General features: G+C 49.5%; 2 protein-coding genes and 1 pseudogene across 2 annotated transcripts in view; 1 reads left to right on the top strand and 2 right to left on the bottom strand.

Annotated features, from left to right (window-relative positions):
• Positions 1–7,307, bottom strand: part of ALOX15B (arachidonate 15-lipoxygenase type B) — a 10,110-nt gene extending 2,803 nt beyond the window's left edge. The window contains exons 1-8 of the mRNA XM_004058532.5: positions 7,064–7,307; positions 6,760–6,979; positions 6,382–6,463; positions 3,899–4,021; positions 3,506–3,609; positions 1,338–1,510; positions 955–1,101; positions 653–856 (exon numbers count right to left, since the gene is read on the bottom strand). Of these exons, the coding sequence (XP_004058580.1) occupies positions 653–856; positions 955–1,101; positions 1,338–1,510; positions 3,506–3,609; positions 3,899–4,021; positions 6,382–6,463; positions 6,760–6,979; positions 7,064–7,210 (1,200 nt within the window). The 5' untranslated portion in view covers positions 7,211–7,307. The remainder of the gene's footprint in view (positions 1–652; positions 857–954; positions 1,102–1,337; positions 1,511–3,505; positions 3,610–3,898; positions 4,022–6,381; positions 6,464–6,759; positions 6,980–7,063) is intronic.
• Positions 7,308–11,807: 4,500 nt separating this feature from the next.
• On the top strand, positions 11,808–11,905 carry LOC115931361 (uncharacterized; annotated as a pseudogene).
• A 14,209-nt stretch (positions 11,906–26,114) lies between these two features.
• Positions 26,115–43,796, bottom strand: GUCY2D (guanylate cyclase 2D, retinal). The gene is made up of 20 exons (XM_019013034.4): positions 43,679–43,796; positions 42,641–43,370; positions 42,253–42,557; positions 39,734–40,085; positions 39,304–39,388; positions 38,923–39,025; positions 38,419–38,520; positions 36,864–36,944; positions 34,104–34,310; positions 33,848–34,004; positions 33,202–33,351; positions 32,426–32,574; positions 31,691–31,854; positions 31,404–31,596; positions 30,953–31,127; positions 30,613–30,711; positions 30,433–30,527; positions 30,163–30,248; positions 29,898–30,009; positions 26,115–26,329 (listed from the first exon to the last, which is right to left on the bottom strand). The coding sequence occupies exons 2-19, from the start codon at positions 43,359–43,361 to the stop codon at positions 29,922–29,924; spliced, it is 3,312 nt and encodes a 1,103-aa protein (XP_018868579.4). The 5' UTR covers positions 43,362–43,370; positions 43,679–43,796; the 3' UTR covers positions 26,115–26,329; positions 29,898–29,921.
• Between the last annotated feature and the right edge of the window lie 9,688 nt (positions 43,797–53,484).

The raw sequence follows: 53,484 nt of genomic DNA, 5'->3' as shown, positions 1-53,484 counted from the left end.
AAAACCAGGGCCTGTGGGCCTGGCAATGTGGAGCCGTCCACCAGAGCCCACCTCTGAGCGCCAGGCCCCAGAAGCTGCAGATAGTCAGAAAGAACCAGCTAGGACAGAAGAGCACAGAGTAGGGCCCGCATCTGGGACCCAGGAGAAGTCTAGAAGGATCAGAGAATCTGAGCGGTGGCTGTGGGTGGACCCTGGGAGGGGGCCATCCTGCCCTTCACAGAGGAGATGCCTCGAATCCATGCCGTCTGAAAGCTAGCAGGGTCTAGGAAACCTACAGAACCCACCCTAGAGCACAGGGGCCTCCCACCCAGCCCTCCCCTACCCCAGAAGTATCTGCAGAGAACTTGTCGGTCTCTCAAAGCTATGTTCAAACTTTGGCACCTGCCAGCCCCAGGTCCTTCCCCTTCCTAAGATTTGGGCTTCTATTATGGCTGTTGATGCTGCCTGATCTCCCTTCGAGAGCCTCTCTGGGGTGCTGCATTTATGTTACTCAGGGCCTGCTGGAAAGCAGGCTTCCAGGGGAGTTGTGCCAGGAGATGCTGCTGAAGCGGACGGGGGCTCTGCATCCCAGCTTGCATGGATAGGGCCATGTGAGCTTAGAAGAGGCACAGAGGCATGGGCACAGGCTGGGCCACCTTGTCAAGCCACTGACCTTGAAGAGAGGGTGGCAGTGGGGCAGCTGACGCAGGGTAGCCAGGGTGAAGACCTCAGGCAGCAGGTGTGAGTGCAGCAGGTGCGTGAGGGCCTCATGGAAGGAGAACTCGGCATTGCGCACCCAGGTCTTGGCCAGCAACCAGTCCCACTTGTCATCAGTGGGCAGGAAGATGGGGCTGTTTGGGCCGGGGGTCTGGCTGAGCTGGGGGGAGGCAGGTGGGGAGAGAGGCAGCCATGAGTGTCTTCCAACCATTCTCCTGACTCTTCTTCCCGCTGCCCTGCCCCTGCCTGACTGCATACCTGGATGGCGAGAGGCAGCAGTGGCCCGCAGCCCGGGCTCTGGTATAGCAGGGTCATTGGGGCCACAGAGAACTGAGGCTTCCCATTAATGACATTGGTCTGGATGCCAGAGAGGATGCCGTGATCCACCAAGAACAGGGAGCCCTTCTGCAGAAGAAAGGAGAGCTGGGGCTGTCACCTGGTTTTCTAAATGAAGGGGGTGCAGTTGTAGAAGGGAGAGGATTCAGGGCTGGGAGAGGAGTGTGTTTCGGGAGAGTGTGCTTGGCACGCAGCACGCGGTAGGTCCCTAACAAATGTGAGTGTGCCCCTCTGTCTCCAGTAGGGGACGGGTGTGAAGGCACTGAGATGGGACTGTGCAGAGCCAAGATCCCTGCACCCCTCACCTCTAGCTCAGCCTGCAAGCTGGTCCCAGGACCCAACACTGAGGCCACCATGGCATCAGTGACGGGGAAGTTCTTTGGGAGGTAGTGACAGCGGCGGATCAGGACAGGGTTGAGACCATTCAGGAACTGGGAGGCGAAGAAGGCATCCTCCTGCCAGTGCTCAAACGCGTGCTCTGCAGGGGGTGGGGGACAGGGGGACGGGATCACTCAAATGCACGCTTTGCAGGGGGTGGGGGACAGGGGAACGGGGTCACTCAAATGCGTGCTTTGCAGGGGGTGGGGGACATGGGGACGGGGTTACCCCAGCTCCCACAGGCCTCTGGCTAATCTTCACAGTGTGTCCTCAGGGTTACCTCCCCTGCCCCTTGTCTTCAGTCACTGCCTCTTCACCCAGCAGCAAATCATAGTCCCCAGCCCATGCATCCCAGTGTCTGCCTGACACTCCCCCTGAATAACTCACTAGCCTCAAATGCAACACGTTGCAGGCCAAATACAGATTATTCCTACAGCTCAGGTCGGTCCCATTGCCTGATATTTGGGAAGTGGCAGCTCCATCCCCCACCCAGTTGCCTACAGAGGAGACTCGGGACCCTTTCTTTTTCTTTCCTTTTTCCTTTTTTTTTTTTTTTTTTTGAGACAGGCTGTGTCGCTGTGTTGCCCAGGCTGGAGTCCAGTGGCGTGACCTCGGCTCACTGCAACCTCTGCCTCCTGGGTTCAACCGATCCTCCTGCCTCAGCCTCCCAAGTAGCTGGGATTACAGGCACACACCAGCATGCCTGGCTGATTTTTGTCTTTTTGGTAGAGACAGGGTTTCTCCATGTTGCTCAGACTGGTGTCGAACTCCTCGGCTCAAGTGATCTGTCTGCCTCAGCTTCTGCCTTTTCCTTTTTCCTTTCCTTTCCTTTCCTTTTCTTTCCTTTCCTTTTTCCTTTCCTTTCCTTTCCTTCCTCTCTCTCTCTCTCCCGCTCCCCACCTCTTTCTCTCTTTACAGGGTCTGACTCTTTTGCCCGGGCTGGAATGCAGTGGGGCTATCTTGGCTCAGTGCAACCTCCATCTCCCAGGCTTAAGCAATTCTCAGGCCTCAGCCTCCTGAGTAGCTGGGACTACAGGCCCATGCCACCACACCTGGCTAAGTTTTGTATTTTTAGTAGAGACAGGATTTTGCCATGTTGGCCAGCCTGGTCTCAAACTCCTGACCTCATGCAATCTACCTACCTTGGCCTTCCAAAGTGCTGGGACTACAGGTGTGAGCCACTGTGCCCAGCCGGAGCCTGGGGACCTCTCTTGGCAGTACCCCTCACATATCAAATCCCACTGATTCTCCATCCTGAGTACCTCTCGGTCCACCCATCCTCTCCATTGCATTGCCACTGCCTTGCTGAGGCCACCATCCTCTGGTGACCACAGCCAGAGCCTCATAGCAGATTCTCATAGTCTCTTGCCCCCCAGCAGTGCACAGTGACCACAATATTCCCCTGCTGGCAACCAGTCAAGCACTGGGCTGAGGAAAGACGCAAGTCCTGCCATGGCCGACACAGTCCTGTGCGACCCCCGTGCACCTTCCTGCTCCTTCTCTCGCCCTCCTTCTCTTGCTCATTACACTTTGACCACAGTGGTGTTTTCTTTCCTCCAAAGGTGGCTGATCCTTCTGTCTTCAGGGCCTTCACACTCACTGTTCTCCGAACTGCTCTCTGCCCCCATGGCCCATCCTTGGCACTGCTAAGGCCTACTGAACTTCGAGGTCTCAGCATAGTTCACCCCCTTGGGAGAGCTTTCCTGGGGCCCTCTCCAGGGTATGGCAGGTGCCCCCTTTACACACTCACTGGATCCAATGAGCATGTTTCACAGTGAAATGAATTATTTGATTTTGAGTCTAATTAACACCAACTGGCCTGCTCAACTGTGAGCCGCGTGAAGAACCATGTAGCCCCTAACCCGGTGTCTGATATGTAGCAGCTCAACAAATGTCTGTTGGATTGGAAGGCGTTAGAAGGTCAGGGATCCCCTCCATCCATATTCTCTTTTGTCTCTGTGGGGAAAAGTAAGGTCTAGCAAGGGCCTGCTCAGTGTTACATAGCAAATTGGTGCTTGGTTTTCTGAGACTCCAGGCAGCCACAGGAGCTGATGCCCCAGGAAAGAGGTCAGGATCCCTGGCCCAAGCTCCTCACCAGCTCCTGGGGTCCTCCGGAAGTTGAAGATCCTTTTCATCTCGTTCAGACTCCTCCAGAGCCCCTTGCGGTCCAGCAACCCCTTGATTTTCATCTCTGCAAAACTGCCAGGGGATGTGAGGGGTGGGGAGTGGGGAGGAGGCCCTGGGAGACCCTTCCCTGTCAGCCAGCCTTATGCCTCTTGGGATCCTGAACCAGCCTCCGGGCCCAAGGTAGTCACTACACGTAAGGTAGCTGTTGCTCTGTGGGATTGATAGTGGGAAGGAGGCTGTTTCCTGGGCAGGACTACGTGACTCATATCACTGAGGGTGGGGGAACTGACTAGGGGAGGGCAGAAGGCAGGGGTCATAGGGCATCTGAGGCCCAGGGGCAGGGAAGGGTGGGCATCCTCACGCAGAGCCAGTCTGTAGATAAAAGTTGGCATTCTTGGCTGTGGAGTATTTGATATTGAGGTCCAAGTCTTCCACTGTCTTTTCATCCAGGCAGTGAGGCCAACCTGGGTTGTAAGCCTTCCACCTGGAGGGTAGAGAGGGAAGGTGGTCAGCAAGAGGCCTCAGGGAGACTCTTCGCTAGGGCAGATGGAGTGGCAGTCCCCTTGGGGGGCCTGGTCAGAGCCAGACCCCTTCAGCCAAGAGGGCCCTCCTGGGAGCTGCCCTTCCATTCTACCCAAGGAGGCTGCAAGGGAGCTGCCATTTTCCCACAGTGAGATGGCTCCCCTGGTCAAGGGTGATTGGTCCGGAGTTGAGCACCTGACTAGAGCTGGGCCAATCAGAGTCCTTTCCAGGGAATTTGCCACTGGGGCTGAGCCAGAGAGGTGGTTTCTCTCTGGATATGTAGATTATAGCAGTAAACACAGACTGTTAGTTATGGCCATTTTCCACTGGGTGGACAATTCCTGCCTGTGTTTCTGTAAGTGCCTCTGTGTCTGGCCGACAAACTTTTTTTCTGCCTGCTAGTTGGAGTTAGCTTTTGTTCTTGCAACAATAGAAGTCCCGAGTAACACAGACGCATCTTGTAGAGGTGAGACTATCCTGGGACAGGGGCTGCACAGAAGGTTTCAGTTGCCTTTGGTAGGTGTCCCATAGAGAGGCACTTCAGCCTTCATAGTTTAGGGGGAGCCGCCTGAGGCATCTCTAAATTCTATTCTCAAACAAGCAACACAGCCAAAGACCTTCCAGGGAAATGGTAAATTCATGTATCTGCAAACTTGATGACCCCTAGCCAGTCATGCTTTCACTCATTCATTCTTTGATTCATTCAAAACTTGCTTTTGGGTTTGAGCTTTCAACTTCAAAGAAAAATTTGCAGTTAAAGTACACTGCCACCAGGTGGTGGCCAAACCCTTCCTCTCAGACTTGAATCCCTCTCACATAGAGATCTTGGTTAAATGCAGATTCTGATTTCTAACAAGCTCCCAGGCAATGCTGTTGCAATGGATCTGAGACCTCGCTGTACGTTTTATAAGAGCCTAGAGTGTTGGAACAGAGTGAACTGAAAGACAGGAACAACAGCAAGAGCACACAGTTGTGCAAGACTTAGCAGCTGACCACCTACATTCTTAACCATTTTCTCATTTGTTCCTCCTAACCCAAACGAGATTGGTATTCTTAGTTTCTTTTACAGAAGAAAATAAGAATTGAAGAGATGAAAAAATTGGTCTAAGATCTCACAGCTCGTTTTGGCAGGGCCTAGGCTGACTCTGGGTCTCCATGGACACAGTAGACCTCAATGTCTATTCCCTCTCTTGGGGCTGTTGCTGCCAGATTTGGTGCAATGGCTTCCTTAGGGGTGGAATTCATGACACATGGAGAATCACCAGGAACCAAATGAGCCTGTGGCTGCTCTGATCCCACAGACCAGGAGCAAAAGCCTGCAGCCCAGGCTTTAGATAGCAGATGAGTTGGCCGGATCAAGATCTTTTGAAAATCTGCTTCTGAATGCAGTTCCTGGCTTTGTGCCAAGGGAATCCTCACTAGCGGCCCCAACTTCTCTGCTATCTCCAAGTCCCAGTTTTCCCCTGTGATCTCCAATGCTGAGCCCAGAGCACAGAGAGAGCCCCCATCTCACCCCTTGCTAGCCCTGGAGGGTGAGTTTACTGGGGCTTGAAGGGTGTGTTTCTGGCTCTACTCAGATTTCTGGGAGGATACAACAAGCTGATGCATGAAAAAGTCCCAGGGCAAGGAAGACACCAGCAAAGGTAAGGCATTTAAAGCAGTTTTTTTCTCTTTCTTTCTTTCTTTTCTTTCTTTCTTTCTCTCTCTCTCTTTCTTTCTCTCTTTCCTTCCTTTCCCTTCCTTCCTTTTTTTTTTCTTTTTTTGAGATGGAGTTTTGCTCTGTCCCCCACGCTGGAGTGCAATGGCGTGATCGGCTTACTGCAACCTCCACCACCCGGGTTCAAGCTATTCTTCTGCCTCAGCCTCCCATGTAGCTGAGAATACAGGTGCCCGCCACCCTACCCAGCTGATTTTTGTATTTTTAGTAGAGATGGGGTTTCGCCCTGTTGGCCAGGCTGGTCTCGAACTCCCGACCTCCGGTGATCCGCCTCCCTCAGCCTCCCAAAGTGCTGAGCTTACAGGTGTGAGCCACCACGGCATCTGGCCCTAGAGCAGTGTTTTTCAAACATCAGTGGCCACCAGAGTCATCTGGAAGGCTTGTCACAACAAAAAGTCCCGCTCTCCACCCTCAGTGTCGTAGTAGGTTGGAGGTGGCCTGAGGATTTGCATTTCTAATACGTTCCTGTAGACGCTGCTGATCCCAGGAGCAGCTTTGATAGGAGAGGTGGAGGCAGGGGCTTTTAATCTCTGTCATGACCAGGACACTCAAGCTGCCCCTCATCCTTTGGGCACACCCTCCCCCATCAGTAACCCCCTCCTCACTGGTACATCTCCTGCCGGGCCTGAAGCTCCTCCTGGCGCTGTAGCTGGAGCACAGGGTGGTGGTCTGCCCAGGACACCTTGGCTGTGGGAGAAGGGGAGTAGGTTGGGGTGGGGAGAGAAACTCACCATCACTACCACCAGCCACACAGTCTCCACGACTGCCACCCTCTACCAGGTCCCCTCCTCCCATAAGTACAGTTTCTCCTACACCAGGCTGCTACCTCCCGCTCCCCAAGGCTCCGCCATCCCCTCTCCTCTGTCCGCTACTCTGTGGCCACACCAGCTCACCTCTCCATTTCACCTGCCCTTCTCCCCAACCCCCAGTCCCCTACCCCTTCCTGTGCTCCCCCTGCAGCCCCAGCCCGGCCCGCCCCTCACCTGTACCCTCCTGCAGCACCAGGGTCCCCGCCCCCTCCAGCCACTGGTAGCAGGGGAAGAGGAGGTGGCCGCCCCGCGGCGGTGTCAGCTGGAACCAGCGGCAGAACCAGGCATCCGGGGCCAGGGGCCCCAGCAGGGGCAGCACTGGGGGCGCCTTGTGCACGCGCAGCAGCAGCACTCGGCCTACGTCCTCCGGGAACGTCACCTGGAAGTCCTCCTCCTGAGGGGAGGTTAAGTATGCGTCAGGCCGGACCCTCCTGCTCGCCCCCTTCACTTCCACCCCTCTCCACTCCCACGCACTCACAGCGCCCGCAGTGAACTCCTTGCCGAGATTGTCCAGGGGCAGTGGGGGGCTCTCTCCCCGGGTCCCCACGATGCTGACAGACACTTTGTCCCATGTGCCAGCCCCGAAGGCTTCCCCGGTGGACACCCTGACCCTGAACTCGGACATGCTGCCAGCCTAAGTCCAGCTCTCTGCGGCGCACAGGGCTGCAGAGCTGGGCTCCCCCCTGGGACACGCCTGGTTATTGCCCCTGGTTATTGCCACTGACTCCAAGCCCAGTGGACTCCTCTAAAAAGCACGTCCGTTTCAGGGCGGGGAGGGGCGGGGCGGAGAGGCTGGAACATGCAACTAAGGTGGGGGTGGGCGGGGGATTGGCAGCGCTGGGAACAGGAGGGACTAAGAATACCCTGAGGTTTGGGGAACGGGGCCTTTCAGTGGTGGTGCCAGGCCAGAGAGCCCAGAGTTGGGACCCAGTTGGGGTGGGGGTAGATTTGTGCCCACCACGTCTGTTTGTTTTCCTTCTTAGCCTTAGAAGTCTATGCAGAAATATCACCCCATTTCCCACAACTCTCCTTGGGCCTGCGTTCATTATTTTTTAAATTTATTTATTTATTTATTTTTGAGACAGAGGCTTGCTGTGTCGCCAGGCTGGAGTGCAGCAGCATGATATCGGCTCACTGGAACCTCCTCCTCCTGGGTTCAAGCGATTCTCCTACCTCAGCCTCCCCAGTAGCTGAGACTACAGGCGAGTGCCACCATGCCCAGCTAATTTTTGTATTTTAGTAGAGACGGGTTCCACCATGTAGGCCAGGATGGTCTTGATCTCTTGACCTCATGATCCGCCTGCCTCGGCCTCCCAAAGTGCTGGGATTACAGGCGTGAGCCACCGCGCCCGGCCTACATTCATTATTTTATTTCATTCAATAATTAATGTTCAGAACTACCTCTGTGCCAGGTGCTATGCTCACGGCTATTGATAAAGGCCCAGGCAAGACCTAGTGCTTGCTCTCATGGAGATTAAAAATCAAGTGTGAGGCCAGGCACAGTTGCTGGCCAACATGGTGAAACCCCATCTCTACTAAAAATACAAAAAAATTAGCCAAGCGTGGTGGCGGGCGCCTGTAGTCCCAGCTACTCAGGAGGCTGAGGCAGGAGAATAGCTTGAACCCGGAAGGCGGAGGTTTCAGTGAGCTGAAATTGTGCCATTGCACTCCAGCATGGGCGACAGAGCAAATCTCGGTCTAAAAAAAAAAAAAATCAAGTGTGAGAGAAAATAAGTAAACCAACACATAATTTCAGATGATAATAAGTGCAATGAAGGAAATGAAACAGACTAATGTGAAGGAGTGAGAAGCAGAGGTGGGAAGGGAGGCCCGCAGAGGTGGGAAGGGAGGCCTTCAGAGCCTCAGAGGAGGTGAAAGGATCTGTCTGGGGAACAGAGTTTTGTGCAGAGGAAACTGTTCCTGAAGAGGCCCTGCGGTTAGGAAAAGCTTGGCTTGTTGGAGGAGGGAAAGGCAAGAGTGCAGTGAGGGAGGGATTTGGGGGAGAGATGCCAAGGGGAAGTTATGGATTTGGGCTTTGGGGGAATAACATAACAGATTTGGGGTTTTCGGTCTGGAGATGCTAAGTTTGAGATGGCCATTAGACATCCAAGTGGAGAACCCACGTCTGGGCATAGAGCTCAGGACTGCAGGTGTGCATCTTTGAGTCACAAGCGCACAGGTACATCTATACCACAGGCTGGTGGAGATCACTAGGCAGAGAATATCCTATAAGTAGAGAAGAGAAGAGGCACAAGCTGTGCCCTAAGGTCCTCTGATATTTGGAAGTCATGCAAAGGAGTGGAAGCAGCAAAGTTCAGTCAATGAGGTAGGAGGAGAACGATGCCGGCAGACACTTTGTCCTCTTGTGCCTGTCACAGTGTTTCATGAAAGCCAACTGAAGTGAGAGCGACTTATCATGTATATTCCATATACACCATGGAATACTATACAGCCATGAAAAAGAATGAGATCATGGTCAGGCATGGTGTCTCACACCTGTAATCTCAGAACTTTGGGAGGCTGAGGCAGGCGGATCACGAGGTCAGGAGTCCGAGACCAGCCTGACCAACATGGTGAAACCCCATCTCTACTAAAAATACAAAAATTAGCTGGGTGTGGTGGTGACTGCCTGTAATTCCAGCTATTCAGGAGGCTGAGGCAGGAGAATCATTTGAACCCAAGAGGCAGAGGTTGCAATTCCAGCTACTCAGGAGGCTGAGGCAGGAGAATCACTTGAACCTGGGAGGCGGAGGTTGCAGTGAGCCAAGATCGTGCCACTGCACTCCAGCCCGGGTGATAGAGCGAGACTTCGTCTCAAAAAAAAAAAAAAAAAGAATGAGATCATGTCCTTTGTGGGAACATGGATAGAGCTGGAGGCCATTATCCTTAGCAAACTAACACAGAAAACCAATATTGCACGCTCCAGTTCTTACTTTCAATTCTTTAGGATATATACCTAGTAGTAGAATTGCTGGATCATATGGTAACAGTATGTTTAGTTTTTTTTTTTTTTTTTTTTTTTTTTGAGACCGAGTCTCACTCTGTTGCCCAGGCTGGAGTGCAGTGGCACAATCTGTGCTCACTGCAACCTCCGCCTCCTGGGTTTAAGCGATTCTCCTGCCTCAGCCTGCTAAGTAGCTGGGATTACAGGCGCCTGCCACCACGCCCCGCTAATTTTTGTATTTTTAATAGAGATGGGGTTTCACCACATTGACCAGGCTGATCTTGAACTCCTGACCTCAGGCGATCCACCCACCTCGGCCTCCCAAAGTGCTGGGATTACAGACGTGAGCCACTGTGCCCAGCCTGTATATTTAATTTTTTGAGGAACCACCATACTATTTTCCACAATGGATGCAACATTTTACATTCCCACCAGCAATGCAGGAGGAGGGTTCCAGTTTGTCCACCAATGCTTGTTATTTTCTGTTTATTTGATAATAGCCATTTTAATGGGCCTGAACTGGTATCTCATTGTGGTTTTGATCTGCATTTCCCTAATAATCGGTAATGTTAAGCATCTTTCCATTTGCTTGTTGGCCATTTATGTATCACCTTTGGAGCAATGTCTGTTAATGTCCTTTGCCCAAACCATCCGTTCTTAATTCTTATCCATTGCTAGGTTGAATTTTAGATTTATCATGTGAATCGTATGCAAGACCCACACGTTTTCAAATACGTCAAATGTTTTTATTTATAGATCACTCTTTTTTTTCCTAAAGTAGTATCTATAGTACATTTCTTTATTCATATATCTTCACATGGTCAAGTTTTCTTTCATACATCCAAAATGTAGTGTGATGTTTTCTTATTCACCAAATGTTAGCTCTACTTGTAGTCTGGTTCCAAACTAATCAGCCTGCTTTTAAATTTTAAGACATTTGTTGAAAAAAAAATTTTTTTTCTGTTTTCTTTTTTTGAGATGGAGTCTCGCTCTGTCGCCCAGGCTGGAGTGCAGTGGCGCAATCTCGGCTCACTGCAAGCTCCACCTCCCGGGTTCATGCCGTTCTCCTGCCTCAGCCTCCCGAGTAGCTGGGACTACAGGCTCCCACCACCACGCCTGGCTAATTTTTTGTACTTTTAGTAGAGACAGCGTTTCACCGCGTTAGCCAGGATGGTCTCCATCTCCTGACCTTGTGATCCGCCTGCCTTGGCCTCCCAAGACATTTGTTGAAAGTTTATAGGATCAAACCAAACTCAAGTGGTATCATTTTTAAACATTGGATTGTACATTATTGTAAAGGTACCAGTAACCATTATTATTAAGAATAAGTTAGTGATTATAGCTCCTTTTGTAATAATTAGATCACTCTCATAATACAAATCAATATTGCAAGTATCCATGTGCCGAAATCTAGTGAGTCTAGGAAAAAATGAAAATGCTTTATTGTCTCTTCATCCTAAAATACATCCTTGGATACTTAGAAATTTCAGTGAATCTATTTTAAAGGAAACTTTGTGTCACTATTGTAAATCGAAAATTCGTTTCATTTCCCATAATAGAAGGTAAGAATAAAGGAGAATGCAATGAAAACCGAACAGTGTAATTCAATTCCAGGTAGATTCTTTTGCCTGTGGCCAGCTCCCTGTTCCAGGAGATTATCTAATGCTAAAGGGGTGCTAAAAACATATCAATACCAAATTGACACTTTCTCCCTGAAAAGGGGAATTGATTTGCCATTTTATCTCAGTTAAACCTGTGATCTTGCACCTCCAAGGACTTGTCCTGGAGTAGCGTTGCTCAACGTGTGGCAAGCAGATGGCTGGCATCAGATGTCTTTGAATGCTTATTAAAAATGTCAGTTCCGGGTTGGATGTGACTCCTGCCTATAATCCCAGCACTTTGGGAGGCAGAGGTGCGTGGATCACTTGAGGTCAGGGGTTTGAGACCAGCCTGGCCAACATGGCAAAACACCATCTTTACTAAAAATATAAAAATTAGCTGGGCCTGTTGGTGGATGCCCATGGTCCCAGCTACTCAGGAGACTGAGGCAGGAGAATCGCTTGAACCCAGGATGCAGAGATTCCAGTGAGCCGAGATCATGCCACTGCACTCCAGCCTGGGCAGCAGAATGAGCAGTGTGAGACTCTGTCTCAAAAGAAAAAAAAAAATGCCAGTTCCCCATCCCTGCCTCACACCAAGGAGGCAGACTCCCCAGAAGATTAGCTAGGGAATCTACATTTTACAGTAGGGTGATTCTTCTTTAGAACCACTGCCCTTGATCCTTTTGTACTTGGTAAGCATGATGATTGGGTTTTTATGCTTATATATGAGACATGCTTGTCTCAAATCTTGTTACAGCACATTACCCTTCCTACTTAAAAGGTTTAAAAAAAAAAAAAGAACCATCGCCCTTGATCATGTAAATATTTTATTACATTCTCTCCTACAGCTCATGATGATCTCAGACAGGTTGAACAGGAGTTGTCACCCAACCCCTCAAGATATAGATGAAGAAATCTGAGCCCTGACTGGGAAAGGGGTTTACTTGAGATTTTAAAATGTCCATTAAGTCATGTGCACCCCATCTTTGAGCCCCTGAATGATTTGGCTCCTGCTTGCCTTCCTTTTTTTTTGAGATGGAGTCTTGCTCTGTCACCCAGGCTGGAGTGCAATGGCACCAACTCGGCTCACTGCAACCTCTGCCTCCTGGGTTCAAGCCATTCTCCTGCCTCAGCTTCCTGAGTAGCTGGGATTACAGGTGCCCATCACCACGCTAGGCTAATTTTTTTGTATTTTTAGTAGAGATGAGGTTTTGCCACATTGGCCAGGCTGGTCTCAAACTCCTGACCTCAGGTGATCCACCTGCCTCAGCCTCCTAAAGTGCTGGGATTACAGGCGTGAGCCACTGCACCGGGCCTTTGTTTCCCTCCCTCCCTCCCTCCCTCCCTTCCTTCCTTCCTCTTTCCTGTCTTCTCTTTTTCTTTCTTTTGAAGTCTAATATTCTCATCAAAGCTGTAGATGCATATGATTTAAAGAGTCAAATAGTTCTACAAATCTGTCACCAACAACTGCTTCCTGCTCCACTTCTGTCCTTTCCCTCTCGTGAAAGACAATAACTTTCACTACTTTCTTTGATAATCTAAACCACTGCATCTCAAAATAGCATGCATGATTGTTTATTTAATGATTTTTCAGCTTTAGGCAAATATTGGCTTCTCCCTGTGGAAGACAGGATTTTTTTTTTTTTTTTTTTTTGAGACGGAGTTTCACTCTTGTTACCCAGGCTGGAGTGCAATGGCATGATCTTGGCTCACCGCAACTTCCGCCTCCTAGGTTCAAGTGATTCTCCAGCCTCAGCCTCCTGAGTAGCTGGGATAACAGGCATGCGCCACCACGCCCGGCTAATTTTTGTATTTTTAGTAGAGACGGGGTTTCACCATGTTGGTCAGGCTGGTCTCGAACTCCTGACCTTGTGATCTGCCCGCCTCGGCCTCCCAAAGTGCTGGGATTACAGGCGTGAGCCACCGTGCCTGGCCTGGAAGATAGGATTTCATTTTCTTTCCTAGTCTTGCTCCCATTTGCAAACCTTTCTCACCCCCATCCTTCTAATACAGTTTTATTAGGACCGAGCAAACTTGACACTCAGTATTTACGTGATTTTTGTTATGGATATGCTATTCATAGGGGACATTTATAGTATACTGTAATTATTTTTTTCTTCCATACAAAACCTTTTGTTGTTTCTCTAGATAATAATGATTACATTATTGGTCTAGTTTTCTATATATTTTTCATTAGTTTAATCTGAAACTTCACCACTTGTTCAGATTGCCTCTCTATCAGTTCAGACACTTCCATTTCCCAGTCGGTTCCACTGTGTGAAGGAGTCTATCCAGTGTGTCCTGTTGGCTTCTTTCCTGGTCCTCCTGAGCTCTTGCTTCACCACCATCCTTTGCCTTCCTTTTACCTCTCTGCTGTGCTGCAGATTTGTTTCCTGGATCTCATGTTTTGTTATTTCCTGGCTTATTTCTTGGGCTAAGCAAGAAAGGCTATGTGGGAGGGAGGAGAAGTTTTTAAGACTTTGCATGTCTGGAAATGCCTATAATCTATCTATACACTTGAATAGTAGTTCTGAAATCAATTTTTTTTTTTTTGGTTCGGAATTTTGAAAGCACTGCTCCAATGGCAGCAGTGTTGCTATAAAGAAGCCTAGAGCTATTTGCATTCCTGATTATTTTCATATGACATGACATTTTCTCCAGAAGCTTTTAGGAGCCTCTCCCTGGCCCAGCTTCCATAATTTCACAATGATGTGCCAAGGTGTAGTCTATTTTTATTAAGTGTGCAGTGCTCTCAGTAGGTCCTTTCAGTCTTGAAATTCATGACCCTCAGTGTTGGGAAGATGTCTTGAATTGTTTCATCGATTATTTCCTTCTCTTTATTTTTTCAGTGTCTCTTTTTTGAACTTATACTTTAGATGTTGGGTCTCCCAAACTGGCTCTCCAGTTCCCATTCTCGATTTCATTTATTCTCCATTTTATTTTATTTCCAATTTCCCATCACTTTGCCTTTTGTTCTGTTTTCTAGTAGAGTTTCTCAACTTTCTCGTCTAGTCCTATTGAGCTATTATTCCTCCTATCCTATTTTTTTCACAGGTGGGGTCTTGCTATGTTGCCCATGCTGGCCTTGAACTGCTAGACTCAAGTGACCTTCCTACCTCATCCTCCTGAGTAGCTGGGAATATAGACATGGGCCACCATGCCCAGCTTGTGTATATTTGTTTTATTAGTAATCTGTTTGTGTTTCATGCTTGCGATATTTGATCTTGTTTCTCTGAGGATATTAGTGATAAGGTATTTTGGATTTTTGTTTGTTTCTTTTTTTTGTTTTTGTTTTAAGATGGAATCTCTCTCTGTCACCCAGGCTGGAGTGCAGTGGCACGATTTTGGCTCACTGCAACCTCTGCCTCCTGGGTTCAAGTGATTATCCTGCCTCAGCCTCCTGAGTAGCTAGGACTACAGGCATTCGGCACCATGCCCAGATAATTTTCATATTCTTACTAGAGACGGCGTTCGCAATGTTGGCCAGGCTGGTCTTGAACTCCTGACTTCAGGTGATCCAACTGCCTCGGCCTCCCAAAGTACTGGGATTATAGGCGTGAGTCGCTGCGCCCGGCCTGTTTGTTTCTGATATTTGTGGTATATGGGTATTATCTATTGCTGCAGAATAAACTACTGTAAACCATAGTAGCTTAAAACACCAAGAACCATGTATTTGCAGATGATTTTGCAATTTGGGCAGGAGTCCATGCAGTGTCAGCTGGAGTTCTTCATGCAACTACATTCGCCTGGGAGATAGGCTGGCACTGGAATATCCAAGAATGGTTCCACTCACATGTCAAGCATGGCTGGGGGCCGGCAGGGTCTTTCTCCATGTGGTTGCTCATCATTCAATAATCCTTCCTGAGCTTCACTACATGGTGCACGGATCCCAGAGGCCTCTTGCAGCCCAGACCAGGAGCTGGCGCAGTGTCACTTTTGATGCATTGCATGGGTCAAGGCAAGTCACAGACCAGCCCAGAGTCCATGTGGGAGGGGAAATGGACTCAACCTCTTGATAGAAGGAGGAGGAAAGAATCAGTGTACATGTTTAATCTACCACACCATTTTTTGTTTTTTGTTTTTGAGACAGGGTCTCCTTTGTCACCCAGGCTGGAGTGCAGTGGCATAATCACAGCTCACTGCAACCTCAATCTTCCAGGCTCAAGCGATCCTCCCACCTCAGCCTTTGGAGTAGCTGGGACCACAGGCACATGCCACCATGCCTAGCTAATTTTTAAATTTTTTTTGTAGAGACCAGGTTTCCCTACATTGCCCAGGCTGGTTTCAAACTCCTAGGCTAAAGCAATCCTCTTGCCTCAGCTTCCCAAAGTGCTAGGATTACAGGTGTGAGCCACTGCACCTGGCCCACAACACCATTAAAAAAAAAAAAATTATTGGCTGGGCGCAGTGGCTCACGCCTGTAATCTCAGCACTTTGGGAGGCTGAGGCCGGTGGATCACCTGAGGTCGGGAGTTCAAGACCAGCCTGACTAACATGGAGAAACCCCGTCTCTACTAAAAATACAAAAAATTAGCCGGGCGTGGTGGCACATGCCTGTAATCCCAGCTGCTTGGGAGGCTGAGGCAGGAGAATCACTTGAACCTGGGAGGCGGAGGTTGTGCTGAGCTGAGATCATGTCATTGCATTCCAGCCTGGGCAACAACAGTAAAACCTCGTCTCAAAAAAAAAAAAAAAAAAAAGTTCTTTTACTGCCATTTGAATGGGGTTTTGGAGGGAGAAAAAGTCCATGTTTGTGTTAAATCTTCCACTTTTATCCATAATAACTTAGAAGATCAACCTGTTGCCCTTCTCCACCTCTAATTCCCTACCAGTTGCATCCATAGCCCCATTCTAGCACCTTTTACTGTTTTCTACATACTTCTGCTGAAGCAGGGAGTACCTTGGAAGAGGTAAAACTTGAGTCTTCTTAGCTGCATTTTGTGGAGAATCCTAAGATAGGGCTAAGCAGAATGAGATAGGCCTTTGATAAAATGTTTGAATTCATTTTAATTTTGTTTTGCATCATCTTATTTGTTTTTTCAAACTTGTAAAGTTATAAAAAGAAATTGTGGCCAGGCACGGTGGCTCACACCTGTAATCCCAGCACTTTGTGTGGGTCAAGGCGGGAGGATTATTTGAGGCCAGGAGTTTGAGACCAGCCTGGGCAATATAAAAAGCAATGCCTAGGTCCCTCCCCAGATTCCGGATATTGGACCCAGGTATTAAGCTTTTTTTTGAGACGGAGTCTTGCTATCTTGCCCAGGCTGGAGTGCAGTTGTGTGATCTCAGCTCACTGCAAGCTCTGCCTCCTGGGTTCATGCCATTCTCCTGCCTCGGCCTCCTGAGTAGCTGGGACTACAGGTGCCCGCCACCACGCCCGGCTAATTTTTTTGTATTTTTAGTAGAGACGGGGTTTCACCATGTTAGCCAGGATGGTCTCGATCTCCTGACCTCGTGATCTGCCCGCCTCGGCCTCCCAAAGTGCTGGGATCACAGGCGTGAGCCACCAGTATTAAGCATTTTTTAAAGCTTTCTGGATATTCCAGTATGCAGCCACCATTGAGAACTGCTGCCCGTGAAGCATGTTTATGTCTTCTTGGGAATGAGGGAGGAAAGTTGATGCAGGAGGGAGAAGAGCCCATTTCAGAAGTTAAAACCCAAGAAAGTGAAGGTGGCAGCCCCAGAGCCCAAGTAGGGATGCTGGCAACAAGTAAGGCTGAAGTTCAAGCAACAGAAAATTCCAACTGAAGCTGACTTTCCCAATGCAGTTGGTTATCAGCTTCTACAGTAGCAAAGGTAGGGTGTGTGACAGACAAAATGAATTACCCGCCCTAATGTCGTTCTCCCTTCTGCCTTCATCAAACCAAAATTTGCTTCAGGGCAGGAATGTGGCCAGCCCCAGTGCTGAATCATGTTTGGTCTAAGTTGAGGGTGATAATACTGTTCTCTGCCTCCCCAGCCTTGTGGTTACAGCATGGCTGCCCCAGAGATGACCAAGGCCCTGACGTCTTTTGGCCTCTTCTTTCTGCCTTCTGTAGTGTTGACTTCAATCTTGGGCTCTACCCAGGGCTGCTGTTCTGGAATTAGTTCCAGAACTCACGTCCTCGTGCCACACCAACCAGGAGAAGAGAGGGAGTTTTTTTCTGCTAGCACCTGAGGAGGAGGGTTGACGCTTCTCTTTTCCAAAACTCTGGCAGGTGGCTGCCCCCCAGGTCATTTTTCATTGATCACTGTGATCCCTGAACCGACCAGTGTGGCCAGGAGCAGGGAATATACGGAATGGTTTAAGCCAGCAATGGTGTATCCCTGGAATTGGGGATGGAGTCAGTCTCATTCAGATCACATGGCTGAGAATAGGAATGGGTAGTTTCATAAAGGAAATCTGAGGGGTTGGTACCAGGAAGATGGGGAACAAAGGCTGGGCAGCAAACCACTCTCACAGCAGAGAAGGGACACATCTTCCATCATAATAGGCAGGAGGCTGGGCAGATGGGTACAGTCACAGAAGGGTCTGTGGGCTGGAGGGCAGGGATGGTGTGAGAGCTCCTTCCTGGTCTTTTCACTCTGTCAGTAAGACATGGATGAGGTCTTGCATCAGCTAGGAGGGGTCTGGAAACTTCTGAGTCAGGTCTTGTGCAGGGTGCTGGGGATGAAAGGATAAACAGGACAACATCCTTGCTCTCCAGTAGCTACTGATTTGATGGGAAAAACCCACAGCCCAAGGGAATATAATGGAAGGTATGTGATGGCAGCACCCAGTCCCTTTATTCAGGTAGCAACATCCCCATTTTCCTGTAAAGAATAATTCCTTCCCCATTCTCAGCCCACATGATTACAGTAGAGCTCACTTCACTCTCTGGCTCCAGGAGTGGGCACATGATTCAGTTTGGGCAAAATTAGGCAGGACTTGGAAATTATCTGGGGATGGTGGCACATGCCTGTACTCCCAACTACTTGGGAGGCTGAGGCAGGAGGATAGCTTGAGCCCAGGAATTGAGGTTACAGAGTGATTGATGATCCTGCCACTGCACTCCAACCTGGGCAACAGAGCAAGACCCTGTCTTTAAAAACAAACAAACAACAACAAAAAATCAGCCCTGGGATTTTTTGTTTGTTTGTTTTAGTTGCTGAGATTATAGTATGTAAGCAAGCCTTGAAATGGTTGCTGGCTATTTCTGTGACCATTTCAGGAGAGCCCACCTGAGAATGAAGACAACACAGACGAAAGCACAGCTGAATGGCATGTAGAGATACAGTGCGGGAGCTCCTGGATGCACCGATACCTGAAGCAAGACCTATTCTTGGTCTCTTTTTTTGGTTACCTGAAGCAAACGTTTCCTTTACAAAAAAATTGAAACCCTTTAGATCAGAAGAATCCTGATGAATATGGAGGTCTCTCAACTCTGTATATTTGATTCCTGAACTGAGAGCATCACATGTCTCTGTCTTATCTGTTCTGCTCCTCCTCACATCTTTCATGTCCTGCATCCCTGTCACTCATCCCACCAAAGGGGTCCCTTAGATAATCATGTCATGTATTCATTCAACAAGTATGTCTTATGTGTGTCTACAGGGGTGGCAATGAGCTGGGTGTTGTATGTGTGACAAGGTCAGTGAATATACATGGTGAGCACTCAGCCCCTTCCCAATCCGTGCCCATGGCAGACATTGTTAATCAACCCATGAATTCTTTTTAAGCCTGAAAATGGCCTCAGAATCATTGTCATCATAGCATTCTAGACAGGCACAACCAACTGGTTGAAGTTGACATAGAAGATGAAACCTAGCATCATCCTCTTTCTCCTGGATGGCTGCCCCTCCTCTCTGGCTCTGCCCAGTCAGTGCCCACTCTCCTACCTGCTCATGAGAGGAGTGGCAGAGGAGCATGCTGGATCTTCATTCCCTTTGGAAAAGATTGAGAATTTGGCTGCTGCTAGTAAATTGGGAGGATTCTGCTCTGCTCTCCATGAATGTCACTGTCCCTGGCAATAAAGTGTGCATTAGTAGAGTCTGTGGGATTATTGCACCTGGTTTGGGCATGTCCTTTGATAAAGGATTCCTTTATTATAGGGTCCTCAAAGGCAGCCTCTTTAAACATACCTGGTGGGGACTGGGCCAGTTGTAGAGATGTGTGTTCCAGTCACTCATGTGTAGCTAGTTAGTGCCATGATGGAGGCTGGGGGCTGACAGCTTTGCTGGAAACAAAAGAAAATAAACTTCTCCCATACCATGGAGAAACATACTTTCATTTGGAGCTTTAATATCTCATAGCAAAGACTGTGGCTTTAAAACCATATATCAAAAGGAAAAACACTTTCATCTTGACCTCTTCAACTTATAAAAATGGATCCCTTTCTTAATCATCTAGAATTATATGTATGAATATAAACTGTAAAATTATAAATACCTGAAGATACTTGTACAAAAAGAATAAACTTTCCTTTAATTTAAAAAAAAAAAAAAAGGGCCAGGTGCAGTGGCTCATGTCTATACTCCCAGGACTTTGGGAGGCAAGAGGCTCACTTGAGCCCAGAGTTTGAGATTAGCTTGGGAAACATAGTGAGACCCTGTCTCTATAAAAATAATTTTAAAAAGTAGCCAGTTGTGGTGGTGCACACTTGCAGTTCTAGCTACTCAGGAGGCTGAGGTGGGAGGATCACTTGAGCCCAGGAGGTTAAGGCTGCAGTGAGCAATGATGGTGCCACTGCACTCTCTCCTGGGAGACAGAGTGAGACCCTGTCTCGAAGGAAAGAAGAAACCCCTAGTGTCATCTTCAAGGTAAAATATGGCCCAGGGCAATAGTGGATCCATAACAGAAGGAAGACAGGACTGAAATACTCTAGAGGTTGGGGAGATTGGGGTAATTAGGACTCTTAAATTTGTAAGGAACAGAGACAGTAGAGAGAACTTGAGCAAAGACGAGAATTTATTGTAAGGACAAAATGCTAGGGATCCAGCAGGGCCTCAGGGATAGCCAAAGGCAGAGACTAGAGCATTGTAAGAACTTAGAAAATTCTCTCCATCTCTCTCTTCTCTGCATGTTTGTTTTGTCCTCTCTCGCTTTTCCAGTTCTTTCTGTTTCCAGTTCCCAAGGCAGAGAATGAGTGCCACAACAGATTGTGTTTATGGATTCTCTAAGAGGTAGACAGACGGTTTTGGAGTGTCTTTACATCAGCTCCACGTTCCCCAGCAAAGGGCTCTCACTGACCCAGTTTGGGACAGGAACCCACCCGTGGTCCAATTTCCCGTGTCCACTGGGGAGGGTTTATACAAGATGCTAGGCTGGCTGTGTCCACTGGAGGCAAGTTGGCAATGCCAATGAGCTGTGAGGTAGTGTGGATTTCTCAGAAACGATGGGGAGACCATTTCCAGGTAATAGAAAACAAAATCAATATCCCCCATGTGATTTGAGGAAGGCTGCTTGCAGGAGGTAGGTTTAAAACTAGTGTCTGAGGCACTTCATCACTTTCTCCCTAAGCCCTTAAATCCTCCTGCCACCCTGTCTTGCCCCAGATGCCCCTGGTTAAGCCCTATTCCCCTCCCTGGCCCCTGCTCTGGGGCTGCTGAGCCATGCTAAAGAAAAGAACCACGCAGTGTGGGGCCTCTGCAAATGTGGGGACCCCCAGCCCTGGGTGAATAGCTGCCTCCTCTAAGCTGTCTGGTAATTCCCTTATACATTTTCTAAACAGGGAAATCCAATGCGTCCAAGGCCTCAGCTAGCTTTGGCTAGTGGCAGGGTCTTTCCTGGTCGGGGAAATGCACCCTGGCTTCTGGCAATGGCTGAACAGGCCCCATGCTGTCATAGGCTCCACGCCTCTGGCCCACCACCACATTCCCTGTGCACCTGCCCGCTGCCCCCAGCCCTGTGATGTCCCTCTTGTGTGCATTGCTATTTGGATTATTAGTGCCCTCTTATGCTGCAGGCTGGGTCCTTGAGGCTGAGAATGCTTGACACTAGAGAGTGGCTCTTTCCTCAGGGTCTCCACACTCAGGGATCCTGGGCCCCAGGAGGCTGAAGACCTGGGAGATCTGGAACTCCACAAAGACCCCCTCCCCGCTGAGCTCCCTCCCTGTCCCCTACCCTCACCAAAGACCCCTCAAACTCTCACCTGACTCCCTGTCCATTTATCTGATTCATGCCAGATACCCAGCCATCCTTGTCCCTGATGACGCCAGAAAGGAAGCTCTTTGGCAGCCTTTACTTCCCATTAAAAACTTGTGGACTTGGCTGGGCATGTTGGCTCATGCCTGTAATCCCAGCATCTTGGGAGGCCAAGGTGAGAGGATCACCTGAGGTCAGGAGTTCAAGACCAGCCTGGCCAACATAGTGAAATCCTGTCTCCACTAAAAATACAAAAATTAGCTGGGCATGGTGGCGCACACCTGTAATCCCATCTACTCGGGAGGCTGAGGCAGGAGAATCACTTGAACCTGGGAGGTGGAGGTTGCAGTGAGCTGAGATCGTGCTCCTGCACTCCAGCCTGGGTGACAGAGTGAGACTCCATCTCAAGCAAACAAACAAACAAAACTTGTGGACTTCATCTCTCCTATTCCTGCTCCCGGCTCAGAGGAAGAGGTTTGCCTTCTGTTGTCCAGAGCTACTTCTATTTCCTCAGGGACTTGGTCCCATCAGTTCTTGCCTCTTTATTAATAATGTAGAGTTTAGAATCTTGTAATGGCTGCTTCCTGGAAGGTCCTGTCATGTGGAACCTCTTAATCTCAGCATCCGGAGCTCCAGGAAGGGAAAATTTCAAGTCAGATAGAATTCTATATATACCATTTCTTTGGAACCTTCAGCCCTCAAGATTCCAATATCATGACCTCAGTTTCAAGACAGTTGTCCTTAGTCCTCATGTCACTGCTTTTGGTGCTGCCTGTTGTGGAAGCAGTAGAAGGCGGTGATGCAATCGCCCGGGGGTATATGCATGAAAAAGAAATGGACAGATGTGACTTTGAAAGGCCTACTGAGTCAAACCTCACCCTGAAAACCTTTGTGCTATAGAGGCTAAACCTGAGCTTTGGTGTGTGAAAGGTTCCAAGAATCAGTAAATAAGGGAGTTTCACATTTTTCATTGTTTCCATGAAATGGGAACAAACATACATTTATAAATAGAAAAAAAAAAATGTTTTCTTTACAACAAATAATGCACAGAAAAATGCAGCCTATAATTTGCTAGTTAGAAAGGTGGTCAAAGAAGTAAGATGGCTGAAATTTACATAAGTAATATTTCCTAATCTTAGAATTCTCTCAAAGCATGTGAAATAGGAAGAAGGAAGTTCTTGCCCAGAATCTTAGGAAATCACCACTGTTCGGTTATAATCACTGCCTCCTGAATCGTTGAGGAGTCTTTTCTCCATTCCTTTATTAGATTTTTGTTTTGTTGTCTCCCAAGTTAATATTATATTTAGATATTGGAGAGTCAGCCAAAAAGGAAAACTTTTATCTCTGGGGAAAAAACATTTAGAAAAATGTATTCAGTGTATCTAATACTGAAATGCGGAAAAAAATTTAATGTTAAAAAAAAACTATAGACATCGACATGGAAAAGAGATTTAGTGTTTTGAAAAAAACTTTATATTAACTGAGTAACATCCTCCTGATGAGGAGTACTATATTAAATATAAACCCATTATGTTATTTAAAAAATAGTGTAGAGTTTAAGACTTCGGAAAAGTAGAGTCCCAGTGCTCATTTAGTAGCTTTTGTGACCTTGGGCAGTCCAAACGACCTTTCTAAGCCTCAGTGTTAACATCTGTAAAACAGAAGTGTAATAGACAGTTATCCTTGGGTATCCTTAGGGGATTGGTTCCGGGACCCCCTTGGATACCAAAATCTGAGGATGCTCAAGTTCCTGATATAAAATGGTGCAGAAGTATTTGTGTGTAACCTAAGTACAAACTCTTGTGTACCTTAAATCTTTTCTAGATTACCTAATACAATATAAATGCTATGCAAATAGTTGTTATACTGTATTGTTTTTATTTGTATTATTTTTATTGTTGTATTGTTATTTTTTGTTTTGTTTTTTAGATATTGCCTATCTGCTGTTGGTTAAATCTGAGGATGTATAGCTGAGCATCATGGCGCACGCCTGTAATCCCAGCTACTCAGGAGGCTGAGGCAGGAGAATCGCTTGAGCCTGGAAGGCGGAGGTTGCAGTGAGCTGAGATCATGCCACTGCACTGCAGCCTGGGTGATAGAGTGAGACTCCGTCCCCCCTCCCCCTTAAAAAAAATCTGAGGAGGTAGGTCCTGTGGATACCAATGACCAACTGCACATGCCTCGTGAGATTCTCAAGGTATCAAATGAGGTTTATCAGGTAAAGTGCTTAGCCCTTTCTAGCACTTAGCAAGGAAAATAGTGCTCCTCCCTCCCCCACACACTCAGAGGATGACGTCACCTTCCACTTTCTTGAAAAAACAGAAACTCTTGATGGAAAGTCCTGGAATGTGCAGCTCCTCCCAGGCCCAAGCTGTCCTATTCTAATCCTCTTTCAAAGGCTTCCCTTTTTCCCATCCAAGGCAATCACTCCCCAGTGCTTGGATCTATCCCCACTGGACACAGGAGCCTCATTCCCCTGTCACCCCATCCCATGTCTCCCTCACAGTACTGGCCTCCCCCCTGCAGCATGCTGATGATCTTAAACCTCTCCCTTCTTCAAAAGAGGAGCACAGGACCTCCAGTTCTGCTTCCCTTCTGGCTCCCAGAGGAGCATCTTGTACAGCTGCATCATCACAGGGCATGTCCTCTGGCCTTCTCTGGGAAGCATTTACTCAGGGAAGGACCAGTTTCTGGGATCAGCTCTGGTCTTGAGATAATCTGAGATCATCTATTTCAGCCACCCCATGGCTGGGCCTCTTCTCCAAGGGCCAGAAAGGCTTCCACCCCTTGGCATCACTGAGGATAAGAGCTCAGCACTGGACCCTCCTCGTTGCCTTTTCAGGGCCCGAAGCAGTCTGGGGCCTTCCAGGGCAGACCTTCAAAGCTGGGTATGCAGTCCCTCAGGCCTTGTTTCCACTGGGGCCGCGACCTACCCTGCCCTCACCTCTGCCCTGGAAGAGAGTGTGGCAGGAGCTCTGGGTGCCCATCCCTTTATCCTTGGATAAAGGCTAAGCCCTAGGAGAGGTGACCCCAGGGGCTGTGGTTGAGGACCAGCCAGTCAATGCAGGAGAACCCTTGTGGCCTCAGTGGCCCCTGGTTGTTAGTTGCAACAGGAATATGCCGATGGAGGCATGCAGCTTGGGAGTGGGTGATCAAGGCTGAGAGAGAGGACTAGGAGATGACATGCTGGCCGGAGACAAAGGGAATGACGTTGAGGCGAGGCCATAAAGTGCGTGGCTATGGATAGGTGTCTGCTTGGCATAGTGGTTTGGGTGAGGAAGTGGAGTAGATGGGAAAGCCACCTGTTGAACTTGCAGCCATCAGCACATTGTAATCAAATGGACCAACATTTCATCGCCATGAAAACATCACGAAGGTTTTTGTTTGTGACAGTCTCGCTCTGGAATGCAGTGGTGTGATCTCAGCTCACTGCAACCTTGACCTTCCGGGCTCAAGTGATCATCCTGCCTCAGCCTCCAGAGTAGCTGGGACTGCAGGTGTGCACCACCATGCTTGGCTAATTTTTGTGTTTTGTAGAGACAAGATTTTGCTATGTTGCCCAGGCTGGTCTAGAACTCCTAGGCTCTAGTGATTCTCTCACCTCAGCCACCCCAAGTGCTGGGATTACAGGCATGAGCCACTGTGCCCAGCCATCGTGAGGGTTTTGAGGTATGAAAGAAAAGAGAGAGAGAGAGAGAGAAAGAAAGAAAGAAAGAAAGAAAGAAAGAAAGAAAGAAAGAAAGAAAGAAAGAAAGAAAGAAAGAAAGAGAAAGAAAGAGAGAGAGAAAGAAAGAAAAAGAAAGAAGAGAAAGAAAAGAGAAAAGAAAGAAAGGAAGAAAGAAAGAAAAGAAAGAAAGAACCCAACGCAACCTGGCTTAAGCAAAGAAAATAATTTGCTGGCCCATGTTGCTTAAACAGCCGGACTTGGCTTTAGGCCCAGTGAGGTATCCCAGCTCAAACAGTAGCCATCAGGCCTTTGTCTCTCTCCATCTGCCAGTTCAGCTCTGTCTTTGTGGTGGCAAGGATCTCTCAATGTCCTATCCTCTAAGCAACCCCCCAAGAAGAGAATTTCTCCCCATGGCTTCAAAAAACGTCCCAGCACCGAGCTTCATCAGCCTGGCCCAGCTCATCTGTCTTTGAGGCCAGAGGAACAGAATGATTGGGCTGGCCTGAAGGGGGAAGTCAGCAGTCAGTTCTAGCCAGTTCCACTGGGATTAAGAATGGGGCACAGATGGCTGCCCACTGCCCAGCAGGACGGATGTAGGAAGGCAGAACAGTCGATGTCCATTACAGGTCATCCTGTCTGGGACACTGGGCCTGGCAAGGGAACAGCTGGGCTCCCGGAAGACTTAGGGGCCAGTCACCCACTGGTGATTTTGGGATAGTCTCTCCTGCTCTGAAGCTCCAGGGGCAGGTTTGTGAAGGGTCAGAAGTGGAGTGTGGGTTGTTGATGAGGTCCTGCCCAGAGACCAGTGGACCTCACCTTACCCATCTGGGGGCCCTGTTCCTTCAGTCTTGGACTCTGGCTCCCATGGTTGTAGGTTATGGTCCATGGGTCATGGAGTCATGGCATAGACAAGCTCTGTCCTTCTCTTCCTTCTTCCCTCCTGCATACAATCAAGGGATGAAGCCACATCACCCACCTTAAAAGCATCAGAGACCCTGGTCTTTTTCAGCAGCCTGAGAGGCCCGAGACTTCCCCAACTGGTTCTCTGAGCAGAGGAGTTCCTGGGAGCTGTTGGCCCCGGCCACTTCCCCTCTTCAGGCCATCTCTAAGGTTCAACCCTATCTGAAACCCTCCCTGGAAATGGCAGGGCTGAGTGTTCCAGAGATGGGGGTGTCGAGACTACTCTCCTGGCTAAAAGCAGCACACACCACAACATGGAAGACAGCATGCCTTTATTTCACCCACCCTCCCAGGACCCAAATACCATGGCACATGGCCTGGTATCCACGGTGCAAGGTCCAGAAGAGCCTGGGGAACACAGCCCAGCAATGCAGTGTCACAAATCCCTGCCAAGGAGCAGTTCACCCCACCTCCTCAAAGCGGGGTGCCTGGGGTCCACTGCAGATGGGACAGGGAGCAGGGCCCAGACCCTGAGGAGCAGCACAAAAAAAAAAAAAAAAAAAAAAAAGGCGCCGGGTGAGCCCCGGGACACGCTGTAGAGTCTCTGCCGTGGGACTGAAGCAGCAGCTATGAGAGGTCCCTGCTTTGGCCATCACTGCTCTGCCAGCTACAGAGCCATCTCCAAGGCAAGGACAACCGCAAGTGTGGGCTCCTGGCGCAGGCCAGCTGGCAGAGGTAGTGTAAACACATCTGAAGGTGGGGTATGCCCAGTGACCAAGCCAGGCCCCGGTGCTCTCATGTGCTGGGAGTTGCCCAGGCCCCAGGAACAGGGTGGGGAGGACTTGAGTCAGCAGAGCCCTGAGACTGGATAACTGACTGGGTCCAGGAAATAAGATTTCCAGAGAAATGGTGGAAACTGCAGAGAAAGGCAGACAGAGACTGCCAGGCAGAAAGGGGACTGTGGGGACACAAAGACAGGAGAATAGAGCAGAGAGGGAGGCAGGAACAGAGAAAGGAGAGGCTGAGGCACAGAGAGGAGGCTGAGGCTTCATCTTTTGCCTTCTCTTCTCCCACTAGATCTGTGAACTCTGGGCTGGGGGTTCCCCAAGTTCTTCTAGCTGGGGAGGGGTCAGGGCTCTTCTATCACATGTGGTCACTTGAGCTCGAGGCCAGCCTGGGAAGGAGGCTGAGTGAAGCTGGGAAGGAACCGGCTCAGTCCTGCCCACTCCACTTCTACCTTAAACTGGGTCTGCCCTCTGGCTCATCCGCCTCTGCTTCCGGGAGGAACCCTGCCCAAGCCTGTCCCAGCTAATCCCTCTGCACCTAATCCTGGACTCTTCCTTGAGGCCGCTGAAATCACACACCATTAACTACTCCAGGCCCTTGCAGGCAGGGAGAGAGGGAAGGAAGGGGAAGGGCTGCAGGGTCGGGTACGGGAGGGAAGAGACAGGAGGCTGAGAGCTCTATCCACACAGTCAGGTCCAAGGCCAGAGATGTGAATCTGCGCTTCAATCCCTGGGACCTAAGTACAGACAAAATCTTAAGGAAAATCTTCAAAAATGTAAATAACTTTTAAAAATGTGTGTGTGTGCATGCCCAGGTTTTGTTTTGTTTTTAATCTTTAATTCATCATATTTAAACTCAATTTAAAATGTTTTAAAAATTGCACTAAATTGCTCTCTGTAGCAACATCACCTTCGGTAACCAGAACTTACAAGTGCTGGATTCTCGATGTTTGATACATTCTTCCTTCACCTTTAGGAAGGAGGGGAATACCACTAAGCTTGTGGAAGTCATGAATCAGTTTAAAAAAAAAAAAAAAGGCAAAGTCCCCTCCAGGAGCCCCTATAATCCTAATACCTGCTAAGGAGTCCTAAGCTCAATGTCTACAGGCACCAGGCAGGAATATAAAGGAATGTTCAGAAAATCTTGGTGTCTTGGAGTCTGTGGGGAGTGGCGACATCTGGATAAAGGGGACTGTTGCTCTTTAGCTGCAGCAGAATGTGGTCAAGTGGCGACATAAGCACCATGTGGGGCTTCTGATTTCGAGAAGGGGGAGATCTGCTCTACATTTTTAAAATGTGGAAGCTGTTGATTTTTAAATGTTAGCTCAAAACAAAACACTCTTTAGGCCAAACAAAAGAAATTTGGTGGCTAGTTTGTAGCCTGGCTTTATGAGATCTTAGAGATCCTAAGATTTAAAGATCTTAGGGTGATTTAGTTCTATGATTCAGAAACTTTAATGAGCGTGTCAGTATTTTGTAGGAACCTGTTAAAATGCAGATCCAGACTCAGCAGGTCTGGGGTGGGGCCCTGAGAGCCTTCATTTCTAATGAGCTCACAGGCAGTGCCGACCCTGGCCCACCAAGCACACTTGGCGTAGTGAAGGTTCAGTTCCGGAATTCCCTCTCACTGTCGTATCCCTGGTCAATGATGTCTCCAGTTCTGCCTTCGCACCTCCAGGGACTGGACACTCACTACCTCTGGTGGCAGCCTAGGTGGTTTCCTAGCCTGCTGCAAACTTCTTCCAGGGTCTGTAGCAATGGTGACAGACACCAAGAGTCAAATGTGCCAAGGCCCAGGCTCTGGAAGGTCAGAGTTTCACAAAGGCAACTTCAACTGGGGACTTGCCAGGACAGGGCATTGATAATTGCTGCAAAGGTCAGGCGCGGTGTCTCACACCTGTAATCCCAGCACTTTGGGAGGCCAAGGTGGGCAGATCACTTGAGATCAGTTCAAGACCACCCTGGGCAACATGCTGAAACCCCGTCTCTACTAAAATCACACAAAAAAATTACCCGGGCGTGGTGGCGGGTGCCTGTAATCCCAGCTACTCGGCAGGCTGAGGTAGGAGAATCACTTGAACCTGAGAGGAGGAGGTTGCAATGAGTCGAGATTGTGTCACTGCACTGCACTCCAGCCTGGGTGACAAAGTGAGACTCAAAAAAAAGAAAAAATTCTAAGCAGAGAGGATTTTCTGTCCAACTGCTTGCTCAGCAGCTCCCAGTTAAACAGAGAATGCTGCTCTTTGGATGTTCTGGTTAGTCAAGGTGTGGCACAATTTCCTTTCCTCAAAGCATTGAAGCAAGCTTTTCTCTGCACTTGGGCAAGTTCCCTGATTATGCCCACAGGAGAAGCAGCCAGTTTCTGACTGGTGGGAGATGGAGACAGGAATGAAGCTTGAGGCTAAACAGGAGCCCTTGCCCCCTCAGGCCATGTGACAAACCCTGCTCTGGTGGAACAGAACTCCACTTCCTCTGGGGTCGGGCATCAATCCCAGATCCTCCTTCCTGGGTCCCTGAGAGACACTGGGAAGCGGAGAATCCCTGACCCTCACATCCCCGGCTGGACTCAGGGCTCCTGGGGGTGAGGGCCACAAGCCACCCAGCTGTCAGGTGCACAGGGGCCTTGGGAACCACTTAGGCCACCCCCCATTTTGCCACTGAAGGGATCACAGCAGAGCATGCGTGACACTTTCCCAAGGTCACATGGCTGGTTTTGCAACCAGCTCTTGTAAAAGGCCCAAAATCCTTTGAGGCAGAGCTGGGCAGAGTCCACCAGCATTAGACAGACTTCCAGTCACCTATAGCAGCAACTTTCAGGAAAAGGACCTTCCAGAACAATCCTGAAGAAAAGAGGGGTATCTCAGAGGGGAGTCGAGGAAAGGGGTCATAGGGGTTCACCTAGGAAGGAGCGGGTCACAGGTCAGTTTCTTGCAGGAGGGGAGTGGGCACGGCTTCTGCTTTCACATTGTCCTCTGGTGACTGCTGCCCCCTAGAGTTGTCTCTTGTGCAGTGCACAGCCTGTGAGGCTTCTGGGGAAGCCAGGTTTATGCACTGGGGATGAGATAGGGCCAGGGGAGGGGCCACAGAAGGCCCCGATTACAGAGTTTCCTAAGCCTGGATTTCCAAACCACTCCAGATCTACTGAACCAAAATTCCTGCAGCGGGTGCTTCCCTCCCAGGGGAAGCCCCGGGGTTTAGGAACCAGCCTGGGCTCTCTAAGTCAGAAAGGGATCGGGACACCTGGCTTGGGTGGGACGTTCTGCAGGCAGCAGAGGGGACGCGGCAGCTGGGGTGGGGGCTGAGGGGGCAGTACCTGTCCGGGGCCGGGCCTCACTTCTCAAGAGAACTGGCCCGGCCGCGCCTTCTCCAGCTTCCGTCGCCGCTCGGGTGGGATCTCCTGCAGGCTGATGCCGTGGTTGCTGGACCTGCAAGGAGGGAGCGGTGGCCTCAGGGAAGGGGAATGGGGCGTGGGAAGGCAGGGCCCACGTCATCGCTGCCTCGCGCGCGGGGGGGTCAGACACAGAGCAGGAGGCAGGGGTCCCTCGTCCCTCGCCCTGCCGCGGAGGCCGGCCCCTCACCCCGGTTGCAGGTCAGGCGGTTTGGGGATGGGCTTGTTGAAGCCGCGTCTGCCCACTAGCCAGAAAGTGTCCTCGGCGCCCTTGCCCTGGGGAGACATGGGAGAGGGAAGGACTTAGGCGGACTGGGGTGAGGGGTGGGGGATCTCGAGTCTGCATGGAACTGGGAGACCAGGTCAGGAAGGGTGAGCTGGGGTTTGCAGCCGAGGCCCAGGATGGGCGGTGCCTCAGGACAGGGCGGGGCCTCCGGGAGGGGGCGGGGCCCTGCCTCACCTTCAGCTCCGTGCGGCCTCGCAGCTCCACCTGGTAGCCCGAGTCCAGAGCACGGAGGATCCCCACAGTGCTCAAGTTCACGTGGATGCGGTAAGCTGTGGCGGTGGGGGACGCCGTGAGCTCGGGACTCACCTCCCGTGTCCCCCTCCCACCTCCCCGTCTTGTCCCCGTCACACTCACGCAGCCCGGTGGACTCCATGCGCGAGGCGGTGTTGACCGTGTCCCCAAACAGGCAGTACCGCGGCATGGTGAGGCCCACCACGCCTGCCACGCATGGACCTGTGGAGATGCTGGGGGTCGGCAGGGCTAGCAGGGCCGGCAGCTGGGCTGCACCTAGGTAGGGCCTCGGGGGATCTTCGCACCCATTATCTCCACCAGCCCCCCAAATAAGCCTTGTTAAGTGCATCCTCTTCAAGGTAAGCCTCACTCCCCGCTCCATGAGTTGCCTCCTCTACAGGAAATCTGGGGCCAGGCCCTAAAGAGGGAGATGGGCTGGAGCCTGGGAAGACCCGGGAGTTACCCGAGTGCAGGCCTATGCGGATGCGCACGGGAACCTCAGGCATATGGCGCATGCGGAAAGTGCCCACGGCACTGAGGATGTCCAGTGACATGTTGGCGATCTCTGCCGCGTGTCGCTGCCCATTCCGCTGGGGCAGCCCCGAGGCCACCATATAGGCGTCCCCTATTGTCTCCACCTGGGGGAAGAAGGAGTTGTGTGAATTTTCTTTTGAGCATTCCCCCCCAGTACACGAAGCGATTGCCTCTTGTCACCGGGCCCACCTGGGGTTAGTGCAGAACCAGGTTGCTAGTGGAAGGACTGAGCCGGGGACTGGAGGAATAAATAAGGGACAGGAGGTCTGGGAAAGAAGATTGATTGGGCAGGTAGGCTAGGGGCTGCGCAGGAAGGGCTGGGCTGGAGGCTGGTGAAGCTGAATTGAAGGTCAGGAGGGCTTGTCCCCTACACACTTCACCTTGTAGACATCGTGGGAACCAATGATGGCATCAAAGAGTGTGTAGAGATCGTTGAGCAGGTCCACAACCTCAATGGGCTCACTCATGGCAGAGATGGTGGTGAAGCCCACAATGTCACTAAAGTACAGTGTCACTTGCTCAAAGTACTCGGGCTCCACTGGTGTCCCCGTCTTCAAGGCCTCAGCCACAGACCTAGGGATGGCAGGCAGTGAGGTCACCTGGGGGCCACTCTACCTGGCTGGGCTCCAGCTGCCCTCCCAGCCCACCCCTTCCCACTGGCACCCACGGAGGCAGCATCTGTGTAAGCAGCCGGTCTGTCTTCTGCTTTTCCAGCTCCAGCTCCTCCGTGCGCTCCCGGATCAGATCCTCCAGGTTACTAGAGTACTGCTCCAGCATCCGAAGCATCGAGTCAATGATGTTCGTCTTCCGGCCCTTGTTGATGTTCTTGAACTAGCAGTAGAAGGAAGCTGGTGAAGCTGCTGAAGACCTGGGTTGCCATGCCCTCTTTATGCCCCCCTCATGGGCCCTCTCATGGGGCTGTTCACTCTGAACCCCACCCCGCCGCCACCATTCATCTACTATTCATCAAGCACCCCGGGGTGCTGGGCACTGTGTTTGCAGACACGATTAGAAGGCACGTGGGAAATGAGGGTTCCCAGAGGTCAGTTGTTCTCAGCTAGTAATTGACAGGGCACTGGAGCCAGCCCAATCGTTGGACTCCCAGGCCAAAGGTCTTTCTGTCACAGCAGGCCAAGCACATACTTGGTTCTCAATCAGTGTTATTTGAATTGAATTGAATATTTCTCCCACCCAGACAGAACTCTATCTCCCACTCCAAAAGCCTCCACAGCCCCCATTCCAATTCTGCCCCCAAACTCCGAGTCTTCAGGCTACTCCTTAGGAGGTAGCCTGGAAGGCCAGAGGTCCTGCCAGCCTGCCTGTCTGCAGCTGTCTCAGGTTGCTGACAAGCATCTGGGATCCCAGAGGCCAGCCCAGTCCTTGCCCACTCCCAGCCCCTGACCAGGTCGAAGGTGTGGTCCATGGAGGGCCGAAGTTCCGGCTGCTCTGCCCAGCACTGCTTCATCAGGTGGATACACTCGACAGGTGCCTGGTCCATGGACACCAAGGGCCGACACAGTGGAGGGGGGCTCCGCACCCTCTGCACCACTTCTGGAGGCATGAGGGGACAGTGAGGGGGAGTGCCCCCAGAACACAAAAGCTGCCTCTGACTCTGGCCTGACTGTTGAAGACCAAGATGTGGGAGGGGGTGCCTGGCAGGGGTTTCTTTACATCAGAGGTTCAGTGTGTGTGTGTGGAGGGAGAGTATAGTGTGGAAGGGAGTTGCTAGGAGGAACAAGAGGACCTCGAACTCTGGGGGTCAGTAAGAGGTGACATAGGCAAAGAAACTAACATATTGTATGTAAGACAAGTGAGGGATAGGTGATCAAGTAGTTTGCTCAGAGTCCTGTGGAGAAGGGATGCACCCACTCCCCCTCCCCTGCTCCTCCCAGGGACCCCTGAGAACAGAGAGGAGTCTATTCTGTCAGTTGTGGAAACAGTTTGGTTCCAGCATCAAGAAAGAGGAAGCTGTTGTGGTCTGGGACCTAATGAACCACGCTGCCCACCCTGGCCATGCACGGCTTTCTGCACCTAGACCTGCAGATGCCAGCTTTAAGGGGGCCTCCGTATAATTGAGTTTCATCACTGGGCTTTGCTTCAGAGGAAAGAGTGAGGCTGGCTCTGTTCTAACTGCAGGGTGCCCCTCTGGGCCGAACTCCACGCATAGGGCAGCCTTACCCTCGGGAGTGAGCTCCAGCATGGCGTAAGGGGCACTGCGGCACACTACTTCTTGCATGATGATGGCCAAGCTAAAGACGTCGCCGGCCAGCGTTCCCCGGCGCTCCAGGGCTGGGTCCCTAAGCAGCTCCGGGGCTGTCCACAGCTGGTCTGGGGATGGGGAAGGGGCTGAGGCGCCGCTGGGGAAAGACTCCCACCCTCACCAGAAAGCCCAGGTTGGCACCCAGACACCACCAACCCTGCAGCCTGAGACTGGTCTGAGACCCTGCAACCTGAGACCAGCCCTACAACTATCTCTAGGAGCCATCTCAGAGAAAGCCTGGCAAATAGGCCTTGCCCTTCAGACAAGGTGGTGCCCAGGGAAGGCTCCGTCTCTTGGGCACAAGCCCCACCCTCAGGCAAACTTGCAATCAGAGCAAACCCTGCCGCAGGCAGCTCAGGCACAAGTCCCGCCCCCAGCAGCCCCGTCTCCGCAGTCACAGAGCCCACCCTCTCAGAGGCCACAAGATCTTTTCTGTAGCAGGAATTGTGTCTGGTGGATGTGGGATGAAGAGAGTGCGAGGGCAGAGGTAGGGAGGAAGCGGGGGAGAAGCCCTTGAAATCATGGGGATCCCGGTGGATCCTCGTCTGCACAGGGGACTCTTACCCTCCGCTCTGGGAGGCTCCGGTAGCACCTTCTGTGCTTCCAGCAGTCTCCCGTGGCCGTGGTCAGTGATCTTGAGTACGAATCTGCCATCCACTATGCAGTTCCGCGACTTCAGCCGCCCATGAGCTACGCCTCGATGGTGCAGATACCTTATTCCCTTGGAATGGGTAGGGTAAGAGGCAGCCTCAGCCTGCTTGGTTCCCTTGCTCCCCATCCCTGCCCCCAGGACGTCACCCCACCACCCCCAGACACACACCTTGATAAGGTCCAGCAGGAGGGAGGACTTGAACATCCAGTCCAGCTTTATTTCTCTCTGAGTGAGGAGGTCCTGAAGAGAGCCCCGCGTGCAGTGCTCTGAGACCACAGCCAGGTTGCCCTCCCAGAGGGCCGCAGGGCCTTCTGCTCCCCGAGCCAGGAAAAGCCCCAGGTAGAGGGCCACGTTCTCATGCCGGAGCTCCTGGAGCTGAGAGGGGGAGAGTTGACTTGCATTTTCTGCCCGGGGCAATGTGGGGAAGGGGCTGTTAATCAGGATCTGTTTTTGAGTATCCAGACCCAGAAGATGAGATTTTTACAAATGGTGGATGAAATGGTTGATAAGGTATGTACGGGGGCTCTCTTCTACACATAGTTCTATATTTGGAAAAAACAATATAGTCAAAGGCCACTGTTTGGATACTGAGTATGGTTTAGCCTAATGCTGTGAATGAAACGACAACTTTGCATTGGTGATCAGGACCCAGGCAGGTTCGGATTTATTGATCATAAGCCTTTTTTTTAGACACGAGGTCTCACTCTGTTGCCCAGACTGGAGTGCAGCGGCATGATCATAAATCACTGCTACCTTTCATTCCTTGGTTCAAGTGATCCTCCTACCTCAGCCTCCTGAATAGCTGGGACTACAGGCTTGTGCCACCATGCCTAGATAACATTTAAAATTTTTTTTCTGTAGAGATGGGGGCCTTGCTATGTTGCCCAGGCTGGTCTTTAACTCCTGGCTTCAAATGATCCTCCCACCTCAGCCTCCCAAAGTGCTGGGATTATAGGCCTGAGCCACCACACCTGGCCCCAACCATAAAACTCCGAACTGCCTGGGTCTTAAGGCAAGCAGCTCATGAAGGAGAAGCTCCTGGAACCACCATCCTCTCCTGATTTAACAGCCTTTGCTGGGAGAGCCAGGGAGGAGCGGTGCCACTTTCTTTCTTTTCTTTTGTTTATGTATTTTTTTTTTTTTAGACAGAGTCTTACTCTGTCACCCAGGCTGGACTGCAGTCGTGCAATCTCGGGTCACTGCAACCTCCGCATCCTGAGCTCAAGCGATTCTCCCGTCTCAGCCTCCCAAATAGCTGGGATTACAGGTGTGTGCCATCATGCCTGGCTAATTTTTGTATTTTTAGTAGAGATGGGGTTTTGCTATGTTGGCCAGTCTGGTCTTGAACTCCTGACCTCAGGTGGTCCATCCACCTCCGCCTCCCAAAGTGCTGGGATTACAGGCGTGAGCCACGGTGCCCGGCCTGAAGCTGTGCCACTTTCAAAGGACACCAGAAATGGCGTGTGCCTGCAACCTGGCCGGGGGCTGCTCTGCTTGGCGTTACATCATTGTGTCAGTCAGGTCTGAGACTCCCACCCTCCCTCAGTTAGGGAAGACAGGACTGACTGCTCTGCAGGACAGTGCCCTCACAATCGGGGCATGCTAGAAAAAAAGGTGGCTTAGCTGGCTGACTGGTGCCCTTTCTAGCTTTTCCCTCCACATGCCCAATAAGGGGATACTTTTCTTTTCTTTCCTTTGTTTTTTTTTTGAGACGGAATCTTGCTCTGTTGCCCAGGCTGAAGTGCAGTGGTGCGATCTCGGCTTACTGCAAGCTCCGCCTCCCGGGTTCATGCCATTCTTCTGCCTCAGCCTCCCACAGTAGCTGGGACTACAGGTGCCCGCCACCACACCCGGCTAATTTTTTTTGTATTTTTAATAGAGACGGGGTTTCACCGTGTTAGCCAGGATGGTCTCGATCTCCTGACCTCGTGATCCGCCCGCCTCAGCCTCCCAAAGTGCTGGGATTACAGGCGTGAGCCACCGCGCCCAGATACTTTTCATTTTAAACACCTGGTATTAAATGGTGATCAAGTTCATTAATCCCCATACACATAGTCCACTTAAGTCACTGCATCTGTGACCAAGAGCTCCTGTAGAGGAATCAGGGAAGAAGGCCAGGCCCAGGCTGCATGGCATGGAGGTAAAGGGAGACATTAAGGTTGTAAGGACCAGAATAAGCCATTTACAGCCTCCTTGCCAACTTTCCACTTCATTCAGAATGTCTAGGGCTATTCTGCACAAGTGGCCTGACAGAACCGGAAACTCATTTTTTATTTTCTATCATTAGATCAACAAACATTCACTGGGTCTCTCTAATGTTCCAGACACTGTGTTGGGTGCTGGATTACAATGGAGGGGAGTGAGGAGGCCCTCACTCAGCTTACAGTCCAGCGAGAGAGGCGGAAACAAGCAGGCAGACAGATGAACATACAATTGCACATTGCAACAAGATCAAAGGAAAGAACTAGTGGTGTGGCAGAGAATAATGAAAGCCTACTCCAGGGTGGAGGAAACACTTTTTTTTTTTTTTCTTAATTTTGACAAGGTCTTGCTCTGTCACCCAGGCTGGAGTGCAGTAGTGTGATCACAGCCCATGGTAACCTCCAACTCCCAGGCTCAAATAATCCTCCCTCCTCACCCTCTGAAGAGTAGCTGGGACTACAGGCATGTAACGCCACACCCAGCTAATTTTTAAATTTTTGGAGAGATAGGGTTTCTTTATGTTGCCCAGGCTGGTCTTGAACTCCTGGCCTCAGGTGATCCTCCCTCACATCTGCCTCTCAAAGTGCCAGGATTACACGTATGAGCCACCACACTCAGCCAGAGGGGACACTTAACTGAGACCTACCTCTGTACCCAGCTGCAAAGAGAAGGTAAGAAGGGAGAAACCGATGGCCACCTAGGCCCCATCACAGGCCCAAGTCTCACCTTGGAGAAGGCTGTCTTGGTTGCTGGGCGGATAGCTATGTGCTGATCCCCTGGGAATTTCTTCAGCCAAACCCTGTCTCCCTGCAGCAAAGAGGATGGGGGTAGGCAACTCAGTCTCTTAAAATCCCACGATGGGGAGCCCTGGAACCCCTCCCCCTCCATTTCCATTGGCTCACTGTCCCAGAATGCATCTTCCATGTGACAAAATGCATTGAAGCAAGGGGTTTGATGTATGCCCATCCACTTCACAGCCATCTGGGAGAGGGCCCACCCCTGGATGACAGAGATTCAGAAGCCATGGATGGCTGTCCTCACCACCCCAGCTGTGCCCACCAATAGTCCTATTAAGTGCATTAATACAACCACGAGTGTCATCGACATCACAACCCTCATCACCATCCACTGCCATGAGAGAGCATGTTCTGGGAGTAAAAAATCTGGGTAGATCAGGCTTTATTGAAAACTAACTGAACTATAGACAGCTCCCCTCCGGATGCTGGACCTCATCCTCAACTGTTGGCAGGGCCGGTTCATAGGCATGGGACCTGTGCAGTCACACAGGGCCTCGTGCTCCGAAGGGCCCAAGCTTGGTTCAATGACCTCCTGCCATCATCATGAATGAACGAGGAGCCCCTCATTTCTATCTTGCCCTGGATCTCGCTAATTATGCAGGTGGCCCTGTCTGTCTATAAGGGATTTGGACTAAAAGGGAATGTAGAAGGGAACTGGGCTTTAGTACTGACCCCTAAGGAGCATTTGGAAATAAATGTGGGGAAAGTTTTAACTGTCACAAAAACTAGGAGCTGCATTTAGTGGACAGGGCCAGAGACAAGAAACACTAAACATCCTTCAAGGCACAGAGTAGTCCCATAAAATTTAGGACAATCTGCCTCAAATGACAATAGTGCCTCCTCTGAGAATTGGCCAGGATGATCTCTAGGTGACATGATAGGAGCCTGTGCATTCCTTCCCATGACCTGAAGCCCAGGAGCTCTAAATTTCTACTCTCTTGATTTGCTCAGCACTCACAGCTCTCTCTGAATCTGTTCTCATTATCTCCCCTCCACTTGACCGCATTCAGATTTACCGGCCCCAAAGTTAATGTCCTAATACTTTTTTGTGACTTTGTTTTCCCCCTCTAGGGGTTGCTATTCCTGAGTCTGGTCTGAATTGGGTGAAAATGCTGAGGGGCAGGGCCAGAGGCTCTGACCAGGCCAGAGATGGTCTCAGTGGCCACACCATGTTACCTGCTGGTCCCAGCATGCTCCCTGGCAGCTCCAGCCTCCAGTCTCTGGGTCACTGTGATTAGCTTTTGAGGAGCCCTTACCCCGATAGTGGCTAGAGAAAAATCCTTGGGGAGGGAAGATTCCTAGGTGCTTCCCTTTGAGGGATCCATGACCTTTCCCTAGATCCTGTCTGGGCTCCCATCCCCCATCTCCTGGAGCCTGCAGGATTTGACATGACTGCATGTCCTCTTGAGAGTGCACCTCCCCTCTGCCCAGGGCCTGAGCATTCTTCCCCCACTGTCTCTCTGTCTGGCTGGGGTCAGGCTCACCTCATAGACACCAACGTTGGGGCTGTCCAAGTGTTGGCTGGGGCCACTGCGAATGTCTGACATGCTGCGGGCACCCAGACTTGATCGACTCCCCTGGGCCACCTAGCAGGTAGAGGTCAATGCAAGAGGTCAAAATATATTCTGGTGTCAGAGTCCTGGGTTGAGGTCAGGCTGAGTTTTGGGGATTTAAAGATGGGTGGCGAAGGAATCTCAATGAGGGAAGGTGATAATGACATTACTCCCCAAGTGCACGCTTTACAGTTTACAAAGCAAACATTCATTTTCTTGTTGGAGCTTCACCTCCCCGCCAGGAAAGTAGTCAGGACAGGTACTGTTACCCTCATTGCACAGATGAGGGTGCTGATCCCTAGACTTCAGACTTGGGACAGAACTGGGATAGAAATCAGGCTTCCCAAGTAGGGAGCTGGGGTCGGGACTGGCCCAGGGAAGGAACCAAATTTACAGAAAGAAGACAACTGGCTCCTGCCTCTCTGCCTCCCCGACCTTTCGAGAGGTGCCCCCATGTGGGTGGAGAAAGGTGATGTCGTCCACGGTCAGGATGATCTTGTTGGGGCCGGAGACCATTTGAATGTGAAGTAGCCGGTGCCTGGTGGAGAAAGAGGTCACCTCCACCAAGGGCACCAAGGTCCGTGAGAAGAGACCAGCAGGGGATGCGGTGGAGGGATGTTAGCTCAGGGGAGGGGTCCTGGAGGGCAGCCATCCCCAAACCAGACATCCCCTGGGACTCTACCAGCCCACCAGAACACCCTCACCCCAAGAAAAATCTCCTCTTCTACTCCTGAGTGAACCCAGCCTGCTGTTTTTGCTGCAGACTTCCATTTCTGGCACAAGCTCACTTCCTACTTACCTCATTCCACTACTCACCTCACATAATGGGCCAGGAAGGCCCCAGCCAGCCCCATCCCAACCACCAGGAGGAAGCCAAGAAAAACGAGGCCCGGCTCCAGTCCTGAAGGGACAGTGACAGGAGGTATACTGAGGAGCGATGCCAGGGGAGGCCTCTTCTCTAGGGAGGCATGCCAAATGCTGGCCCCTCCAGGAAAGGGGGATGGGGGCCCAGAGAGGCTCTAGGGGGAGGTCATAGTTCCTCAAAGGGGAGAGTCTGGGAATGATAGAAAATTTCTAAAAGGGCTTTGGAGCTCAGCAAGAGAGGGGTCCTGTGCAATCCAGGGGCTGGGAGAGGGCCTAGAAGGGCATCGAAGATGGATTACAGGATAGGAGTCCACTCTCTTTCATCACTTTGTGGATGATCCATGGCGATTGTCTCAGTGGGGACTAGGGTGCTCGCCCTCACCTCCACCGCAGATGTTGTTTGGATCGAACCAGCACGAGGGGTCAGGTCCGGGTGCTGATCCCCCACGCGGGAAGTGCATCCGGGTACCGGCGGAGAGGAAGGAGCCCCGGGCAGGATCCAGCATGTATGTGGCAAAAAGCCGGTCTCCCGCTGCGTCCGTGTCTAGCAGCACGAATGGGGGCTCCTCGTCTCCTCCTAGGTCCCCGCAGAAGCCAGGGACCTGCGCATCCCGGATGTGGCGGGCCACAGCTGCTCCGGACACCCATCTGCCACCCGCGGCAGCCCGCGCTTCTGCCACACCCCTTGCCAGCAAGAAGACCGCGTCATAGATGGTGCCAAAGAGTGGGGAGACCTGGAGAAGGAGAGTAGGGGCTCAGAGGTCGGGGTCACAGCCCACAGACAGACCAGATTCTTTCACTGCCTGTCAAGCCCAGAGTATCCACTGTTGTCACCTTCCAGTTAGTTGTTCCCAGGATCCCTCCCCATTGGCTATCTCTTCCTCCCTCCCCATTGGCTCTCTCTTCCTCCCTCTCCTATTGGCTGTCACACCTGCTCTCCCCACTAACTTGTTCCTCTTTTCAGGACTCAGCCTCCTCTCTGACCATTGGTTGATTCTAATTCTCCATCACCTGTAGGTCCTCTCTTCTTCCTGTTGGTTGCCCAGCATATAGTTTTAACCTCATCACCTACCATTCACCTAAAAGCCTTCTCACCTATCTTTTGGTTGGCTTCGATTTTCTGTTGTTCCTTAAAAAAAAAACAAAAACAAACAAAAAAAAACCTAAACTAAACAACAACAAAACAAACGAAAAACCTTCTCTATTGTTACTACCCGATCTTATCAGGCTACTCTATTATTCCCAGTTGCCATCTCTCAGAGAGCCAGGCACTGTGCAGAGCACTAAAGATGTATCAGTATACAAGACAGACCCCGTCTCAAGGAACCTTTCTTCTTGCCAAAGAGACAGGGGTGTTCAGGCAATGCAATGAGTAAAAGTAGGGGAAACTGAGGGAGCTGCAGAGACAGGAATGGGTGTCCCCACCCTAGGCTGTGGACAGAGAAGGAGCTGTTAGAAGTGACCATCCTGAAGGGGATGAGTCAGAATTATCCAGGGGAGGCAGGGACAAGAGAGAGGAAACAGCACACTCAGAAGCTCAGAGGCAAAAGAGAAGGACACATTCCAAGAACCCAGAGTAGCTTGGTCTGGCTGAAGTTCATGGGAGGTGGAAGAGAGAGAAAGACAGGAGACCTGGTAAGCCATGTGGAGAGGCCTGCATCTATCCAGGGCAACAGAAGCCACTGTGAGGCTTTGAACAGGGGCATGACAGGGTGAGATCTGTCAGATTTCTGAAGCTTGATCTGGAGAAAGGTGTTGGGCAGGTGAGTGTTGAAGCAGAGACCATCTGAGAGATTATGTTTTGGGATTTGGGCTGGGGGTGCTGTGGCCTGAATCAGGGCAGTGACAGTAAAGATGGAGAAAGTGGATGAATTCAAATGATCTTTAGGAAGTAACAGTAACAGGGCTTGATGCCTGGAAGTGGGGGCAAAGAATTCAAGGAATCAAGGGTGACTCACACGCTCAGAGGCTTGGGCAGTTTGGGCAGCGAAGAGGACTGCTGTGGTACTTACTGAGAGCTGAAGGGCTTTTCTCTCTCTACTTTCTCAACCTCCCTCTCTCCACTGACCGACCCTCCATCCATCCCATCTCACTATGATTCCTAACTTGTATTCTCTTCTGACTATTCCCATCACTGCACCCCTCCCCCCTCCATTGGCCACCTCCAATCCTCTTGGAAGAATCTAGGGGCATTGATGGGAAATTGCAACCCCTACGACCCTTCTCTCATGCAGCCGCCTGTGAGTTGGACCTTTGTGGTGGTTCACTGCCCGTTGACATCTAAATTCCCTTCTCATAGTGGTTTCTAGTCCTCCTTTGTGGCTGGAGTAAAGTTAGATGATCTGAACTGGGATTCTGGGGACTTGGGGATCCCTAGGTATTAGCTGGATGTTGGAAATACACTGTGGATCTGGTTAGGATTGCCCCTGAATCCACCCAGGGAACTTTCTGCTTCTTGCAAGGTGTCTAGGCCCTTGAAAAGCTAAGACCACCAGATAAAGCCCCAGAGGAAATACCTCTGAACTAGGGATGAAGGTTGGATTGGCATCCTCCCTCCTTCCTGCTTTCAAGAACACCAAGTATTTATTTTAGACAGCTGGGAGTATGTGGTGGTGGAAACGGGTTTACTTTGAAGCCAATTGCAAAAGGTTTTGCAGTTTACAGTTCATTAGAGTTTACTGCTTGACGTTGGACTTGAGAGGTCGAATTGCCTACTCTCTGGAGGCAATCCTCGTACACTAAGAGACCCCAAGTAGGGCCAGAGCCTCTACATTACCCAGGAAACTCCAAACAGCTAGAGCTGCCAGTGGTTCTTTCTCCGTTGGCTGCATCCTCCTCTCCCCGCTTTGGCTGTCCTCTCCCCTCTCCCTTGCCTTCTTCCCTCCTCCCGGGACCTTCTACCTGCTGCAGATTGAGGTCAGAGGGCAGCTCGCGGCGCTCTTGAGCCCTGCGCAGGCTGTCCAGCACGCTGCCTTCAGAGGGACAGTGGCGCGTGAGGGTGAGCACGGCATCGTGGGCCCTGCGAAGCTGGGAGCTGTTGGCGAGTGTGGCCAAGGCCTCCGGGCCTGGGGACAAGGCGTAGTGGATCGTGTCGAAGGGCAGGAAGACCAGGGAGCCATCGGTCAGGCCCAGCTCCTCTGCGGCCTCCAGGAGGTAGCGCTGCTCCTCGCCACCCAGCAGCACCGAGTGCATCACCATGATCACTGCTGCGGACAGAGGCTTGGCTCGCGGCGCCGTCCGGCTGCCGGCAGGACCAGCCGACCTCCTCGCACCCTGCAAGGGAGCCTACCTGTGACCCTGGGCCCGTCCCGAACCTTCCTCAGGGCCTCCCGGGCTCCAGACAGGTCCAAGGGCTCCATGGAAGTCACGGAGGCGACAGGCAGGCCCCGGGCCCTGAGTGCCGTGGACAGTGAGCGTCCCGCCTCCACCCACAGGTCCTGGGGGGCGGTGACCAGGGCCACGCGCGCCCAGCCGAATGCGCGAAGCAGGGCGTAGAGGGCATCCGCGGCGGGGGTCACGGCAGGGGCCGTGGTGCCCTCCGCCTGCGTCCAGGGGCAGCCCCAGGGCACCAGCGCGATCCCGGCTTCTTCGGCGAGCAGCTCGGCTGGCCGGCAGGCCGCAGGGTTCACCGGACCCACGAGGCCCGACACGCGGGCCAGCGCGGAGGACACGGCCCCCAGCGAGCCCGGCGTCCGGCACGGCTCGGGCAGCAGCGCTACCTCGAAGCGGGGACCGCCTGCCAGGCCGGGGTCGCGGTTCAGGCGGGCGGCGGCCAGGCGGGCGGCCAGGTCCGGGCGAGCCCGGGAGAAGATGGGGTCGCAAGCCCAGGGGCCCAGGACCCCCACCGTGAACACGGCGGAGAGGGCGGGGGGCTGCAGCAGAAGCAGGAGCAGCAGGAGCGGGAGCCGGGGCAGGGCCCGGGGGAGGCGGGGCAGGGACGGAGCCCACCGCGCGGGACCGCAGAGCCCGGGGTCCGGAAGCCCACCCGCTCGGCGGGCGCAGGCGGTCATTGCCGGCTTCTGCGAACACAGACGGAGCAGGCTGAGCGACTGAGACCCCGGCCTCCCCTAGGGTTCTCCCCGTAACCCCGAGTTTCTCCAAGCCCGAGTAACCCATGGGATGATTCTGCTGCTACCGCCCCCTCCGGAGGCTGGGAAGACTAAATAAATGGGGCCAAGGACACCGCCCCGAAGCCCCATTCTGCCGCCCCGGCTTCCCGCTCCCACCCGGCCTGCCCCTCCCCCCGTCGGAGGCGTCAGGGGTCAGCAGGGACTCGCCCGCGCCCTCAGACCGACCCTATCCCAGCGGAGGGGCCTCTGACACTTACAGGGAAGTCCGGGGCTCGGGCCCACGGCCCCGGTGAGGGGTCACAGGGCCGGTCCCCCTTTTGACGCCCGCCCACAGGTCTTCCTTGCCAGCCCAGGCCAGGGCGGGGGCGTGGGTACAGCCGGCCAGAGCCCTTAATCTCCCCAAGCTGATTAGGGTCCTTAATTAGGCAGGGAGGGGCGGGCTAGTGGAGGATGAGAGCCCCTACTGCGCCTTTCTGGGGTGGGATCTGTCCTGGCTTCCAGGTAGTCAGCCAGATCCTTTCCCCTCCATGCCTTCCAGCCCCCCACATCACCCTCATCACCACCACCCCTGCACAAAAGCAGCCGCAGCTTCCCCTTTCAGCCGTCGGCCACACTGCCCTGCTCAGCCAGAAAGTAACAAGTGCCTGCCCATGGATAGCTGTGGGTAATCCGTCCTGGAGAAGAAACACTGATCCCAGTCCCTTTCCTTACAATCTTCTGTTTCCAGTTCTGCCAGCTAAGTTCAAGCTCCATCCTTTGGCTGGCAAAGTCTATATCCCAGAGACCGAACCCACACCAAGCTGACACCTGCCTTTCTTCTTTCACTTCTCTTCTCTCTCTCACCACACTTGATTCCCTGACCTCTGCTGCTCCATGCCTAGAAAACCACCCCTTTGGCAGGACCTCAGGAAGTAATGAAAAGAGCTTTGGCCTCCGACAGACCTGGGTTCCAAGTCCCTCTTGCTGATTTTTGGACCTTGGGCAATTGCTTAATCTGAGGGTTGTTGTGAAAATGAATATAATTGCCCGGATGGCAAGAATAGCTAATAATTTTAGAGAAGAGTATAATGGAAGATGCCCTATAAGATATACAAATTTATTATAAAGCAATAGCAATTATGTATTTATGTAAATATATAATATATAAAACATAGCAATTATATATCTACATAAATATATAATATATAAAACATAGCAATTATATATTTATATAATTATATGATATATAAAACAGCAATTATATAAATATATACTATAAAGCTATAGCAATTATATATTATATATTTATATAAATCCACATTATGTAGTGACAGCAATGATATATTTGTATAAATATATATTATAAAGCTATGGCAATAAAGACTTCATAGTTTTGGCACAAGGATAAACAAATGGACCAATGAAATAGAATATACAGTACTGAAACAAACACAACAAATGTGTGAAGAAGTGGACATTTCTTACCAACTGGGAAGGAATAAACTTCAACAAATGGAGCTGATTAGCCATCTGGGGGGAAAATAGAATTCAATCCCTATCTCACACCATACACAAAATCTATTCCAGGTCAAAGACCTATATGTGAAAAATAAAACTTAAAAACTTTTAAATGAATCATTTTCAGACTTGGTGGCAAAGATTGGATCAGGTAAGAATCATCAGTGGATTCTAAAGCTGGGGGAAATGTTGGATGAGGAGCAGAACTTTTGCAGGGTCTGAAAGTATCTCCCTCCAGATTGCCATGAGTTGGAAGGGAGTGGGGAATAAAATAAAAAGCAGTCATTGTACAGTGGAGAAATAGGGCAATACTTTAAGCGAGTGATCAAAATTAACCATGAGGGGCAGAGAGACATTCTTTGCCTCCAGATGTGATACCCTGAGAAGGACATAATACCACACCTATGCAGTGCTGCACGATACATCTTGGCAATGTTCCAGCACTGTTTCAAATCTAATCACAAGGAAACATAAGATAAACACTAAATGAGAAACGTTCTATTTAAAAAGGTGGGGAGGACTGCATTCTTCAAAAATGTCAATGTCATAGAAATCAATTAGAGGTTGAGGAACTGTTTCAGATTAAAGGAACCTAAAAAGATATGACAATTATATGCAACACCTGCCCTTAGTTTGGATTCTGTATCATTGGATTTTTTTAAAGTGCTATAAGGTTATAGGGCTTGAGGCCGGGCACCATGGCTCACGCCTATAATCCCAGCACTTTGGGAGGCCGAGGCAGGTGGATCACTTGAGGTCAGGAGTTTGAGACCAGCCTGACCAGCATGGTGAAGTCCCGTCTCTACTAAAAATACAAAAATTAGCCGGGGGTGGTGGAGTGCACCTGTAATCCCAGCTGCTCAGGAGGCTGAGGCAAGAGAATCACCTGAACCTGGGAAGCGGAGTTTGCAGTGAGCCAATATCGCGCCACTGCACTCCAGCCTAAGCAACAAAGTGAGACTCCATCTCAAAAAACAAAAAAAGAAAAGAAAAATGGTTATAGGGCAGCATGGGGTTATAAAAATGCTATAAAGAACATCAACATTAACAAAAAAATTGGCAATTGACAAAATTGGAATATCACAGGAGATTCAAAAGAGTATAAAGTTATAAAGTTAATAATGGTAGTGTAGTTATGTTAGACTATCTCTGTTCATAGGAAATACACACTGAAGTATTTAATGGTAAAGCATCATGTATATAACTGACCCTCAAGCAGTCCAGAAAAAATATATATTAGATATGATATATGGTATGTTTTATATATTATCTATTTCAAATGATAAACAAATGGGGTAAAATGCTAACAATAGGTGAATCTGGGTAAACAGCCTGTGAGTGTTCTTTGCATATTTTTTATTTTTGCAACATTTTTTAAGTTTGAAATTATTTCCAAATAAAAAGTTAATTAAAAATTTTAGATTATAGAATTCAAAGAAAGTAGATCTGCTCTGAAGAAAGAACAAAGAAAAAAATAAGAAAATAGAAAAATTTAAAAAGAGCAGAAATTTTTAAGAGAAAAAAAGACATAGATTGAAAAGACATCTTTATCAATTCAGGGTAGGAATGGATTTATTAAACAAGACACATAGGCTGGGCACGGTGGCTCATGCCACTCCCAGCACTTTGGGAGGCAGAGGCTGGCGGATCATATATATATATGGCAAAATATTAACATCTGTTAGTTTTTGGTGGTAAACAATCGCTATATGTAGGGATTTTCTGTATGCTTGAAATGTTTTCTAATTTAAATTAAAAAAAATTTGTAAACAAAAATTTAGATGTCTGACCTGTAGCAGACTTCCAAAATCCAGTAGACATCAATGTTCGTTTCTACAGTGCTGTGCTTCTTACCTTCCATAAGAGTTACCTCCCCACATCTCCTGTCTTCTGACTCAGCATCTCTACATGAAATTGTGGAAACTCCAGCCAACTCTTTCATTTCACACTTGATGAGAATGAGGTCCAGAGACCAATTTGGTTAAATTGACAATCTCCCAATTTTCCTCTAGGGTCCATGGACAGATGGGTAATATAGATGAAGATGAAGGGGGGATTTTTAAAATCTTTTTTTGTCATAAAATATACTTAACATAAAATTTACCGCTTTAACTTTTTTTTTTTTTTTTTTGAGACAGAGTCTCGCTCAGCTGCCCAGGATGGAGTGCAGTGGTGTGATCTTGGCTCACTGCAACCTCCGCCCCCCGGGTTCAAGCGATTCTCCTGCCTCAGCCTCCCGAGTAGCTGGGATTACAGGCACCCGCCATCATGCCCAGCTAATTTTTGTATTTTTAGTAGAGACGGGATTGCACTATGTTGGCCAGATTGGTCTCAAACTCCTGACTTCAGGTGATCCGCCCACCCCGGCCTCCCAAAGTGCTGGGATTACAGGCGTGAGCCACCGTGCCCAGTCTCCCCACTTTAACATTTTTTAAGTGTACAATTCAGTGGCATTAAGTAAATTCATATTGTTGTGCAACCATCACCACTGTCCATCTCCAGAACTTTTCCATCTTACCCAATTGAAACTCTGTGCCCATTAAATACTAGCTCCCCATTTCCCCTCCCTCCAGCCCCCAGAAACCACTGTTCTTATTTTTTTTTCTTTTTATTTTTTAGAGACCGGGTCTTGCACTGTTGCCCAGGCTGGAGTACAATGGCACGATCTCAGCTCACTATAGCCTCAACCTCCTGGGCTCACGCAATCCTCCCACCTCAGCCTCCCAAGCAGCTAGGATCACAGGCATGTGCCACTATGCCTGGCTAATTTTTTGAAATTTGGCAGAGATGAGGGTCTCACTATGTTGCCCAGGCTGGTCTCCAACTCCTGGGCTCAAGTAATCCTCCCACCTCAGCCTCCCAATGTGCTGGGATTACAGGTGTGAGCCATTGCCCCTGGCCCATCATTCTTTCTGTCTCTATGAATTTGACTACTTTAGCTACCTCACATAAGTAGAATCATACAGTATTTGTCCTTTTGTGTCTGTTTATTTCACTTAGCACGATGTTTTCAAGGTTTATCCTATGCTGTAACGTATCAGAGGTTCATTCCTTTTTTTTTTTTTTTTTTTTTTTTTGAGACAGAGTTTCACTCTGTCACCCCAGGCTGGAGTGCAGTGGGGCAATCTCGGTTCACTGCAACCTCAGCCTCCTGGGTTCAAAGCAATTCGCATGCCGCAGCCTCCCGAGTAGCTGCGACTACAGACATGCATCACCATGCCTGGCTAATTTTTGTATTTTTAGTAGAAACGGGGTTTCACCATGTTGGCCAGGCTGGTCTCAAACCCCTGACCTCAGGTGATCCTCTTGCCTTGGCCTCCGAAAGTGCTGGGATTACAGGTGTGAGCCACCAAGCCCCACCTCACTCCTTTTTAAGGTTAAATAATATTCCATTGTATGTACAGTATATACCACATTTTATTTACCCATTCATTCTTCTGTGGACACTTGGCTTGCTTCCACCTCTTGGTCTCTGAGTCCCTTCCTTCAGTTGTTTTGGGTATATACCTAGAAGTGGGATTGCTGGATCATATAATTCTTTTTTCAAATAAATATTTTATTTTATTTTATTTTATTTTTTGTGGCAGGGTTTCACTCTGTCACCCAGGCTGGAAGGCAGTGGCTTGACCTCGGCTCACTGCAGCCTCCGTTTTCCAGGTCCAAGTGATTCTCCTGCCTCAGCCTCCCGAGTAGCTGGGACTACAGGCAGGCGCCACCACACCAGGCTAATTTTTGTATTTTTGGTAGAGACGGGGTTTCACCATGTTGGCCAGGCTGGTCTCGAACTCCTGACCTCAAGCAATCCACCCACCTTGGCCTCCCAAAGTGCTGAGATTATAGGTGTGAGCCACCGTGCCTGGCCTGGATCATATAATTCTATGCTTGATTGTTTGAGGAACTGACACACTGTTTTCTGCAGAGCCTGTACCATTTTATACTCAAGGAGTGGACTATTTTAAATCCATTCTAGTCCTCACGCCAAGGTTGCACAGCCAGCCTCCTGCCACCGCACTGCTTCTCACTTCCAGTGGCCCACACCAGAGCTTGTTTGTTGCTTACTGCTAAATTTCGATTCCATCTGTAAGGTACTGAAACAAAACATGCCGTCTTACATAAAGGGTGGCGCCAAATCTTAAAGTAGCAGCTGGCTGGAGTTACCAGAGGACAGAATTATATTTAAATCCAACTCCTGTACTATAAATAGCCTCAGCTGCAGGTGGCGCTCCCTCTCTGGAAGGTCTTGGTTTTGCTCTGTCTAGAGGCAAAGGGTATAAAGCTCTTTCTTCTGAGATTTTTAGTCCCTTCCCTGCCCCTCAATAAAGTCACGAAATTTGGAGGAGTTGACAGAAGGAATTAGAAGTTTCTGTTTGTGGAATCACTGCAGCAGCAGATAAGGAAAAACTATTCCTTGAAGCAAAACAACTTTTGAAACCAATTTGGCCTGAATCTCACCGTAGGAAACAAGTCCTGGGGGTCTGATCAAAAACAAAACAAAACAAAACAAAACAAAACAAAACAAAACAAAACAAAACTTCAAGTTAGAAACACTGAATCCGAACTAGAGGGTAAAAATCAGGATTCCATTAAACTACAGTTTGTAATAGTTAAAGAATAGTGTGGAGGAAACAGAAATATATCATTTTTTCACTATTAAATATTAAAACGGGTTGGGCACAGTGGCTCACATCTGTAATAAAGTATGCAAAAATGTGTAAGCAAAAATAAAAGACTTTTGAAGATAACCACTGTAAATAGCTTTTAAAAATGCATATATGAGAAAATAGATTAACTTTTTTTTTTTTTTTTTTTGACATGCAGTCTCACTGTGTCACCAGGCTGGAGTGCAGTGGTGTGATCTTGGCTCACTGCAACCTCTGCCTCCCGGGTTCAAGCAATTCTCCTGCCTCAGCCTCTCAAGTAGCTGGAACTACAGGTGTGCGCCACCACACCCAGCTAATTTTTTTTTGTATTTTTAGTAGAGACGGGGTTTCACCATGTTGCCCAGGATGGTCTCGACCTCTTGACCTTGTGATCCACCTGCCTCGGCCTCCTAAAGTGCTGGGATTACAGGTGTGAGCCACCACGCCCAGCCGAAAATAGATAATTTTATGTACTATTTTACAATCTGCTTCCCTCCTTAAAATATTTTATATTTGTTTTATGAAAATATAATACAATTACATCGTTCAAAAATAAAATAAACAAAAAAGAATATACAGTGAAAATGCTCCCTACCACGCGTGTTCCCTGTCAGCCCACTTCCCCCAAAGGGAGAGCCACAGGTAGATTCTCATACGTTTTGTGGCGCTCCTTGGGCATACGCGAGCAATAAGAATCTATTTTCTTCTAGTCACCTTTTTACATAAAAGATAACACTGTTCTGTACCTTGCTATTTTATTTCAACAATATCTTGGAGGTCTTGTTTCTTGTTTCATAGAGAGCTGATCATAGCTGCATAGATTCCATTGAATCGCAGAACTGTAACCTGGTTACTCTTTGCTATTGCTGCTCCGATGAATACCTTGTACAAGCCTCATTTTGCATATATCTAAGTACATCTACAGGCAAATTGCCTGGGTAAATGCACTGTAATTTGGAGAGATGTTGCCAAATTGTCCCCTCTAGGGATTATGCCAATTTACACTAGTACCAGCAATGACTTAGAGTGTCTTGTTGCCCACAGCCTGGATTCAGAGTGTGTTTTTAATTTCTCCAATTTGATATTTGAAAAAGAAAAATGGCATCCAAGGGAAAAAAAAGTATCATGGTGTAGTTTACATTTGTGTTTCTCTTCTGAGTGAGGCTGAACATATTTTCATGTTTACAGGCCTTTTGCATATCTTTTTTGAGAACTGTCTGTTTATATCTTTTGCTCACTTTTCTATTGGGTTATTGGTCTTTTTCTTATCAATTTTTAGATCTCTTTATGTGTTAGGAGGATACACATTTGTGATATGATTTGAAAAAAAAAAAATCCCAGTTGATGTGTCTACTCTTTGCTTATAATGTGAGTGTGTTTTTGCCAAGTACATTTTCAAATGCAGTCTTTTAAAATTTTTAAATGCCGTTTGGATTTTAAATCACTATCAGAAAAGCAAAAGCTACAAACACATTCTCCAATGTTTTCTTCATTCTTCAAGGACTTACAGTTTCACTTTTACATTTAAATCTGTGACCCCTTTGGAATTTATCCTGATGTGAGGAGTCCGGTGTGGATCGAATTTTATTTTCATCTGCCTGGTTCCCAGCTGTCCCATTACTATTCAGTGAATAATTCATTTCTCCTCATATCATCATAAAGAACAATCCTGAATGTATCTGCATGTATTTCTGGATTTTCTGCTCTGTTCCCTTGGTCAGTCTGTCTAATATGAACCACTACTATACTATTTTCATTACTGAAGTATTATAATATTTTTAATTCATTTACAGAGCTACTCCCCATCCTCTGCCTCATTGCTCCTCCTTTCCAGAATTTTCCTGATAATTCTTATGCATTAATTTTTATATTGTCTTTTTAATCATCTTCCTAATTTTTAAAAAGTCATTGGCACTTTCTTTGTTATTGTGTTAAACTTATAAATTAATTTATGGAAAATTTACATTTTAGGATGTTGAGTCTTTCTGGGCAAGACTACTATTTGTTGAAGCCTACTTTTGTACCCTTCTGTAGTGTTTTTACCTTTTCTTTAAGTGAGTTTGATGTATTTCTTGTTACTTTTTTCTTTTTTTACTGTATTTTTCTTTTCTTTTTTTTTCTTTTTTTATTTCCAAATCCCCAGAACCTGTGAATCGTGTTAAGTTTATTAAAAAGGATTTTATCTTTTATATTGCTCTTGTAGGTCCTTTTCTTCTATTATATCTTCTAACTGGTTGTTGAGTATTAGTTTCTATTTTTCCCTTTATTACATGTCTTGGACGTTTTCCATGTTCTTAGATATAGATTTACTTCATTTTATTCAATAATGTTTCGCCATTTGAATGTAAGGATCTTGAGATGGAAAGATTATCCTGGATTATCTGGGTGGGCCCTCAATGTAATCACAAGCGTCCTTATAAGAGGGAGATTGGACACACAAAGCAAAGCAACACTGAAGCAGGATGCTGCGCTGCTGGAGGACAGGAACCAAGGGACGCAAGAAATGTGACGCCGGGAGCTGGAAATGGATGGGAAATGGATTCTCCAGAGACAGCAAGGCCCTGCCAACAACCGGATTTGGGCCCAGTGAAACTGAATTCGGACTTCCGACTTCCAGAACTGTAAGAGAGTAAACGTGTGTTGTTTCAGTCACCAAGTTTGTGATAATCCGTTACAGCAGTCAGGGTCAATGGATACGCGGGTCTTTCATCCCTTTCGTGCATGCTGCATGGTACACCTAAAAACGCAGACTCGGCCGGGTGGGGAGGCTGTTGCCTATAATCCCAGCACTTTGAGAGGCCGAGGCGGGCGGATCACGAGGTGAAGAGATCGAGACCATCCTGGCTAACACGGTGAAATCACGTCTCTACTAAAAATACAAACAATTAGCCGGGCGTGGTGGCATGTGCCTGTAGTCCCAGCTACTGGGGAGGCTGAGGCAGGAGAATCCCTTGAACCCGGGAAGCAGAGGTTGCAGTGAGCCGACATCGTGCCACTGCACTCCAGCCTGGGCAACAAGAGCGAAACTCCATCTCAAAACGAAGACAAAACAATCAAAAAAACGCAGACTCGGGCCTGATAGGAGAGTGGGAACCACAGACTATCAGGAAGGTTCTCTTCCCAAAGAGGGTAAATCTGTCATCAAATGTATTTAATATAAAGTCCCCAATAATACAGTACATTTTAGGCTCAATTTCCCATGATGCATTCCCAGGATTTTGTGTATTTTGTTTCTTTCCTTAACAACTAGAATGCAGTCTGCCAGGTCCTTTAGCTTAAAGCCAGTGAACACCCTGTTGTAGGTAAATCTTTTCTATTTGTCTCAATTATATGAAGTCTTAATAGTTATGCTTTCACTATTCCCATTTCTCATAAGATAAATATTCCAAAAAAATGGTAAGAAGCCTTGCTCTACAGATGAGGATGTAACCACAATGGAAAGTGAGGCTGGCTGACAGGACCACTGTGTGATCCCTCCAAATATGTATTTATCAGCATATGTTCAAAAACCTGAAGTCACCATGGAATGTAGCTATGAGATTTTAAAGTTGAATGTAGTAAAGTTAAGGAACCTGAAGAAGGTTCCACGATTGGGGATGACATCCAAGTAGCAGTGATATAGGAGGCAGGACTTGACTCCAGAGGTGGGGCTTGGATTCTGGACCAGATTGAAGACTAGCTGAAACACGGAAGAGGTGAGAACACCACTCCATAAGACACGCCCACCAGTGCCATGTCAGTTTACCATTGCCATGGCAACACCCAGAAGTTACTACCCCTTTCCATGGCAACAACTCAACAACCCAGAAGTTACCAACCTTTTTCTAGAAATTTTTGCATATCCACCCCTTGCCACCAGCTTGCCCTTGAATTCTTTCTTGGGTGAAGCCAAGAACCCTCCCTGGCTAAGCCTCAATTTTGGGGCT

Source organism: Gorilla gorilla, chromosome 19, assembly GCF_029281585.2.
Source record: "Gorilla gorilla gorilla isolate KB3781 chromosome 19, NHGRI_mGorGor1-v2.1_pri, whole genome shotgun sequence".
Taxonomy (NCBI): domain Eukaryota; kingdom Metazoa; phylum Chordata; class Mammalia; order Primates; family Hominidae; genus Gorilla; species Gorilla gorilla.
The sequence above is the reverse complement of the archived record's forward strand: the minus strand, read 5'-3'. Positions and strand labels throughout refer to the sequence as shown.

What these genes read in the sequence shown, in the direction of transcription:
- GUCY2D (XM_019013034.4), bottom strand. Translation starts at nt 43,361, where the DNA reads ATGACCGCCTGCGCCCGCCGAGCGGGTGGGCTTCCGGACCCCGGGCTC. An exon ending in GCTGGAGCTCACTCCCGAGG is followed by an intron (nt 32,575 to 33,201) that starts GTAAGGCTGCCC and finishes TCATGCCTCCAG; the next exon opens with AAGTGGTGCAGAGGGTGCGG. An exon ending in CCGCATAGGCCTGCACTCGG is followed by an intron (nt 30,712 to 30,952) that starts GTAACTCCCGGG and finishes GCATCTCCACAG; the next exon opens with GTCCATGCGTGGCAGGCGTG.